Below are 72,089 nucleotides of genomic sequence, written 5' to 3' on the forward strand. Positions count from 1 at the left end.
GTCTAGGGAATACCACCGTACTGGGAAAATATCGACTTCGCGTTCGAATTGAAAGACATGAAAAATAACATTAAAACATATCTGAAGACTTCAAGTTATAACCCAAAAGAGCAAGTAGAGTACGGTCTACTTCATACTAGATCCGGCTCTGGATTTAGACAATTGGCGTTCTCAATCAACTAAACGCCTTTCTTGCATACTTTGACGATCTCGCAACTCTCTAACTTCGACTTGGGATGTCGCTAGTTCTCTCTAAAAGAAGTTAGTACGATCTGTTGTTGCATCATGATTGTCTTCCATGTTACGAAGACGTACGGTGTTGACTCCAGTGGCAGCATCAACCTGCATAACTCGGTCGATGGCCGCTCTTCCCTATTCACTGCTATGAGAAACACGACGAACCAGCACGGGAAGGGCTCTATCTTCCGAACCTCCAGCTTCAAGATTATAAAAGCTTCGGTCTCCATGGTAAAGGTGATTCCAACCTTGTTCTTCACTCCACCTGTCTAGGTTTATAGCCCACAGAGGAGTCGGGCCTTGAAAGTTCTGATGATGGTTAGGGTTTTGAGCAAGTGGTAGTGGGTTGTAGGCTACTGGCTCGGAATCGGTATCTTCAAGAAAGTCTTCGGCAAAATCATCGTCTAAGGGGATTACATGATTATCTTCTGGCTCTGCATCGATCCGTCCAACATTCCCTTGATTTGGAAAGTACGGATCTCCGGGAAGATGGAATCCAACCATTATTATCTAAGCGAGAAGTAAGGATATAAGAAATATCTAACAATTCAAAATAAAGCAATAAACAATTTCAAGTTTCTATAGGAGAAACTTTCAGATAACTAATAAAGTAATCTACCTAATATGACTTTTACTGGGTCCTTCTATGAGAACATAGTGTATACCAATTTTATACCACTTGGGTCGAATAGGCCTTCGAATAAATGATCCTATTCTAAATCCACATTCAAACAAGGAAAAGGAAATAAAGCCTAGACCACAGATTCTCAGTCTATGAAACCTAATTATATATAACCGTAATGCATGCACTTGGTACTCATAGAACTATCAGCAAAATTCTTTTGTTCCATGTAGTTTGTTCTTATTATGAATAGTGCCTAAAATACTCCTATAGTATTTTACTTTATGTTCTGTTCTAGCGTTCTTTTGTATATGTATAGTTTATGTATAGTTTGGTAAGTTTTAGACCTGTCGCCAGACTACCATCACTCCCAAACACATGTTTGTCGTATCTCAAATAAATATAGTTGATCAGGCTATATTGATCCCATATATGATTACATAACTGCTTAGGTTTGACTGTAATGTCCAACATCTAATTAATTTTGTTTTGTTCTAGTATGACTCTGTTATGTAGTATGTATGTAGGTATGTATACTTTAGTAAAATATCTTGTAATTTTAAAAGTATAACTCTTTGCCATAGTGTTTTAATCCCAAATGTATATATAGTTGTATATCTTTTATGGGTCGATATACTTAGTTCACTATAAATAATGCTCTGATACCAATTTGTCACACCCCAAAACCGGAACGGCGGAAACGTTATGGGGCGGAGGACGTCATGTACAGTATCATAACAATGCACAATAGTAAAAGAAGCAACAACATTCATTGCATTAATAGAATAGTTTTAATACAAGTGTGTTCTTTAACAGTAGTAAGACACCAAAAATGTGATATCAAAATAAAAGACGAGTCTTGAACATGCTCCATCTTCTCAAAACCGGGTGCAACGCACCTGTCTACTGGTTCCCTAAGAATACAAGTTATTTTGAAAACGTGGATCAGCATTTAAGCCGGTGAGTTCATAAGGATATAGTGTCAAATGGTTACATTAGTTTCTCGAAAATGTTTGTAAAGTCTTGTCAAAATGTTTGAACCCTTTCCAGAAAATCCTATATTTCTACTATAAATGAATTGTAGTATACTCTCCAAGACCAACCTGTTTGTGTGTTTTGTTCTCTCAAAGTGATGTAAAATGTATGTTTGTATTTGAAATAGTATAAAATATATGCTTTCCATATTAGTAATTATCTTTATTAGAAGAATAGTTCGCTTATCTCATGCGAGAAATTCACTGTATGAAAGTAATGGGAAATGAAGACTTATAGTAGTATTGTATAAATTATACTACCTATGCTTTAACTACCTTTAACACTGAACTAGTTAATTAAGGTAAAATGTGATGAGGTTGTAACCATATTTGATTGACTAGTGTAAAACACGACGTTCTTCTGGCGTAAAAAATGAAATGACATTTGTCACCCGTAGATCTGCAGGTCCCACTGTAGCTAGCAGCAACGTGTGGGATGGTCAATCCCATATAGATCTATACATAAACTCACACTCTCCCTCCAGGAGACTCTGGTTACAAAACATGACATAACAAGAAATTATTGCTATGACATGAAATAGTATCTCACATTTTGTTCTCTTGCACTTGTTATAGTGATAGTGTTCCTTTCTGTACTTGTTATAGTGATAGTGAATCTTACTGTACTTGTTATAGTGATAGTGTCTCTTACTGTACTTGTTATAGTGATATTGTCTCTCTAAACTATACCTATTATAGTTTACTAGTAAATTCTGTAGTTTAAATGAATGATCATGTATGTACACCTTTGGTACCCAAAGGTATTGAACTGATTGATAGTACTTTTATATCTACATACATATACATAATATATAACTAAGATTTAAACGACATTCGGACAAACAACCGATACCCTAAGTCCACATCTAAACAAGGAAAAAAAATAAAGTGAGTTATTAGTCCTAAGCCCTTTAAACCTTATTTATATAACTATATCTATATAGACACACTTTTGACAATATATAAGTTTATAAAGAGTTTTGTAAAACATTTAAAGAGTTTAACTATTTGAATAAATATTGATGACTTGATGTCAGTTTATAAAATGATTTGAAACAGTTTGTTTGATAACACAGTTTTGAAGTATATAAGAAATCCTTTGTTTGATAGTTATAAATCACATGCACTGTTGTAACAATCCCGACTAGGTTCCGATTAATCTCCGATTAATCCCTAGGCGCTACTCGACCGATTATAGGGCGCCTAACGATTAATCCATGCATACATAATGCTTGAAACATTATAATACAATTAAATTTTGACATTTTAAATAAGTTTTATTTCAATGGAAACTATTTGAGACATGAATAGTGTTGTATTAATCATATTAACCTATTTTGTTATCATATTAGTGGTATTCACGAACTTTGATAGGATATTAGTTATACTTAATTTTTTAAAATTCAAAAAATTAGCAATTAATGGTCCCCGATTAATCCCACGATAAATCTCTGCCTAGCCGATTAATCTCTTGACCCTTGTCAACCGACAAGCTAACGTCGAGCGCCTTTTACAACCTTGATCACATGTAATTGATTATACAACTATGATGTTTTCTAATTGTATTCCCCCCCCCCTCCATGAAAGCGTTTAAAACCATTAAAAGATAAGTTTAGGGGTATGAACTCACCTGCAGTGAGTGATTCGAATGAAATATCGATATAGGATGCTAAGTATGCCAAGTGAAATCCCGAGCACAAATGGATCCTATTAAGCATATAATAACATATATATGTATACAATTAGTGTATATAACACCTAACATGTGTTGGGAAACATCCTTAGGAACTAGGAATCACTCACAATGGAGTGTATGAATCACATAGGATTGATTTAAAGGAGCTCACGGCCACACAAAGTGTGTTTACAGCCATAGTAGATTTTACGGCCAAGAACACATGGTGTGTTCACGGGCCAAACCTGATTCTTTGAAGTGTTTGCGGTCCTATCTTGGGTTTAAGAAGGGTTTACGGCCATACCTAGAAACTTATGAAGGGTTCACGGCCAGATGAAGGGTTCACAGCCGTGAACTCTTGAAGATCATGCAAAATGTGCTTGATTCAAGGTTGGAAATCAAGTGATTCTATTGGATAACAAGATCATAGAAAAGATACTTATGTTTTGGAAGCCTTCTAGGGTGTTTACGGCCCTAAGAACAAGTGTGTGTTCTTGGTGAAAAGATGATGATTTGAAGATCTAAACCAAACGTGTTGAATTCATGGATGAAATCAAAGAGCTTCTCATGAATAATAAGGATATAAAGGAATAATGGAAGAAACACTTACAATTTTGAAGAGAAATGAGAGTGTTCTTGATGATACTTGAGAGAGTTTTGAGCGTTCTTGACTAGAAGATGTGAGAAATGAGGAAATAATGAAGGAAAACCATACATATGGAGAGGGGTTCATGGCCAACATGGGTTTACGGCCGTAAACCCTAGTTTGTGGTCGTGAACTCCTTTTGATGGAGTTTCCGGCTCGATTGCAACTCAATGAACTTAAGTTAACACATACTAACACACAATCCTTTAACGTAATAGGCTTAGAACACTCAAACAGACCCTTAACAATTCTAAAAGATAGCAGAAACGTGTCTGACTTTTGATTGAATTCATCGGCTTTACAAGATTGAAATTTCGGGATGTCACAAATACTGTGTGACGGGAGGGTCTTATTTGAGTTATTGACCGGAGGTTCTTATGTGTTTGTATTGAGTTACGTGATATTATGCATTTTGTCTTTGTGATTTATGCTATATATTATTTTGTGCCTTACTAAGTGAGGACCGGAGGGTCCACACCGAGTTGTGAGACCGAAGGGTCTTCACTGAGATACATGACTGGAGGGTCCAACCCGAGCTGTGAGACCAAAGGGTCTTCATTGAGACACATGACCAGAGGGTCCATACCGGGCCGTGAGACCAGAGGGTCCACACCAAGACGCATGACCGGAGGGTCCATGCCGAGCTATAGCCATGATACGCTTATTATTTTTGTATGTGGTATTTTGGGGACCTCACTAAGCTTCGTGTTTACAGTGTTGTATGAAATGTGTTTTAGGTACCTCTCAGTATCGCGGGAAGGCGCCGACTTGATTGTACACACTAGTTTGAGATTATGTTTTAACGATTCTGGGATGTTGTTAAACATTTTGTTGTCTTGTGTTTTGAACAATTTAAACATTTGGGTTTTCAGAATTTTGAGAATATGTTTTACGTGGTTTTCAAAATGAAAAAAAAAATTTCAAAAATTTAGAGTGTTACAGGTTAAGTAAGAACACTTAACCCTAATTGTTATTTCATGTAAGAACACTTAACACTAATTGGTTAGTGTAACATACCGAGTTCAGGGGTGCAAAGTTCAGGGTTCAAAGTGAAAATGTGAATCGTCAACTTGGCGAGTCCATGGGGAGACTCAGCGAGTAGGGTCGCGATTCTGGTCGCGTGTCTAGTGGCCAACTCGGAGAGTCGGTGGTTGGACTCGGCGAGTTGGTGTTGTGTGAAGAACACCCTAATCCCAAGGATTTGGCCCTATATAAAGAACATAATACCCTCTCCCCAGCCTCTTTGCTCTCCCTTGAAGTCCAAAAACCCTAATATTCGTTGTGAGAGAATTAGAGAACATTTGGATCTTGAAGGGGTGATTGTTGAAGAGATCTTTGAAGATTAAGAGGCTTGGAGCAAGGGGCTTTTCAAGGTTTTGAATTATTCTTCTATTAGAGCCTTCTTTTGAGGTAATGATTCGTTGCTTGAGCTGTTATCCATCTAGATCTATCATTTATGGGATTTTTGGGTGTATATCTAGTGCTATCTTGAGTTTGGAGGTTAGATCTGAGGTTGCTACCTCAGATCTAGAGTATTGATGATCCAAAAGAGCATAAAGTCCCTGTTCAAGAGCTGTTGATGAAGTCTTTTAGCCCCAAACCTTAGCCCAAGAGTGTATTATGCCTAGATCTCCTTGGATTCACATAAAGTTTGCCACTTTACGTGATGGATGACTTGTATAACAGTAGATCTATGGATTTGAGACCCTGCATGGCTTGGAAAGCCTCTGTATGGGTTACGAGCTAGTGGTACTCGGCGAGTCACATGGGTGCACTCGGCGAGTTGCATGAAGATAGGCAGAAACTCGGCGAGTTGGAAGAACAACTCGGCGAGTTGGTTAAAGATAGCCTTGGACTCGGCGAGTCTGTTCTTGGACTCTGCGAGTCTAGTCTTGAGGTCCTAACATTTTCTGATTAAACTGAGAATCGGTGAGTCAAGGGATGACTCAGTGAGTTAAGTACGGTTTGAATCAGAGTTGTGGAACTCGGCGAGTCTTGGGGCGACTCGGCGAGTTAAGTCGTGTTATGGGAGTTTCAGAGCATAGGGACTCGATGAGTAAGTGGGTTGACTCGGCGAGTAGAGTCAGTCAGGAGTGTTGGCTTTGACTGAGGACTTTGACTTTGACCAAGAGTTGACCAGTTGACTTCCAAGGGTATTTTGGTTGTTATTGGTATTTATTGGTTTCGGTGATTCAATGGTGGAGTTCGTGTTGGTGGTCGGAGCAGCGTGATCTTATTCTTCAGTCGGCGGTAGCAAGTGAGTCTTCTCACTATACTTTACCTTGAGTGGTAATTAGAGTTATGTGACAGAGTTATTGTATGCTATTTATGTGATGTGTGGCACTGCATTATTTCTATGTGATTTATGCTGTGTGTATATCAGAGTTAGGACCGGAAGGTCCACAAAGCTAGGACCAGAGGGTCCATAGAGTTAGGTTTAGAGTTATGTGCCAGTGTAATTGTATGCTATTTATTTTCTGAGATTTATTGTGATATGTGATATCCATGATTCTGAGTTATCAGAGTTAGGACCCTTAGGTCCATAGAGTTAGGACCAGAGGGTCCACAGAGAGTTGGGACTGGAGGGTCCCACTGAGACACACAGAGTTAGGGCCCAAGGGCCCGCAGATTTATAGCCTTAAGTGGCTAATATGTGTTAGAGTGGTATTTTGGGGAACTCACTAAGCTTCGTGCTTACAGTGTTTTGTGTTATGTATTTCAGGTTTCTCAGGTTCACGGGACGACACCGGCTCGATTGTACACACCAGGGGAAGCGTTTGTTTTGAAGATCTTGGTTTATTAATTGATTGAACAAAATATTTGTGTATTTCAACTTAAACAATTGGGATTTTTATGAAGTGTGTTAAAGAGATAAACTATTTTAATTTTCAAAAATTTGTTTGAAAAATTGCGGTGTTACAAGTTGGTATCAGAGCCTAGGTTTGAGGGATTCGGATGCACCTTCGGGTAAATCTGGACTCAAACTGAGGAAGTAAGAAAAGTTTTCAAGAAATGATTTTCTAAAAAGATGAATAAGAGTTCAAAGAGAAAGCGAGAAAGAGTAGTGTGTACAATCTGCCAGAGCCCGAACGGTGATTTCCCAAAATACCCTTACTTTTGTGTTATGAGATATTTATGATACATTTTATAAGATATTATGCATGCTAGAGACAGGCTAGGTATTTCATATCTTAGGAGTAGAGTGGCCTGATTTGTGATGCCTTAGCCTAGGAGTTGCTGTTATATGTGATGTGTTTTTGGGTATGAGTGAGAGTATTCAGTTGGAATCCTTTTACAAGATTTGAGTAGAGGAGTAATCTAGGAGAGACGCCTAGATGAGTATTGTGGTGTTTATCGAAGAATAGTTAGAACCCGCGAGGGGCAGAGTTGCAGAGTTCGGTGGTACCTTGAGAATGAGCAGAGCAAGCGGAGTTATCATCCAGAGTGAGCTCTATGTATTCTTCGATGCCCGAATGCTGCTTGCTTCGTGCTTTGTGGAACTCTCGATGATGGGAGTCAGCTACCAAGTGAATATGACGATATTCAGGAGGTAGATGACTGGCATCGTTAGGAGCTCTTCAGTAGCTGATGGCGGAGAAGTGGGGGTGACCTTAGCTAGCAGAGTAGAGCATTTCACTGAGGCGCGAGCATGCATGGTGGAATTAGTGAACGAGAAGGTTGAGCAGCTATTTAGGAGCTTTGGAATGGTCCATGTGGAAAGTATGGGTAGATATGGCAGGTAGTATGGGCCCGTACTACCGAAAGCAAAGGACCCATACTCGAAACAGGGAGTATTCTGAAGGTTCTAAGTAGCAGATTGAGGAGTGATGTCATGTTTCGAGTACCATACATCGTAGTAGATTGAGGAGTGATGTCATGGTTCGAGTACCATACATCGTAGCAGATTGAGGAGTGATGTCATGGTTCGAGTACCATACATTATAGCAGATTAAGAAGAGATGTCAGGGGCTGAGTACCATGGTTCTTAGCAGTTGATGCTTGTGATTCTCCGGTTGTCCGATCAGGATTGATTGGTGGAGTTTGGACGCAATGGGGTTTTAGGCCTAAGGGCCATGATTGAGTCCGTAGAGGCATCCCTTGAGAGGGAGGTCGGGAGCATTTCAGAGTATTATTGGTAAGATGTCAGATGTAGTCGCAAGACTCAGGGATTTGTAGAGAAGGCATTTGTGGGGGATTGCGGCCTGAGTGAGTGATCAGTCAATGGAGGAGATGTCACCTTCTGTGACCTGATGGGTGCTATTTATGTTTCTGTGAGAAACAGGAGAAACGTGAGATTTCGGTTTTGGGGTTTAGGAGTAAAACCCTGCGGATTGGCATTTATGACGATTTTCCACCAGAGTATCAGGCAGCATGTCTGCCGCAAGGTAAAGATATATCATGAGCAGGTAGTCGGGTTTGACTGAGGTGGTCAAGGACCATGTTGCACCCTATTTGAGTATATTAGGGCGTGTGGTAGCGGTATCAGTGGGCAATCCAGACGAGTATATCAGGGCGGCGGCTCTTCTGCCTATGATGGATATTGAGTATGGGAGTGGAGTCCCTGTTCTTGTGATGATTCAGGTGTTGGAACTTGGGTTGAGAAGTCGAGGTTGAGAAGTCGAGGTGATATTACTGGACAGTTGAGATGTTCGGTATTGGGATGGTATGAGACTTTGAACAACTAGAGTCAGTCATGATGAGAAGTTCCAAAGGAGATTATCGGGCGTTGCATAGCACCTTCCAAGGGCAAGTGCGATATTGCTAGTGAAAGCTGTCTGTGGGATGGTGTGTGTCAATTGGTGATGGTTCGAACCCTAAGTGGGGGAGAACTGGGTATGTTATTGAGGGAACCAGATATTTGTGCAAGAGAGTTTAAGGTTTGGATACAGAAATCTGCAGCTCGAATTCATGAGGGCAGGGTCATTGATGATCAAGGAAAGGAGCAGAGCGAGATAATGCATGTGGTATGTGTCTGAGAAAGGATGAGTGTCTCCTCGGCAGTTGGCAAACGGTCAGGAATCTGGTGGTGGCCAGGGCCGTTTCAAAGGGAAGACTCGTAATGATGGTATAGACGATTGAGAACTTCTAGATAGAAGATTATCGAGCAGTTAATCCCCGGACCGGAATGTGTATTCTTGCTTGGATTGAGCAGTAGGGGAAAAGGGTTTCGGAGGATCACCAGCGTGTTCTAAAGCGTTAGCGCTTTCTTTGTATTCCAATTGAGTGTTTGGACACACTGAATTTGCGCATTGGGTAAAAAGGAGAATTATTTATGGAGATCATAGGGAACGAATTGTTGTGTCTGTATGGTGCTGGGAGTAGGAGATCAGTGGTTGAGGCAGGACACCGTGATGTCCTGTAATGGTGTTTAGTGGTGACCGGGAATAATGTCCCGATATCGGAGTTATTTAGAATCTTAAGTTTGAGACGACCAGTGGTGAATTATGTATTTTCGGTTCCAGAGGGAGCCCATCAGGTATTAACATCAAGAGGGATTATTTAAGAAAGGGGACCTCCGCAGAGGTAAGTGTTTTTGTTATAATGGTTGCCACCCGAGTCTATGATGCATATGTGGGATAAGTGTGTGTAGCTATCTATGATAGTCTACGGAGCATGAGTTAGTGGACGTAGTGTGTCGTTGGGATGAGAATGAGAGTATAGGGTGAAGCTATGGGGAGCCATAGTATTCACTAGTCAGAGGGTGTTGTGATGCTACGGGGAGCCGTAGTACTCAGAAGTTAGAGAGAGGGAGTCGTGGTACTATGGGGAGCCGTAGTACTCACTAGTCAGTTGGTGTTGTGGTGCTACGGGGAGCTATAGTACTCACTAGTCAGAGGCTGTCGTGTTATTGCGGGGAGCCGTAATACTCACTAGACGGCAAGAGAGTGTGAGGTTGGAGTGTTCCCCGATCAGGGTATGATGCATAAGAGTTTTAGGCTTGAGCATCCTTAGTATAGAGTTTTTGGAGCCTAGTGGTTGAACCAAGGGCGGAACTGGAGGTCAAAGTTGAGACAATCCTCGGTTGGATTGTATTTTTCGTATGAGGAAAAGAGAATTTCGTGACTTGTGAGTCACTAGGCCGGGATAGTGGTCACAGGGAGGAAGCTAGTGAGATATTTTGGATCATGTTATAGGTTATCTTTGGAGGTTCAGATGTGGAGTCAGAAGCTGACCTGGTGGTCAGTGTCGAAGTGGGATATGAGAAATGAGCTGGAGTGTATCATGGTGATGTCTGAGGACACTTCGGAGCGAGTAGATGATTCAGACACTCGAAGACATGCTTCGGGCATGTGTATTAGATTTCGGAGGGAGTTGGGACACATATATACTCTTGGCTGAGTTTCCCTATACAACAACCATCATTCGAGCATTGGTATGCCACCCTTTGAGCTGTTGTATAGGAGGAGGTGTCGGACCCCCATTTGCTGGGAAGAGGTGGTGCATGGACCCGAGAGTCCTTGCGAGCAGATTCAGAGCATATGCGATACATGGAGTAACGGGTATTCTACTAGGGATAGTGTAGAGTGGGGTGTGAGCACCGTGACACTTGTCTGAAGTGGCAAGGTTGACAAGTAGATTTCCTTGGGTAAGGAAAGAGAAAGGTATGTAAATTCGGGAGGAGTGTTGGTTCATGGAAGTGAAAGTCGTAGAGAGAATGGATGATTAAGAGTATGGTGGTTGAACACTGTGTCTATGCCAGTGGTATGGAAGCGCATCCGGGTTGAGTGTCTGTTAAGGTTGCAGAAGAATCTCCGGTGGTTTAGGACCAGAGGAGTTCGGAAGAAATGCAAGAATAGAGCCTTGGATTTAAGTATGTTTGTGATTAGGAGGTTATGTATATAGTGGTAATTCATCCTGGGGATGTCGGATGGTATCGTCAGTATGTCAGGTTTTTCCAACCCGAGGATGTAGAGCAGGCTCAGCATGTGTATACGATTGAAAAGGAGAGCTCAGGAGAGTTGTTCAGGATCTGTAGGATGGGTCATCCTGTCAGCACAGAAAGAAAAGAGTTGGATTCGGATTGAAAGTGGGATGAGTCCCATAAGTGAATTCGATAAAGGTTATGCTAATCAAGGGAATGGATAGCAGTTTGGTATCGGGTTAGAACCCAGTGGTCCAGGGTGATGTCTAGTTGTGTAAGGGTCAAGCGATCGTTGTGATTTAGAGCGAGTGAAGTATCATGGAGTGATACTCAGTTGATAAGTGTGGGTATCAGAGGACGAGGCGGTGGTTTGGGCACCGCAGGGGAAGAGTTAGGTTTTGAGTTTTGGTGGTAGTGTTTTAAGGAACCTGGTTTGGTCAATGACAGGTGGTGCATTGCGAGTGTAGTTTCTGGAGTTGTGTTGCCGCAGGCTTCGAGGACAAAGCCTAATTTAAGTGGGGGAGAATTGTAACGTCCCGAGTTCAGGGGTGCAATGTTTAGGGTTCAAAGTGAAAATGTGAATGGTTAACTCGGCGAGTCCATGGGGAGACTCGACGAGTATGGTCGCGCTTCTGGTCACGTATCTAGTGGCCAACTCAGCGAGTCGGTGGCTGGACTCGACGAGTTGGTGTTGTGTGAAGAAAACCCTAATCCCAGGGATTTGGTCCTATATAAAGAACATAATACCCTCTCCCCAGCCTCTTTGCTCTCCCTTGAAGTCCAGAAACCCTAATATTCGTTGTGAGAGAATTAGAGAACATTTGGATCTTGAAGGGGTGCTTGTTGAAGAGCTCTTTGAAGATTAAGAGGCTTGGAGCAAGGGGATTTTCAAGGTTTTGACTTATTCTTCTGTTAGAGCCTTCTTTTGAGGTAATGATTCATTGCTTGAGCTATTATCCATCTAGATCTATCATTTGTGGGATTTTTGGGTGTATATCTAGTGCTATCTTGAGTTTGGAGGTTAGATATGAGGTTGCTACCTTAGATCTAGAGTATTGATGATCCAAAAGAGCATAAAGTCCCTGTTCAAGAGCTGATGATGAAGTCTTTTAGCCCCAAACCTTAGCCCAAGAGTGTATTATGCCTAGATCTCCTTGGATTCACGTAAAGTTTGCCACTTTACGTGATGGATGACTTGTATAATAGTAGATCTATGCATTTGAGACCCTGCATGGCTTGGAAAGCCTCTGTATGGGTTACGAGCTAGTGGTACTCGGCGAGTCACATGGGTGCACTCGGCGAGTTGCATGAAGATAGGCAGAAACTCGGCGAGTTGGAAGAACAACTCGGCGAGTTGGTTAAAGATAGCCTTGGACTCGGCGAGTCTGTTCTTGGACTCTGCGAGTCTAGTCTTGAGGTCCTAACATTTTCTGATTAAACTGAGAATCGGTGAGTCAAGGGATGACTCAGTGAATTAAGTACGGTTTGACTCAGAGTTGTGGGACTCGGCGAGTCTTGGAGCGACTCAGCGAGTTGAGTCGTGTTATGGGAGTTTCAGAGCATGGAGACTCGACGAGTCAGTGGGTTGACCCGGCGAGTAGAGTCAGTCAGGAGGGTTGGCTCTGACTGAGGACTTTGACTTTGACCAAGAGTTGACCAGTTGACTTCCAGGGGTATTTTGGTTGTTATTGGTATTTATTGGTTTCGGTGATTCAGTGGTGGAGTTCGTGTCGGTGGTCGGAGCAGCGTGATCTTGTTCTTCAGTTGGCGGTACCAGGTGAGTCTTCTCACTATACTTTACCTTGAGTGGTAATTAGAGTTATGTAACAGAGTTATTGTATGCTATTTATGTGATGTGTGGCACTGCATTATTTCTATGTGATTTATGCTGTGTGTATATCAGAGTTAGGACCGGAAGGTCCACAGAGCTAGGACCAGAGGGTCCACAGAGTTAGGTTTAGAGTTGTGTGCCAGTGTAATTATATGCTACTTATTTTCTGAGATTTATTGTGATATGTGATATACATGAATCTGAGTTATCTGAGTTAGGACCCTTCGGTCCATAGAGTTAGGACCAGAGGGTCCACAGAGAGTTGGGACTGGAGGGTCCCATTGAGACACACAGATTTAGGGCCCAAGGGCCCGCAGAGTTATAGCCTTAAGTGGCTAATATGTGTTAGAGTGGTATTTTGGGGAACTCACTAAGCTTCGTGCTTACAGTGTTTTCTGTTATGTATTTCAGGTTTCTCAGGTTCATAGGACGACACCCACTCAATTGTACTCACCAGGGGAAGCGTTTGTTTTGAAGATCCTGGTTTATTAATTGATTGAACAAAAGATTTATGTATTTCAACTTAAACAAATGGGATTTTTATGAAAAGTGTTAAAGAGATAAACTATTTTAATTTTCTAAAATTTGTTTGAAAAATTGCGGTGTTACAGTTAGGCCTTGATTTGGGCCTTTCTGTTGGGCTTTGGTGATTGGGCTATTGATGGGCCATCGAAGAACAAGTATATGAACTATAATATTTGGATTGGGCTTTAGGATAAGGCACAATGGAAAGGATTGGGCCCAATTTGGAAAATTGGGCCATAGATGGGCCATAATTGGGCCTCGATGATTATGAGATATTGGACCATCAGAATGCCAAGTGTTTGGACTAAATAAATGGTTGGGCCTTAAGGTAAGACCATGTAGAGGTTTGGTCCTAATTTGGAAAATTGGGTCATATGTTGGGCCTTGGTTGATTATTTGACTTTTGGGCCTTCGGAGTATGAGTTGGGCCTTGGTTTTGGACCAAAGTATGTTAGGGGTAAATGGCCCTTTTACCCCAAGTGTGTATTTATGGTTATGCATTGAAACCCAAATGGTTAATTGGATTTGTTTTAACAATTGACAGTTCGGGGATCTGTCAGCCAGCAGCCAAAGAATTATCCACAAGACTTCAGCAGTGCAAGGTGAGTTTCCTCCTGGTTTGAACATGTCTAAGGCACAAAGGCTGGCTCGTATATGTTATGTGTATTGATTAGTAGCTAAGTGTGGGTAGGACCCGTATCTTAGCAATATGTAAGTATAGATATGGATTGATACATTTGATTATACTTGTTGATTGTGTGATACTTGTATGTGTGTTCTAGATAGCTGAGTGTGGGCGAGGCCTGTACCTCATAGTTAGATGAGTGTGGGTGAGGCCCGTATGTCATAGCTGGCTGAGTGTGGGCGAGGCCCAAATCTCACAGCGGAGTGTGGGCGAGTCTCGTACCTCCGAGTTAGCCGAGTGTGGGCGTGGGCCCGTATCTCTTGAGTGTTGGCGGGGGCCCGTATCTCCTACTTTCATTCATTTGTTATAATAAGATAAAGTATCAAAAGTATAATGCCATAATTGTGTGGATTTGTTTGTTTGTGCTTTGTACAGCTTATGGTGAAATACATGCGGTGAGTATGAGAGAAATGATATTTGTAATTATTTATGTGTCATTTGATATGGTTTTGGGGGCATATTTGATTGGTAATATGACAACTTTAATAGTGAAAGGATCAAAGACAAAAGATATAGAGATAGAATGACAGATCTTCTTAAATACATGAATAGAAATAGATTTGGGAGAGCAACTACACTGATCTGTTCTTCGCGATCTTCCAATTTCCATTCGTGCAAAGATAGAATTACATCTTTCTACTTTCAATCTTTTTCTTATTTAGGCAAATTGTACTTTGAAATGATGTTGTGAATGTCATTTTTGTAGATATCTCAAACACTATACAAGTCATACATTGAAAAAGTTTCACTTTTCAAAGGATGCTCTTTAGAATTCATAAATCAAGTTGTAACAAAAGTGCATGAAGAGTTTTTTCTCCCAGGGGAAGTGATTATGGAACAAAGCAATGCGGTTGAGCAACTTTATTTCATCTGTCATGGTGAACTGGTATAACTTCCTTCTCTTTTTTTAATTAAAATAAGTAAACCTTTTGGGTTTTTAATTAAGATTGATGAAACGAAATGAAGTTATGTACGTACAGGAGGAAATTGGTATATGTGAAGATGGATCTGAAGAGACTGTATCAAATCTAAAACTTCATAGTTCATTTGGAGAGGTTTCTATTCTTTGTAACATTCCTCAGCCTAACACAGTTCGAGTTTGTGAGCTTTGTAGACTTCTTCGCCTTGAAAAATAATCTTTCTCTAACATCCTTGAGATTTATTTTCATGATGGACGAAAAATTCTCAACAATCTTGTAGAGGTAATTCATTCATTTCCCACAAATAACTTCATTTAAGTTTATATATATGAATTTAATTTGGCTTTTCTAAATTAATATATGATATAATGCAGTTTAACTCATCAGATGCACACATGAAGCAATTGGAGACAGATATCATTTTACACATTGGAAAACATGAAGCTGAGCTTGCACTCAGGGTCAACAGTTCAGCTTTTTATGGTGATTTGTATCAGCTTAAAAGCTTGATTCGAGCTGGAGCTGATCTAAATAAGAAAGATTATGATGGAAGGACATCATTGGTAATTAAACTACTTTTAACAAATAATAATAAATCCTAAATTTATAGTTTGCACTATAACAAATTCTTGAAATGAACAAACAGCATCTTGCTGCATCAAAAGGATATGAAGATATCACTCTTTTTCTTATTCAAGACAAGGTAGAAGTTAAATGTTTTAGGTAATTAAACTTCCTTCCATCTTTAATATCATATATTTTCACTTTTATGCATCAGTTTTACTCGTGTTAATGGTTTAATTAATCTTGGTGATATATAGATAATTTTGGGAACACGCCTTTATTAGAAGCAACTAAGAATGGACATGATAAAGTGGCTTCCATATTAGTAAAAGAAGGAGGCTCATTGAAGATAGATGATGCTGGTTGGTTTTTGTGTACAAGTGTAGCAAGAGGAGATATTGATTACATAAGAAGGATTTTGTCAAATGGGGTTGACCCAAATTCAAAAGATTATGACTTTAGAACTCCACTTCATGTGGCTGCATCACAAGGATCTTATATAATTGTCAAGTTGTTGGTGGAAGCTGGAGCTAGTGTTCTATCAAAGGACAGGTATAGTATATACACCATTATTAATTAATTAATTCATCAAATATTTAACTAATTAAATTGGTTATATATTTGTTAGTATTAGTTTTGTTAATTTGAATGTACATGTGTAGATGGGGTAATACTCCACTTGATGAAGGGAGAATGTCTGGAAACGAGATGTTGATCAAATTACTTGAAGAAGCAAAAGATGCTCAGTTGTCAGAACTTCCAGAAGGTTCTCAAGAAATAAGAGGTATTTTTCAAACTTTTTAACTTAATATTTTTCTTATTAAGGCCATGTTTGTGAGACTAACATGACAAGTGACAAAATATATATGTATTTGATGACAGATAAAATGCATCCTAGGAAATGTACAGTATACGCATTTCACCCATGGGAAGAGAAGGACAAAAGCACGTGTGGAGTGGTTTTATGGATTCCACGAACAACAGAGCAACTTATAAGAACAGCAGCCGAACAATTGAAGTTGGAAAGTTATGACACTTGTTGTATAGTAACAGAAGATGCAGAGAAAATTCTTGATGTTGATATGATTTTAGATGGACAAAAGTTGTATTTGATTAGTGAAGAATGAGTGGTTTATGTATCATTGTGATAACGTAACACGAACATTATCGTCTTCATTGCAATATAAAAAATTCATCTTAAGTTTCAACCTTTAAATACCCAAGATTTCTTTTAAATAAATAATTTTCTGCATATTAGCAATTTACCTACAAAGCTAACGTGATAATTTTCTGCATTTATTATAAGTCCCACTAGTTGTAGAATACAGATGTTGTCATATTAGTGGCTAAACATGTAGTAACTTTTAATACAATGTACGTATTTCAAAAACTTCAGGAAAAGTGAAACAATCAAATCTAAGTGGGCCTTAGCCTATCTACGTGTAGTGATAACTTTGTTTATTTGTTATTATTTTGGGCTTCGGCCCACATTTTGGCAATATTCGATTAGCTAATGGAAAGGTGTGGGTCCATTCAAAATTCAAGTTACCAATTTCAAAAAATTACCATATATTATCAATTTATGATACCAAAAACTAATATTTACACATTTTTAAGCTAGCAGATCATGGTATTATTCGCTAAAAAATGATGTCCGAAAAATATAAACTTGGCCTTACATTGAACCCAGCTGAGTGACGAACTTCTACCAGCTCCAGACCAATTTCACACACTAAAATATGAGAAAACTCATTAAAAATAATACCTACTCTTACTTTCCAATAGATTCTTTCTTCACATATATTAAAAAAAAAACTCTACACACATTTGATTAACTTGATAGTTAGTACGAAATAACAATTCTTTATTTGTTTTTCCTTTTATAAGAACATTAAAAAGACTCCATCTAATTTCAAGTCAGCCATGGACATATTCCATCTTTTCATCCTTTTGTCATCAAATCTCTTAACCTTATTCATCTTCCCAACTTTCTACTCCCCTAATTGTTCCCTAATCCCACCACCGGTGATCAATCCTTCCACCATTCAACCGCCGTCCGACCACCACCTCCCGCCAGAATTCCTTGCCTTCACCTCACCAAAACACCTCCCATTTGGAATGAACTCAAATTTCGATTCAGACAAACTATACCCTCCGGTGGGCAGCCCGTGTACCCTTTTTCAAGAACTTAAAAACTACATGAGCTACCCGGTCAACGGGTCCTGCCCAGATGATGAACTTTTAGCACAAAAGCTTCTCCTCAAAGGCTGCGAGCCGCTCCCCCGCCGCCGCTGTCGCCCACCATCACTGCCAGACTACACCGAACCCTACCCACTTCCCAAAAGCTTCTGGTCAACACCACCTGATTCATCAGTCATTTGGACAGCATACACATGCAAGAACTACTCATGCCTTATAAACCGGTCCCACAACCAAAAACATTTTGATGACTGTAAAGACTGTTTTGACCTTGAGGGTAGAGAGAAAACACGGTGGGTGATCAAGGGTAAAACGGGAACAGATTTCTCGATTGATGAAGCGTTAGCAATGAAGAAACACGGAACGATTCGAATCGGGCTTGATATCGGAGGTGGTGTGGGGACGTTTGCAGTTAGAATGATGGAAAGGAATATAACGATAGTAACAACTTCAATGAATTTAAATGGTCCTTTTAATAGTTTTATAGCATCAAGAGGTGTTGTGCCTATGTATATAAGTGTTTCACAGAGGCTTCCGTTTTTTGATAACACCTTGGATATAGTTCACTCGATGCATGTATTGAGTAATTGGATTCCGACTACTTTGTTACATTTTTTGATTTTTGATATTTATAGGGTTTTAAGGCCTGGTGGGTTGTTTTGGCTTGATCATTTCTTTTGTGTAGGGGAGGAACTTGAAGGGGTTTATGTGCCACTTTTGGAAAGTGTAGGGTTTAATAAAGTGAAGTGGGTGGTTGGGAAGAAGTTGGATCGAGGACCTGAGTTAAACGAGATGTATCTTTCGGCTTTGCTAGAAAAGCCATTATTTTAACTCTTGGTATTTTTTTTTTTTTTTTTTTTTTTTTTTTTTAATTTGAGATGTGAAATATAAGGGTTGATTGTTGTACGTGGAAGTACATGGGATGGGATATAACGTTTTTCTGGAAAGTGTAAGGAGAATATCATTGTTTTCTTTTAAACTACAAGGGTCGTATTAGACTTGATAGAAGGTATTTTGTGAGAATAATATTCTTGAACCCTTAGAGCCAAAGAGGATTTCTTAAAGTTGAAAATGTAAAAATAAAGGCTATTTCCAGAATTTTAGATATATAAACCTCCGACCCATGGGCCAAAAATGGGTCCAAATGTTAGCCCAACAAGGCCAAATCGCAGCTGGAGAATCTCAAATTTCAGGTGAGCGTAATGGCCTTTTGGAAAAACACTATTTTTTGCCAAGTCATTAAGGAATTTAGCTATATTTTTAATTTTCTCTTTATAATGGGGACATTACTGATTAATTCCAAATTTATTTGAATAGATGAGTGATTTAAGTTCTGGAACTATAAAGAGGGTTCTAAAATATTAGTAGGTTATTTTTTATTCCGATTCAAAGTTGTATTTCATACAAAAATTGAGGTAATATCGATAATTGACGATGTTTGGTGAAACTGTATAGAAAAAATGAAGTGATATTACAACATAAATATCAAGTGTTGCTTTGACAGTGTAATATGAGCTAAGTTCATGTACATAATAGATTTATGATAGCAGTAGCAGTAGGAGCAACTCCTTTGTGATTTGGAAATCAAGAAATAAGCAGGATCTTAAGAGTTGATATTTAAATTGAAAAGGGAGCACATGTACTAGAGTAATTAAGGGAGGCTGTGGTATTGTACAAGTGAGACTAATGCCCTAGGATGGGGTCACATTTTACCTTTCACCTTCTTTCAGATTCACTTCATTTTCCCCTCACTCTTCAAAACCTAGGAAATGGTCACACTTCACTTTCTGTTCATTTTTTATACAACGTGCAATGTGGATTTGTACTAGATGCATCATAAGTGTTGTACATCTTTGTGGTTGGGTTTAACCCACTGAAAATTCGTAATTAGTTACACTTATTAATTTATCATTATTATTTGAATTGTACATGGTGATTTACGAGATCGGGGATTGGTGTTGAATGCTCAATTGACATGAGGTGAGTTGAAATGAGATAAAATGATCTTAAGAGAGCAGATGTCATTAAAAGTTGTTTATGTTTCTCTTTGTAGAAGCTTTGTCGTTAAAAAAATTGCAATTTTTTAGAACTGACCATCATTTTCACAAAATATTCACTGAAAAACCCATTTTCTGAAATGGGTGATTCATGATTTTTTTTTATTGGTGAGATACATGGTCTTTTGTAACTAAAAAAATTAAAATATGATAGCTTGGTGTTATTCAAAAAAAATAACACTTTCTAAATCATTGCTTTTCCCTTGTTTAATGAAAGGTTCATTCATTTATTTTAGATTCTTTTGAAAGACCATAGGAAGTCCTCTCCATTGACCCATTAACGTAGAGAGGACCCAAGAACATTAGTGGATGACTGGATGTCACTAATATGTGAGGATAAGGACCCTAAGAGAGAGAATTGATTCAAGAAATACTATGTGCAGATTAATTCTAATGATTTGTGTAAACTAATTAATCAGTTGTGGAAATATGAGAAACAAACAATAATACAGTTGTATTTCACTTTTTATTTAACTATCTTCATTTTTAAGTCTATGCAAGTATGAGACGTCTTAGACACTTCAGGAGATAAAAGGAATTAACAGATGAAATAGATACAGGGAACAATAATAACCATTCAATTTTATTTAATTATCTTCATATTTATATTCTTTCCCTCATTCACACGTTCAAGGAACAAACCATGTCCATTTGTTTTTTAGATTCTTTTAAAGGACCCATATATCCATATCTCCATTGACCAATGCAAACAATTTGGACGTGGATCATCTCTATAATAGTCATCAGTTACAGAATTGATTACCAAGTAAAACACAGTTTGAGAGAAACTTCTATTAGCAATTTAGCATTTATCAGAAAAAAAATGTCTAAATAATCAAGTTAAGTTATAGTATTACATTGTTAAATCCAACAATAACATCTAATACTGTTGTCTTTTTGTAGTCCTAGTGTCTTGCTAAATTTCGGGTTACAAGAACTTTTATTTTTCTAAGAAAAAAGGATCAATGTCATGACAGATATATACAATTCAAAGTGTAATACACTCCTTTGTGGAAATATATGACATCGACTTCTAACGTAAAAGACATTCCTTGTGAAAAATATGACATTGCTCAAATTTCCTTTTCAAGTACATGAAAAAAGAAAACAAGAGAAAAAGGTAGCTCAAATATAAATTAGGACATGCAAATCATTCCTTTTTTTTTTTATTAAAAGTAACATGGCAAAGCAAATAATGTCAAACTTGTTATTTTTCTCTCTGGCTTTACTAAACATCACACTCTCCCCCATACCAAATTTCGCTTCTGCTTCTTTGGAGGAAGCCAATGCTCTTCTTAAATGGAAAGCAAGCCTTGAAATCCCAAAAAACTCCTTGCTCTCTTCATGGATTCCCCTCCCTTTGAATTCCAGTGCATCGGTTCCATGCACTTCTTGGTTTGGAGTAGTTTGTAATGCTGATGGGAGCATTCAGAAGTTGAACCTCACATCATCTGGATTAAAGGGTACACTTCATCAATTTTCATTCTCTTTACTACACAATCTTACACATTTTGATCTCAGTCTAAACAACTTCTTTGGCCCCATCCCACCAGCAATAAGACACTTGTCCAAACTTATCCATCTTGATTTTTCAAAGAATAAGTTTTCTGGAGTAATCCCACCTGAAACAGGAAACATGCACCATCTAACCATCTTGTACCTATATTCAAACAATATATCTAGCTCAATTTCTTCTTCATTCGGTAATTTGACATCTTTGAATGTCCTTTATTTGTACCAAAATCAACTCTTTGGTCTCATTCCTGTTGAACTTGGGAATTTGATGTCTCTTACTGATCTTTGGGTGAACACCAATCAGCTTAGTGGTTCTATTCCTACATCATTGGGTAATTTGACATCTTTGAATGTCCTTTATTTGTACCAAAATCAACTCTTTGGTCTCATTCCTGTTGAACTTGGGAATTTGAAGTATCTCACCGGTCTTTATTTGAGTAAGAATCAACTTAATGGCTCTATTCCTTCGTCATTGGGTAATTTAACATCTTTAAATCGCCTTTATTTGGACAAAAATCAACTCTCTGGTCCCATTCCTACTAAACTTGGCAATTTGAAGTCCCTGAATCAGCCTGATGTGAGCGACAATCAACTTAGTGGTTTATTCCTTCATCATTGGGTAATTTGACATCTTTGAATATCCTTTCTTTGTGGAAAAATCAACTCTTTGGTCTCATTCCTATTGAACTTGGGAATTTGATGTCTCTTACTGATCTTTGGGTGAACACCAATCAGCTTAGTGGTTCTATTCCTACATCATTGGGTAATTTGACATCTTTGAATGTCCTTTATTTGTACCAAAATCAACTCTTTGGTCTCATTCCTGTTGAACTTGGGAATTTGAAGTATCTCACCGGTCTTTATTTGAGTAAGAATCAACTTAATGGCTCTATTCCTTCGTCATTGGGTAATTTAACATCTTTAAATCGCCTTTATTTGGACAAAAATCAACTCTCTGGTCCCATTCCTACTAAACTTGGCAATTTGAAGTCCCTGAATCAGCCTGATGTGAGCGACAATCAACTTAGTGGTTTATTCCTTCATCATTGGGTAATTTGACATCTTTGAATATCCTTTCTTTGTGGAAAAATCAACTCTTTGGTCTCATTCCTATTGAACTTGGGAATTTGATGTCTCTTACTGATCTTTGGGTGAACACCAATCAGCTTAGTGGTTCTATTCCTACATCATTGGGTAATTTGACATCTTTGAATGTCCTTTATTTGTACCAAAATCAACTCTTTGGTCTCATTCCTGTTGAACTTGGGAATTTGAAGTCTCTCACCAGTCTTTATTTGAGTAAGAATCAACTTAATGGCTCTATTCCTTCGTCATTAGGTAATTTAACATCTTTAAATAGCCTTTATTTGGAGAAAAATCAACTCTCTGGTCCCATTCCTACTGAACTTGGCAATTTGAAGTCTCTCACTAATCTTCAGGTGGCTGAGAATCAACTTAATGGCTCTATTCCTTCATCATTGGGTAATTTGATATCTCTGAAGGTCCTTTATTTGTACAACAATCAACTCTCTGGTCCCATTCCTATTGAACTTGGGAATTTGAAGTCTCTCACTGGTCTTTCTGTGAGCGAGAATCAACTTAATGACTCTATTCCTTCGTTATTGGGTAATTTGATATCTCTGAAAGTCCTTTATTTGTACAACAATCAAATTTCTGGTCCCATTCCTACTGAACTTGGCAATTTGAAGTCTCTCACTGATCTTGAGGTGGGTAGGAATCAACTTAATGGCTCTATTCCTTCATCATTGGGTAATTTGATATCTCTGAAGGTCCTTTATTTGTACGACAATCAACTCTCTGGTCCCATTCCTATTGAACTTGGGAATTTGAAGTCTCTCACTGGTCTTTCTGTGAGCAAGAATCAACTTAATGGCTCTATTCCTTCGTTATTGGGTAATTTGACATCTTTAAATCGCCTTTATTTGGAGAAAAATCAACTCTCTGGTCCCATTCCTACTGAACTTGGGAATTTGAAGTCTCTCACACATCTTGTGGTGTACAACAATCAACTTAGTGGTTCTATTCCTTCATCATTTGGTGATTTGGAATGTTTAAATCTCCTTTATATGTATGATAATGAGCTTGCAGGTCCCATTCCGATTGAACTTGGGAAGTTGAAGTCTCTCGATGATTTTAAGATGAACAACAATCAAATTAGTGGTTCTCTTCCACCAGAGTTCGGAAATTTAACTCAACTACAAAGACTTAATATGTCTTCGAATCATTTGGTTGGTGAGATCCCAAAGGAGTTTGGGAAGATGAAAAGAATGTTGTATTTGTCCTTGGCTAGCAACCAACTTTCAGGTGTTATACCTGTAGATCTTGGATTTTGTAGTGTTCTTGAAGTACTCGATCTATCCAAAAATAGATTGAATGGTTCGATTCCAAGAAGTATTGATCAATGGGCACATATCCACTATTTGAATCTTAGTACTAACAAGCTCAGTGAGAAAATTCCATCCCAGATTGGTAAATTAGTTCAGCTTACAGAACTTGATTTATCTCGTAATTTCGTCACGGAAAAGATACCATCTGAAGTTCAAAGTTTGCAAAGTTTGCAAAAATTGGATCTTTCTCACAATAGACTATCTGGTTCAATTCCTGATGCATTTACAAGTTTGCCAAACGGGATTGAGATCAACCTTTCTTACAATGAGCTCTCAGGTCCAATACCCTATTGCTCTAACTTTTTGAATGCGTCCATAGAAAGCAATCCAGATTTGTGTGGGAATGTTACGGGAGTGAAACTTTGTCCTAGTCGGATTATGAAGAAGAAAAATGATCCCTTTCATCATAAGCTTATCTTTGTAATTATGCTCCCTCTTATCGGGGCTGTTTTACTTGGTGCATTAACATATGGCCTCACTGCTTATCAACAACAAAAGAAAAAGTCTCCCCAAAAACCATCGGACGAAGAAAGTGGTGACTATTTTTCTATTACCAGTTTTGATGGAAAAGTAGTGTATGTTGATATCTTGAAGGCAACGAATGATTTCGATGAAGCATACTGCATTGGGACCGGAGGATATGGGACTGTGTACAAAGCCGAGCTACAAACTAACAATGTGGTAGCTGTCAAGAAACTCCATCCATCATCATCTGAGAATTTTGATCATAATGGATTTCTTAATGAGGTACGAGCGTTAACAAACATAAGGCATCGAAACATAGTGAAACTCTATGGATATTGCTCCCATGTTCGCCACTCATTTTTGATTTATGAGTACCTTGAAAATGGAAGTCTTGGATCAATCTTAAGAAGGGATGTCTTAGCAAAAGAATTGGATTGGTTGAAAAGGGTAAATATTGTAAAGGGTGTAGCTAATGGTTTGGCTTATATGCATCACGACTGCTCACCTCCTATAATTCATAGAGACATATCCATAGCCAACATCCTTCTTGATTCTGATTATGAGGCGCACATTTCTGATTTTGGCACATCCAAGCTTTTAAAGCTCGATTCATCTAACTGGACCGTAATTGCAGGGACCTTTGGTTATATCGCGCCAGGTAACACAATCTTGTGATTGTAGTTCTACATCTGCTTAAGTTTCATAATATATACAAATATGTATATGTACATATTAGAATCTTGTGGGGTTGATATAGCTTTTTTTTTATCTTATGTTTCTTTGGATGTAGAGCTTGCTTATACAATGGTGGCAAATGAGAAATGCGATGTGTAGTTTTGGAGTTGTTGCGGTAGAAGTGATAATGGGAAAGCATCCAGGAGATCTCCTAACATCTTTATCAACATTGTCTGCTGCTGATTATCTGGTGCCAGCTACCGTGGGAGATAGTCGGATACCTCCCCCCTCATCACAAGTAGAGAAACAAGTTAAGTTGATTTTGGGTCTCTCAAGGGCATGTTTGAACTCCAATCCACATGAAAGACCAACAATGCAACAAGTTTCAAATCTTTTAATGAAGGATCGGCTATGAATTAACATCTCTGGGCTTATTGATATAGTGTACTTTCAGTGTTCTTATCTTTCCATAAGTTTCTATATGCATTGTGTCAATATGAATTCATTTGAAAGGCTTTTTGTTAAGAAACGTCACATATATATGTTTGTAGTAGTATACAAATAAGTCAACGAAGATTGCAATTTCTTTCTGGTTTATGTCTTATCTCCCTTTCATTTCATTTCAACATGATATGGCATGACATGGATGTAATGTTAAATGATATTATGTATCACAAACAAAGTCAATCTTTGACCACCTAAGCACCTCAAAAATGTGACATCCATCTTCTATAGAAGATATAATGTCACAACCCACTATGATACAGAATAGGAAGGGAATAAAAAGTTGAGTGTAAATCTTATCAACTGGAAACACACATATAAATGCAATCTGTTTGCATTATATTGTTTCTCAGTCCACAAGTATGGATTATGCATTAAAAGAGGTTTCAGGATCTGCAGATGGTAGTTACATTTTTTAAGGAAATAATGAAGGCTCTGCTTACTCCCATGTTGAAATGAAGTTAACTTATTCAATTTATATAATTATATGAGACTGTTGTAGAGATAAAGGTTAAGATACTGATCGTGAGATGTAGAGTTCAAAGTACAGAAGAATCGCCATTAATTCACTGAGCAAGGTTTAGATTCATCCCTTGACATATATTTATGGATAATACAGTATACTTCCTGCCAATACACAACTACCAATATTTGTATGCAGGTCTCAATGTCTATTTCTTATGTTACATTCAATATCGCCATCCAAAATCTAAGTACACATAAAGAACTGAAAATAGTCAAATATAGCATCATACTTTATTTCTAATTTTTATTTTTATTTTTAAAAAATAATCTTTTTTTCTTATTAAACCATTCTACTGTCCAAGTACAATGCTTAAATAAGTGAGGCACAGAAGGATAAAACAGAAAAAAAAAGTTAAGAATTAGAAATGAAAGTTAGATGTTAAAATCAGAGAAAAGGGTTAATGTCACTGTTGGGTAACAAAGTTTTTCAAATTGGTTTAAAAGATCACTGAAGTTATTTTCTAGGCTTTCTAGTCTTGAAAAGAAGAAAAGAAAACTATAAACTTTGATGTCTCGGCATCATGATAAGAAAGAACTGTGCACATGAAGCTTTGAGATGAAAACAAGGGCAGCACAAAAAGAAGGGCGTTGAATTTCACCAAAGAACACCAGGGGCAAAATGGTCAAAAGTTGAATTGAAAAGGAGAAAGCCATCTCACAGCATGTAAGTAGCAGCACCATAAATGTTGAATTTCACCGAAGGAACACCAGGGGCAAAGTAGTCAAAAGTTGAATAGAAAGGGAGGAAGCCATCTCACAGCATGTATGTACAAACACTATAAAGCAGCAACTACACAAGTCTAGAAGGGAAGGGAAGGCAACAGATTTTTATCAGAACCAAGAATTAATCTAACAAGATCAAGAAACTATTTACACATATCTTTAGAATTAATCCGCACATCATATTTCTTAGGGTCCTTATCCTCACATACTAATGTTCTTGGGTCCTCTCTATGTTAATGGGTCAATAGAGAGGACCTCCTATTGTCATTCAAAAAAAATCTAAAATAAATGAATCAACCTTTCATTAAACGAGGGAAAAGCAATGATTTAGAAAGTGTTATTTTTTGACATAAACAAAAAATAGGCAAGTAAATAACACAAAGCTATCATATTTTAATTTTTTTTAAAGACTATGTATTTCATGAATAAAAAAAAAAAGAATAATCAAATCACCCCTTGAACAAAATGGGGTTTTCAGTGAATATTTTGTGAAAATTATGTCACTTCTAAAAAATTGCAAATTTGTTTAAAGACAAAGCTTCTGCAAAGAAAAACATAAACGACTTGGCTCACATTACCCTGTCAAAGCAACACTCAAAAATTATGTTCTAATAACACTCCATTTTTTATCCAATTTCACCAGACATGGTCAATTATCGATAATTACTCAATTTTTGTATGAAATACAACTTTGGATAGGAATTAAGAATAACCTATCAATATTTTAGAATCCTCTATATATAATTCCAAAACATAAATCACTCATTTATTCACATAAATTTGGAATTAATCAACAATGTCCCCATTATAAAGAGAAAATTATAAATATAACTAAATTTAGCCAAAAATAGCGTTTTTCCGAAAATAGCAATCCAAATTGCAGTCCATTAGCCTCACCTGCAATTTCGGCCTCTCCAGCTTCGATTTGACTTTGTTGGGCTGAGATTTGGGGTCATTTGTGGCTCATGGGCCGGTGGTGTATATATATATATATATATATATATATATATATATATATATATATATATATATATATATATATATATATATATATATATATATATATATATAAGGAAAAGTTCAATAGAGAACCATAATTACAGGTTCTTCAAGTAACCAAATCTTTTTTTCAATTTCTAGAACTTATTCTTTATAATATATAAAGAATAAATTTCTAAAAATATATAAATTCATATATTAACATTGTGAATGTGAAAAATATTTTTCGACTTCACCGTGTGAATCCGGATTCACGTTGTAAATTTTCGAAGATTCACATTTTGTGTGTATATATATATATATATATATATATATATATATATATATATATATATATATATATATATATATATATATATATATATCTTTACTATCTTATAAAACAAATCCCACTATTTCTAAAAATACATTGAATAAAATAATAATATTTTTTTAAGACATCCAAATCATTAAGCTAATTGTACAACTAATCACTAATAAAATAATATTAAAATTTAAACAAACTCCTATAAATCCTCTCTTCCAAGGTTTTGACCAAATGTTTTTTCATCCAAATAAATACTCAACACCCTATAATTTGATCATTTCATGAATTTTCTTTATTTTTAATATGACATGTTTCCTAAAACAAACTAATGATTGAACTGAAAATAATCATTCTCCATCGAAAATAAATTAATTGTCGAAACAAACTATTTGTCGTCCGCCGCTTTGCGCGGGTAAACGGCTAGTATATATATATATATATATATATATATATATATATATATATATATATATATATATATATATATATATATATATATATATATATATATACACACACACACACAGAGTTAGGTTCATGTGAGACGGCCTAATTTTGTGACACCTTGAGACGAATTTTTTTATTTATTTTTATTTATTTTATTTATTTTTTATTTTTTTTAGTTAATTCAAGTTCCGAAAATAATATTTAAAAAAAGAATTTTTTATTTTTCCATTTATTTTGCATTTTAAAATTATTTTTAGAATATGTACAGTGTAATATTCTATTTAGAATATTTCATGTATTTTTCAAAAAAAATGAGATTTTTTTTTAATTTATTTTTTCATTTTTTTAGTTAATTGAAGTTCTGAAAATAATATTTAAAAAAAGAATTTTTAGATTTTTCCATTTATTTTGCATTTTAAAATTATTTTTTAGAATATGTCAGTGTAATATTCTATTTAGAATATTTCATGTATTTTTAAAAAAAGAACGGGATTTTTATTTTATTTTATTTTATTTTATTTTATTTTTTTTGGTTCATTCAAGTTCCGAAAAATAATATTTAAAAAAGAGTTTTTGGATTTTTCCATTTATTTTGCATTTTGAAATTATTTTATAGAATATGTACAGTGTAATATTCTATTAGAATATTTCACGTATTTTTTTTTTAAAAAAAGGGATTTTTTTATTTTTTTTATGTTTTTTTTAGTTAATTCAAGTTCCGAAAATAATATTTAAAAAAAGAATTTTTAGATTTTTCCATTTATTGTGCATTTTAAAATTATTTTTTAGATTATTTACAGTGTAATATTCTATTAGAATATGTCATTTATTTTTCAAAAAAAAAAAAACAGGATTTTTATTTTTTTATTTTTTTAGTTAATTCAAGTTCCGAAAATAATATTTAAAAAAAGAATTTTTGGATTTTTCCATTTATTTTGCATTTTAAAATTATTTTTAGATTTGGTCTCACGGTCTCAGAAAATTAGAATGGTCTCAAATGAACCTGAACCTATATATATATATATATATATATATATATATATATATATATATATATATATATATATATATATATATATATATATATATATATATATATATATAAATCTTAAATTTTGGAAATGACCTTTATTTTTATATTTTTAACTTTAAGAAATCCTCTTTGGCTCTCTCTAACGGGTCAAGAACATTATTCTCACAAGCCTCCTAGTTTCTATCAAGTCTAGTACAACCCTTGTGGTTTACTAGAAAACAATGATCTTCTCCTTACACTTTCCAAAATAAAAGAAAACGATTATATTCCATATACTTCCACATAACAACAATTAACCCTTATATTTCACAACACAAATTATAAAACAAAAAAGCAACTACAAGAGTTAAAATAATGACTTTTCTAGCAAAGCCGAAAGATACCTCTGACTTAACTCAAGCCCTCTATCCATCTTCTTCCCAACCACCCACTTCACTTTATTAAACCCTACACTTTCCAAAAGTGGCACATAAGCCCCTTCAAGTTCCTCCCCTACACAAAAGAAATGATCAAGCCAAAACACCCCACCAGGCCTTAAAACCCAATAAATATCAAAAAACAAAAAATGTAGCTAAGTAGTTGGAATCAAATTACTCAATACATGCATCGAGTGAACTATATCCAAGGTGTTATCAAAAAACGGAAGCCTCTCTGAAACACTTATATACATAGGCACAACACCTCTTGATGCTATAAAACTATTAAAAGGACCATTTAAATTCATTGAAGTTGTTATTATCGTTATATTCCTTTCCATTATTCTAACTGCAAAGGTCCCCACACCACCTCCGATATCAAGCCCGATTTGAATCATTCCGTGTCTCTTCATCACTAACACTCCTTCTATCGCAAAATCGGTTATGGTTTTACCCTTAATCACCCACCTTGTTTTCTCTCTACCCTCAAGGTCAAAACAATCTTTGCAGTCTTCGAAATGTTTTTGGTTGTGCGACCGATTTATAAGGCATGAGTAGTTCTTGCATGTGTATGCTGTCCAAATGACTGATGAATTGGGTGGTGTTGACCAGAAGCTTTTGGGAATTGGGTAGGGTTCGGTGTAGTTTGGCGGTGATGGTGGGCGGCAGCAGCGGCGGGGGAGCGACTCGCAGCCTTTGAGGAGGAGCTTTTGTGCTAAAAGTTCATCATCCGGGCAGGATGCTTTGACCGGGTAGGTCATGTAGTTTTTAAGTTCATGAAAAAGGGTACACGGGCTGCCCACCGGAGGGTATAGTTTGTCTAAATCAAAATTTGAGTTAATTCTGTTAGTCTATATTTTATTAGCCCGCTTGTTTATGGGCCCTTTAGTTTTTTTTCCCATTAGGGTTACTGTCTAGCTAGTATTTGTATCTTCTTTATTCATTGTATTCTTTATGCTTAGCTTTGAGAACTCTTGTAATATCTTTTTATTATAATCATATGACAATGTTATCATGGTATCATAGCGGAGGTTCGATACGTTGTTAGAAGTCTTTGTAATAGTCATCAGTGGCACAGATCAAACTCCGCGGTGAGTTCGCTTGGGGGTTACGGTACGTTGTTAGAAGTCTAGGGTTACTATAGCTTGTTGTACTCGTTTTCTGCCACTGGTATTCGTTGTTGCTTTTGATTCGTTGCTACTGTTGATTCGTTGCTGCTGCTGATGCATTATCCGATTGATTGCTTCTGTTGGTTTGTTACTCCTTTCATTCTCATATTCTTATACTGTCATTGTGGTTATTTATTCATTGTCAACATGGCTGGAAAGGATGATTCCCTTCAGTCAATCAATACTCGTTTGGATGGAAAGAATTATATGTATTGGAGTTACGTTATGAAGAACTTCCTTCGTGGGAAGAATATGTGGGGCTGTGTCACTGGGACAAAAGCAAAACCATCAGTGCCTCAAAATGAGAATTATGATTTGTTGTTTGATGCTTTGGAGACTGATAACTCCAAGGTCATTACTTGGATCAATAAGTTTGTTACTCAGTCTATTGGTATGCAGTTGGCTAAATATCACACAACAAAAGAAGTTTGGAATCACTTGGAGAGACTGTATACTCAGTCCAACTTTGCTAAACAATATCAGTTAGAATATGATATTCATGCCCTTCAATAGAATGACCAGAGTATTCAAGATTTCTATGCTGCCATGTCTGATATGTGGGATCAATTGGCTCTTATTGAATCTAAAAAGTTAAAAGATTTTGAGCCTTACATTGCTAGGAGGGAAGAACAATGCTTGGTCTAGTTCTTGATGGCCTTGCGTTCTGATTTTGAAGGCCTACCTGGAACCATTCTTCATCGTTCTCCTCTTCCCTCAGTGGATTCTGTTGTCCATGAGTTAATTGCAGAAGAGACTCGTATCAAGTCTCATGCGGATAAAGGTTTTAAAGCAACCTCTATTCCTACTCCCGCTCCTGCTGTGCTTACTGTTTCCTCCAACCAGTCTTGGCAAACTTCAAGGGTTACCCATGATGAGTGTGAATTTTGCAAACAAAAAATCATTGGAAAGCTCAGTGTCCATTATTAGTCAACAATGGTAAATCTGGTCAACCTCAGTCAGGGAAACAAAATAGGTTTGGTCAACAGAAGTTTCAGCCGCGTTCCTCTGGTACTCCTCCATAGACCTCTCTTCCTCCACAGTTTGCTGTTGTTGCTATACCACCAGTTGACACAGAATTTGTTGGAAACATGCCACCATCTGTATTGGATCCCAAGGTGTTTGAGAGTTTCAGATAGTATTTGGCCTCTAATCCCACTGCCATGTCTGCATCTATGGCTCATTTTGGCTCTTCTTCATCTGGTACATCAGGTATTTCCTCATCTTTGTGGATTTTAGATTCTGGTGCAACTCATCTTATGACTCCTCATCTGTGATCATTTACATCTTTGTCGCAAGTATCATCTATTTTTGTTAAGCCTGCTAGTGATACATCTATGCTAGTTGAGGGTGTTGGGTCTATCTCTGTTTCTCATATCATTCTTCCTAATGTTTATTACATTCCCAAACTTACTTTGAATCTTGCCTCAGTCAGTCAGTTATGTATGTTTGGTAATTGGGTGTTCTTTTCTGATTTTGTCTGTGTTATACAGGATCAACACACTCAGAAGGTGATTGGCATCGGCGTAGGGTGGGGGAACTATATATCTTGGAGGTCCTCAAAGTATCTGTTGTTGCTTCTTCCAACATTGATTTATCTTCTTTTCGTTTGAGTCCTTTGTCGTCTGAGTTTTTTCTTTGGCATTCTCGTTTGAGACATGTCTGTATCACGTTTGAATTTTTTAGCATCTAGTGGTGTTTTGGGTCATTTAAACTCTTGTGATATTTCTAATTGTAGTTGTTGTAAACTAGAAAAATTCTATGTTTTACCCTTCAATAAAAGTATGTCTTGTTCTACTGCTCCTTTTGACATTATTTCAGTTTGATGTGTGGGGTCCTGCACCAGTAACCACAAAGGTTGGGTTAACCTATTATGTATCTTTTAAAGATGATTATACTCGATATACATGGGTTTATCTTATGAAACTTAGATAAGATTTCTTTGATATTTACAAAAATTTTAGAGCTCTTATTAAAACTCAACATTCGGTTGTGATTAAGTGCTTCAGGTGTGACTTAGGGGGTGAATATACCTCTAATGATTTCACTCAGTTGATTGCTTCAGATGGCACCATACACCAGTCTTCATGTACTGACACACCTCAAAAAATGGTGTGGCAGAACGAAAACACCATCATATTGTTAAGACTTCCCGCTCATTGCTCCTGTCTGCATAGGTCCCTAGTGTCTTTTGGGGAGAAGTAGTTCTAACTGCTATGTATGTGATTAATCATATCCCTACTTCATTGAACTCAACAATGTCTCCTTTTGAGAAGTTGTATGGTCATCTACCAGACTACTCTTCCTTACGAGTTTTTGGATGTACTTGTTTTGTTCTTCGTCCTCATGTTGAAAGAAACAAGTTGGGGCCGAAATCTGCTATTTGTGTATTTTTGGGGTATGGTATTGGGCAAAAGGGATATCGTTGCTATGATCCTATGAGTCAAAAGTTATATGTTTCCTGACATGTTACTTTTCTGGAACATTTTCTTTTCTACTCAATTCCTGCTACAGCCCATAATGTAATAAAGTCCAATCTTTTGCATATTGATCCTTTTAATGAAGATATAGAGAATCGAGATTCATCTATGCCACATGATCCCTCAGCTCATGACACACCCACTTCTTCAGAGGGTGCCTCGTCTCCACCTATTTCTGAGCCTAATCCTCCAATTATTGAAATTGAGGATCTACCTGCACCACCACCCCTCAGGATATCTTCTCGTCCTGTCAAATCCACCAAGCTACCAGATTTTTCTTACTCTACATATTCAGGACCATTTGCTTCATTTATAGCAAGCATCCATTGTCTGTCTGAACCTAAATCATATAGAGAAGTTGTTTTAGATCCTCTTTGGTAGAATGCTATAACTGAAGAACTCATTGCTCTTCATCAGACTCATACATGGGATTTGGTTTCTCTTCCTCCTGGGAAACATACGATAGGTTGTCGTTGGGTGTACAAGATAAAAACAAAAGTTGATGGTTCTGTTGAGCGGTACAAGGCTAGACTTGTAGCAAAAGTGTATTCCCAACAGTATGGTTTTGACTACGAGAAGAAATTTGCCCCAGTTGCAAAGATGTCGACAGTTCGTACTATGATTGTAGTTGCATTCGTCCGACAAAGGAAGATCTTTCAAATGGATGTCAAGAATGCCTTTTTGAATGGTGACCTCCATGTAGAGGTTTATATGACTCCCCCCCCCCAGGAATTCAGCACCGGCCGGGTGAGGTTTGTCGGCTTCGCAAAGCTTTGTATGGGCTCAAGCAAGCCCCTCGTGCTTGGTTTGAGAAATTCTCCACTGTGATTACCTTTCTTGGATTTGTCCTACGTAATCACGATTCTGATCTGTTTGTTAGATGCTCGAGTGCAGGACGAATTCTTCTGTCCTTATATGTGTATGATATGATTATTACAGGTAATGACCATGGTGGTATTGAGTCTTTGAATCATGATCTCGCTCATCGATTTGCTATGAAGGTTTTGGGCTTGCTGCATTATTTCTTGGGTATTGAGGTTGCTCAGTCTAAGAAAGGGTACCTTCTTTCTCAGACTAAATATATATCTGACTTGTTTACACAGGCGAACCTCTCTGACAATCAGACTGTTGATACTCCTCTTGAAACCAACGCACGATATTCTCTTACTGATGGTGCTTCTTTGTCCGATCCGAATCTTTATTGCACTATTGTGGGAAGTTTAGTTATCTCACAGTTACTCGTCCAAATATTGCTCATGCTATTCATGTTGTCAGTCAGTTTGTTACTGCTCCTACCTCTGTTCATTGGGGAGCTGTTCTTTGTATTCCGAGATATCTTCGTGACACTCTGTTTCAGACTCTCTTGTTTCCCTCGACGTATTCTCTTTAGTTACGTGCCTATAGTGATGCTGATTGGGATGATGATCGTCATGATCGTAAGTTTACCACTGGATTTTGTGTATTTCTTGAAGAGTCTCTCATTTCATGGAAGAGCAAGAAACAGGGCGTTGTCTTCAGATCTTCCATGGAGGCTGAATATCGTGCTATGGCTGTAACTACATGTGAGATTATCTGGTTACGATAACTGCTTGTGGATATGAGAGTTTACATTTATTCATCTACTCCCTTGCACTGTGAGAACAAAAGTGCGATACAAATTGAAAAGAATTCTGTTTTTCATGAGCGCACGAAGCACATTGAGATTGATTGTCATTTTACCTGTGATCACCTGCAACTCGGGACGATTTCGCTTCCATTTGTTTCATCAACCTTGCAGCTTGCGGATATTTTTATGAAGGCTTTATCGGATTCTCGATTTCGGTTTCTTATGTGACAAACTCTGAATGCTAATTGTTGCGGCATTGTGAGTTTGAGGGAGATGTTAGTCTATATTTTATTAGCCCGCTTGTTTATGGGCCATTTAGTTTTTAGCCCATTAGGGTTTCTATCTAGCTAGTATTTATATCCGCTTTATTCTTTGTAGTCTTTATGCTTAGCTTTGGGAACTCTTGTAATATCTTTTTATTATAATCATATGATAATGTTATCACATTCCAAATGCGAGGTGTTTTGGTGAGGTGAAGGAGAGGAATTACGGTGGGAGTTGGTGGTCGGACGACGGTTGACTGGCGGAAGGGTTGATCTCCGGTAGTGGGGTTAAGGAACATTTAGAGGAGTAGAAAGTGTGGGAGATGAATAAGGTTGAGAGATTTGATGAAAAAAGGATGAAAAGATAGAACATTTCCATAGGTGACTTAAATCAGATCGTGTCATTTCAGTGTTCTTATAAAACGATAAACAAATAAAGAATTGGTATTTCATACTAACTATTAAGTTATTCAAATGTGTGGTGGACCCTTTTTTTATTTGTGAAAAAAGAAACTATTGAGAAAGTAAGAGTAGGTATTATTTTTTAATGATTTTCTCATATTCAAGTGTATGAAAAAGGTATGGAGCTAGTGAAGGTCGTCACTCAGGTGGGTCCAATGTATAAAGGCCAAGTTTACGTTTTTCAGACATCATTTTTAGTGAATAATATCGTGATCTGTTAGCTTAATTTTGTTTTAATATTTGTTTTTGGTAACATAAATTGATATATGTAAATTTTTTAAAATTGGTAACTTGAATTTTGAAGTGACCCACACCTTCCATTAATTAGTCGGATATTGCCAAAATTTGTGCCCAAGTCCAAAGTAATAGCAAATAAACAAATTTCATGAGATTTTTGTTTTTGATCTCGAATCAGGTAGCAAATAAGGTTTAATTCATACTGGTTTTATTGAGTTGTATTTGTTTTTGTGATTTGAATCGAAAATGGGGTCCCTCAACAAAGAAACTGTGCGTTGAGGTGGAGTTTGCAAGATTGCCTGCAAAGTGTTTGATAAAAGTTCTCAAAGAGGTCGAGTGGTGTTCTCAGGGTTCAAGAACAGGGGATTGACTACTAACGAATACCACAGGTAGTAAAACAAGTAAAGAACTCCAATAACTATTAGCATCAATGAAAAAGTGATGATTACGAGGAAGATAGAGGTGGCTCTGTGTTTTGTGGGAAAAAAGAAAGTTGTGTTTCTTGATCTCCTAAATTACCCACAGTTATGGATTTCATTAAAGTCAAGGGGTAACTGGTTTACTCTTTTAAAAACTTCAAAGTGACCTTTAAACCCGATAAACTCCACACTTCTGGACATAAAAGGAAATACCAGATGAAATAGATGCAGGGAACAATAATAAATCCCAACTCTCAGATCACTTGCCAAAGACTCCACCACCTATTTCCATAGTACGAATATAATCATAAGTCCTCAACCTCACAAGGTACTTTATAAACCAACTAGTCAACCCCTGGTCAAAGTCAAAGTCCTCAGTCAAGGTCAACAGTCCATGTTGACCCTAACTCGCCGAGTACCCTCGACTACTCGCCGAGTTCCTTGAAGTTATTTCCCGCTCGCCGAGTCACCAGGGTGACTCGTCGAGTTCTTACGATTTTCGATCGAAACCCTAAGGCCAACCGTCGAGTTCCCTTCTTGTAACACGACGGATACACACGCATTCATAACTTAGGGAAAACTCATCCGGCTCGTTGAGTTGTTCACACAACTTGTCGAGCCTATGGCAATCTTCATTGGACTCGCCGAGTTGTTCATCCAACTCGTCGAGTTCATGGCCATCTTCATATGACTCGCCGATTCAACCTTGAGACTCACCGAGTTACTTCAGTCCTTAAGCCATACAGACTCATATAAGCCATGCAATGGCTCAAAATTACAGATCCAAGCTTCTAGGGCATGATTTTCACGTAAAGTTGCAAACTTTACGTGCATGCATGACTAAAAAGGCTCGTAATGCCAAATCTAAGCTCTTAATGGGGTTTCATGTACAAGGAGGGCCTCATCCACAACCAAAATAGAAACTTTATGATTCTAGAACTTGAGAAGGGTCCAGATCTGAAACTACAACTTCAGATCTAGTCCATAGCCCACCTTATCAACTCAAGATCTAAAAGTGAAAGAAGTAGAGGAGGCGATTTGATACCTTAAGAAGATGCTAACTGAGGTATGACTTAAAATCAATACATGAGAATCGGGGAACCAATTGATCGAGTAGGGGAACCAATTGATCGAGTAGGACTTAAAATCAAAGAAACTTCTATTTAAATCAATACCTGAGAATCGGGGCATTACAGTTCTCCCCCACCTTAACTAGACTTCAAGGACGAAGTCCTCAGGAATAAACAATGTCGGGTAGTGCTCACGCATCTCTGCCTCTGGCTCCCAAATCTACTCGGATCCCTTCTGATGTTCCCACTGCACGTTTACCAAAGGTATTTCTTTGTTTCGCAAAATCTTCTTCTTCTTCTTCAAAATGGCCACAGGCCTCTCCACATAATTCAGGCGCTCATCGACCTGAATATCATCCAACGATACTACTGCCTCCTGTTCTATGATACACTTCCGCAATTGCGAAACATGGAACGTGCTATGAATACGGATAAGCTCCTCCGGGAGCTCCAGCCTATAAGCCACCTTGCCAACCCTGGCAATGACCCTGAACGACCCAATAAAATGGTGACCCAATTTTCCCCTCTTCCTGAAACGGATTACACACTTCCAGGGTGAGACTTTCAGAAGTACCATGTCTCCCACCTGAAACTCCAACTCAGATCGGCGTCGGTCGGCATAACTTTTCTGCGGACTCTAAGCGGTCTGTAATCACTGTCTAATATGCTGTATCTTTTCGGTAATTTGCAGAATTACCTCTTTCCGTCCCATCACCCTGTGCTCAATCTCACCCTAGCAGACTGGGGTTCTACACCTCTGACCATACAACAGCTCAAAAGGTGGGACGCCAATACTGGAATGATAGCTGTTGTTGTAGGCGAACTCTACAAGTGGTAGGTGGGAATCCCAACTCCCACCAAAGTCAATGACGCACGCCCTCAACATATCCTCGAGGGCCTGAATGGTCTGCTCGCTTAATCCATCGGTCTGCGGATGGAATGTTGTACTAAAATGCAATCGCGTACCCAGTTCCTCATGGAACTTCTACCAAAAACAGGAAGTAAACCTGACATCCCGATCGGAAACGATGGAAACTGGAACCCCATGGTGAGAGACAATCTCGCTGACATACAGGTCGGCCAATTTCTCAGCCGACGAACTCTCCTTAATGGCCAAGAAATGGGCACTCTTGGTCAACTGATCCATGATGACCCATATAGCATCAAACCCCTTCTCCGTCCTCGGCAACTTCATAATGAAATCCATCGTGATCTACTCCCATTTCCATATGGGAATCTGCAGAGGCTGCAGCTTACCATGCGACCTTTGATGCTCGGCCTTGACCATCCTACAGGTCAATCACCTCTCAACATACCCATCGATTTCTCGCTTCATTCTGGGCCACCACTAACTCAAACTCAAATCACGATACATCTTGGTGGCCCCCGGGTGAATAGAAAAATGAGACTTATGAGCCTCTTCCATCACTGTCTACCGAACCCCTCCGGACATCGAAACCCAAACTCGACCGTATCAGGTCAATAACCCTCGGCTATCCTGGACAAACCGGGCGCTCTCGCCCTAAATTCTCTCCAACTTCTAGTTCTCCGATCTCATACCCTCAACCTGAGCATCCCTAATCAAGCTCACAAGAGGGGAATCCACCGCTATCCTCATACACCTTGTTGGGGTAGAAGACCCAGTTGAAATGCGGCTCAAAGCATCCGCAACCACATTCGCTTTAGCAGGATGGTAAAGGATCTCACAATCATAGTCCTTGACCACATCCAGCCACCTGTGCTGCCTCATATTTAGATTCGGCTGATCCATGATATGTCTCAAACTCTTGTGATCTGTGTATATAGTGCAATGGACCCCATACAGATAGTGCCTCCAAATTTTGAGAGTGAAAACCACCGCTCCCAACTCAAGATCGTGCGTAGGGTATCTCGTCTCATGCGGCTTCAGCTGTTGCGATGCATAGGATACCACCCGTCCCCTCTGCATGAGGACTGCCCCCATGCTCGTGATGGACGCATCACAAAACACAACAAAGTCCTCAACTCCTTTGGGGAGTGTTAACACTGGCGCCTCACATAAACACTGCCGGAGGGTCTTAAACGCCCTCCGTTGCTCAGGGCCCCACCATAAATCCACCCCCTTCGTCGTAAGATAAGTGAGGGGTACTGGAATCTTGGAGAAATCTCGAATAAATTTTCGGTAGTACCCTGCTAAACCCAAGAAACTCCTGATGTCTGATGGATATTTCGGAGTCTCCCACTGCATAACCGCCTCCACCTTGGCCGGGTCGACCAAAATCCCCTCCTGGTTAATGAGATGTCCGAGGAACTGGACCTCTCGTAACCAAAACTCACACTCCGAGAACTTGGCATACAGCCGTTCTCACCGCAGAACCTCCAACAGCTCCCTGAGATGCTCCTCATGCTGTTCTCGGGTCTTGGAATACACCAGTATATCGTCTATGAACACGATGACCGAGCGATCGAGCATCGGTCTGCAGACTCGGTTCATCAAATTCATGAACACTGCCAGCACGTTGGTGAGACCAAACGGCATCACCATGAACTCGTAATGACCATAACGAGTTCGAAATGCGGTCTTCTCCACGTCTTCCTATCTCACCCTGACCTGGTGATATCCGAACCTCAAATCGATCTTGGAAAACCAAGATGCACCCTACGGTTGATCGAAAAGATCATCAATCCTCGGGAGTGGATAACGGTTCTTCACCGTTAACTTATTCAACTCCCTATAGTCAATGCACATCCTATGCGAACCGTCCTTCTTCCGGATGAAAAGGATCGGTGCTCCCAAGGGCGAACTACTCGGACGAATAAACTGCTTACCCAGCAGGTCCTGCAACTGAGATGATAGCTCCTACATCTCAGGTGGTGCTAGACGGTATGAAGCCTTAGTGATAGGGGCCGCACCCGACACTAGATCAATCCTGAACTCAACCTGCCTCTCCGGAGGCACTCCAGGTAACTCCTCCGGAAACACGTCAACAAAATCTCTAACTACTGGGACCTCCGAAACTGAGGGCTACTCCCTTACCCACGTATCTACCACATATGCTAAATAACTGGCACACCCGTGTTGAATACACTGCCGAGCCTTGGCTACCGAACAAAACCTTGATCCTATCCTGGTGCCCTCGCCGTATACCACCAGTTCTCCCCCACTTGGGGTTCTAACCACCACTCACTGTCCCTCACAGCCGATCATGCACCAAATTGACTGAGGCAATCCATTCCTACGATCACGCACACTTCACCCATGGGGATAGGAATCAAATATATCGGGAAGGACACCCTGAAAATCTCCAACTCGCACCCCCGGTAAACCGAAGAAGCAGAAACCCCATGCTCGTTGGCGATCGAAACTCGCAACGGATACTCAAGCTTATCTACCGACACGCTAAACCCTCTACTGATAGTATGAGATACGAACGACCGACTCGCCCCCGAGTCAAATAAAACCAAAGCAGGCAAAGAATTCACTAAAAATGTACCTAAACACAGGTACAACCAATAAGCATAACGAAAATATAATAACTGAGACAAAGAATAAAACATACCAGCAACCACATATGGTGCTGCCTTGGCCTCCTTGGCCGTGAGCTGGAAGGCGCGACCTTGAGCCTTCGGAGGCTCCACCTTGACTGGCCTCCCATCCCCAATCCTAATAGTAGCTGGTGCGGAACCCTGCGCCGACTTGGCGGCAAGCTGCGAACAGTTGGTCTTCACATGACCAACCTGATGACAATGGTAACAAATCCTCATATCTGCTGGAGGGGCGGACTGACGGCAGTCCCTGGCATAGTGCCCCTCCTTGCCACATTTGTGTGACCCACCTCCTGCTCGACAAACCCTAGAATGACCCCTGCCACACTTTCCACAAGTGCGGCTCTACTGACCCCCAGTCCGAGTATCAACGGTCTTAGACCGCTTGGGCGCCGGCTGAGACTGTGCCGGTGCCCGACGCTGCTCCTTCAACTGCAACTCTATCTCCAACTCACGCCACCTCACGACTTCCTGAAGATCCAGAAGGGTATCACAACGCTGTGTAGACACAAACTGTCAAATATCAGTCTTGAGCATACTCATATAACGAGTCATCTGAGACTGCTCTGAAGCAAACTCAGAGCAAAACACAGCTCTCTCCGTGAACATACGGGTAATCTCCATCACAGACTCCCCATCCTGTCTCAATGTCAAAAACTCCTGAGCAAGCCGCTCCCGCTCAACGCGCGGAACATAGCGGGCACGAAACATATCCCTGAACTGCTCCCAAGTAACAGCAGCCCGCTGATCATCAGTGTACGACCCAGTCGTCAATCTCCACCAGTCCTTTGCCCCAAGCCTCAGCAGGTTCAGGGCACACCTGACCTTCTGGTCAGCAGGACATGAGCACGTGAAGAAACAACCCTCCATGTCAGACAACCACCTCATAGCCCTAATCGCATCCTGTGTACCATCAAACATTGGGGGCTTCGTGTTATCGAAGTCCCGGTACTGGAAAGCCCTGCCGGCTCCTCCTCCAACCCCTGTCGTAGTTATAGCCGATGCGGCTGCAGCGGCCGTCGTCTCTGCCAGTGCTGCGTATCACTCATCAAAGTACTCCACCATTGCGGTCTTAATCGACCCAAACATCTCTGGTAGTTGCGCTCGGAACGCCGCAACAATCTCGTCCTGAAGGATCTCTCGGATCCTGGCATCCAACTCCTCTGTTCCAATCTGAACCACGGGCTCAGGTGCTACCGGCACCTCCGACCTTCCGTCTCCCGACCCCGATCCTGACCCAGATCCCGATCCAGATCCAACAGCAAAATGTCACGTCACCACCATACTGAAAATATACCCAAGACGTCAGATAAACAATCATAATATCGAGAGACCAATTTCCACAAACCCTAGGGGTTGTGACTTCCTTGCTATGCGTATAGGTCCTGTGGTTTCAGCAGTACAGGCCCATACTACCTTCCACACCTACCCATATTTGTCTGAAGTATCATCACAACGCCCTAACACTACTACCAATATAATATGTGCTCAACCCTCGCTCCAAGAGGGATACCGACTATCTCGCGACTAGCTTCATAACTTCTCACAACCCACTCATCCATGAAACTTTCATCAGCCCCTGCAGCGCTAGTGTATGCTAGCCGCACATAATGCTGGACCCAATAGACTTTCGAATATCCAATCCAACCCGAATGTCGAATCAACATTCTCATGCTATAAGGTCTTAATTATGTACAGCCATGATGCATACAATAAACATATATAGTCATGATGTCAATTCCATATACAAGAAACCCTAGGCTAATGGGCATCCTATCATCAGGCAAGTCTATCATGCGATTCCTGAAGATCCCTAGCCTAGCACTAGCATGATGTTTTAACATATCAGAAAATCAAATAACTGTATGGCATTTTGGGGTTTACTTACAGGCTCCGGCTGATCGTACCCTCTGCATCCTCCATCCTTTATTTTGAAAACCATTTTAAAATTTTACTTTCCGAAAATCTCCTTGATTTGAGAATGGATTCACACGAGTGTTCCTCCAATTCACTCAAACCAAGGCTCTGATACCAACTTGTAACATCCATAAATTTTATGCCAAATTTAAACCTTTTCAATCATAATTAAAACCTGAATAGTGTTTGATTACAAATTGTTTTCAAATCATTGTTCATCAGAGTGTCCCAAAAACAGATCATACGGACGAGGAGCGATACGGTCACGCCTTCGCCTTGCCATGATCTTCGGAAGTACCTGAAACGATAACTGAAAGCTGTAAGCCCAAGGGCTTAGTGAGCTACCCCAAAATACCAATACCACATAGAAATACCGAAACTGTAACAGTCAATCAACAACATGCATACTGGGCCATCGACCGGACTGGACCGCCCTGCAGGGCCTATAGTCTAACTGAATCTATACCAAGCCTTCGGCATGACTGGGCTGCCTCGTGGCCTATAGTCTCTCCGGACCGCTCATAGGGTATATTGGCCTTCAACACAAAGTAGGACCGCCTCCACCCAATCAACGAGCAAACAATCATGTGCACATAACTAACATACTCTGACATACGTAAACATGAAACATATCGATCTTACTGATCATCAATCATAGCAAAATCTCATAACAGAGTACCGACCTAGCAGGCCACTAACATACCGATCTCTAAGGATCATAGAAGCACAAAATACTGTCTGTCCTGATTCCGATCTATCATATCATACCCATATATATATATATATATATATATATATATATATATATATATATCATAACAATAACAACTAAAGGGTCGGCCTAGGTGCCTTAGACCCTTTTGATATAGTGAGGATAACTCACCTCACAAATGTCGAATCAGTAGATAAATCCCAACTCTCGGATAATTTGCCAAAGACTCCACCACCTATTTCCATAGTACAAATATAATCATAAGTCTTCAACCTCACAAGGTACTTTATAAACCAACTAGTCAACCCCTGGTCTAAGAAAAAGTCCTCAGTCAAGGTCAATAGTCCTTGTTGACCTTAACTCGCCGAGTACCCTCGGCTACTCGCCGAGTTCCTTGAAGTTCTTTCCCACTCTCCGAGTCACCGAGATGACTCGCCGAGTTCCTACGATTTTTGATCGAAACCCTAAGGCCACTCGTCGAGTTCCCTTCTTGCAACACGACGGATACACACACATTCATAACTTAGGGAAAACTTATCCGACTCACCGAGTTGTTCATACAACTCGTCGAGCCTATGGAAATCTTCATCGGACTTGCCGAGTTGTTCATCCAACTCGTCGAGGTCATGGCCATCTTCATATGACTTGCCGAGTCAACCTTGCGACTCGCCGAGTTACTTCAGTCCTTAAGCGATACAGACTCATATAAGCCATGCAATGGCTCCAAATTACAGATCCAAGCTTCTAGGGCATGCTTTTCACGTAAAGTTGCAAAATTTACGTGCATGCACGACTAAAAAGGCTCTTAATGCCAAATCTAAGCTCTTAATGGGGTTTCATGCACAAGGAGGGCCTCATCCACGACCAAAACAGAAACTTTATGATTCTAGAACTTGAGAAGGGTCCAGATCTGAAGTTACAACTTCAGATCTAGTCCATAGCCCACCTTATCAACTCAAGATCCATAGAAGCCCCAAAACTCAACCATAAAAGAGATCTAAAAAGGAAAGAAGTAGAGGAGGTGATTTGATACCTCAAGAAGATGCTAACTGGAGTATGATATGGTTCCCACACTTCCTTGCTCCGATTTCCTTGCCTTCCATGCCTTTCTTCTTCCAAGAATCTTCTCTCCAAGCTTAACACACACTCAATAAAGCAACACACGAATTAGGGTTTCTTAGGAACTCTCCAGAACTGCAAAGAGACCAATGGAGGTTGAGGCTCCTTTAAATAGGGTGCACAACCCCGGGATTTAGGGTTTCATCTGCCAGCTCCTACTCGTCGAGCCCCTTAAATGGACTCGGCGAGTAGATTACTAAACACGCGATCCCATCCCGCTGCTACTCGACGAGTAGGGGAACCAACTCGTCGAGTAGGAATTAAAATCAAAGAAACTTCTATTTAAATCAATACCTGAGAATCGGGGTGTTACACCACAAGTATAAAAGGATCCCTTATATTCCAAGAGAGGGGATCGACACTCTAAACCTTGATTAGTTATCTAATAATTTCCCATCCTTTTTCCAAAAACTAACTTGATCGTCGGAGCTTCGTTCAGATACGACCTCCCGGGTGATAGCTGACGGTCTTTTTTTTTTTTTTTTTTTTTTTTTTTTTTTTGTGTTGTGATACTCAGGCCCCTCATTTCCACCCCTCAAAGAGAAGAAGTTAAGCCGAAGACATATCACAAAAGTTGGCGCCATCTGGAAGAACACACAATACGGAAAACCCGATAATCGACAATACGCGTCTATAATGGTAAACACAAGACTCACCTCGTCACACAATGACAACACCGGCCCCGTTAGAGGAATGCTATCAGTTGGCAGACATGGCCTTCTGGCGTCAAGCAGTAGGCCGGTCAGCATTGCCACGTAGTTGGCGGCGAGTGTAGGGTGCCCGTCGCTTACCATTCTAACAAAAAAAGACGCCATCATAAAAACAAAAATGACGGTACAGAGTGCTTATGATCAACAGACCATACAGGAAACGTGAATGACACCACACAAACCACGATGTCAAAGCGCCGACCCGACAAATCAACAACATCAACTTTTCTCCAGAAGACCCGAGACCGCAAGATTGGAATCCTAGAGACTTGTTCCTTATAACCGCGTGCATACGACACAAACAAATCCATCGGGTATACAAAGATAATGGAAGTAGCATGGATATCATGTACAAACATTGCTTCCAGCAACTACCAGAATCTTGGAAGGAAGAATTGAAACCCCTAACCGATGTACCTTTTTGTCGGTTTCATAGGACATAGCTTATGACCTCTCGAAACAATACACCTCCCACTAACATTAGTCAGCCACGACAGTAGAGAGAGCAGGACGCAAACAATTGAATTCTTTGTGATACGAAACCGAGCAGAGAAAAACATATTTTCAGGGCATCCGACATTCTTCGAGACGAAATCCATGCCATAAACAATACACGACACAGTCCAATTCGGTACACTATTTGGGTCGAAAACCATCTTCGCTGACAGCCCGCATAGGCGGACATGTCACCAAATCATGGCGGCATCAGACCTGGTCAGCGCCCCCAAAAAAACATGTAATACACGGTGGACACCCCAAACAAACAATCAAGATCGGAGCTGACCTATTGGCGGAAACAAAACTTTAACTAGTTGCACTACTAACGCGGTTCGTCGGGGTGTTCGCGTGGTAGCCCATAAACTTGACGGGAGTGGACCGAAAGATCATTGAACACAGTTTAAACATCCTACCACGCAATGCTCCGATAAAGAAAAAAAATAGGGGGCAGGCAAGCGATAGAAACAAGGCAAGGAATGATGAAGTCTCGAAACTTTTGGAAGTAGGCGCCCTTCGGGAAGAAATGTTACATACATATTTTGAAAATCTGGTAATGGTAAAGAAACACGATGGATCGTGGCGGATGTGCATCGACTATTCCGACCTAAATAATGCATGCCCAAAAGATGTAACAACCCGGAATTTCAGGTATTGTTATATTTATGATTTTGGGTGTTTTAAGAGAGGACTCGGCGAGTTGGAGCCTAGACTCGCCGAGTAGGATCGCGGAATTGGTCGCGGGTTCGCGACTGGACTCGACGAGTCCGGATATGGACTCGGTGAGTCTGCGCTGTTTAGCGAAAACCCTAACCGTTCAGGTTTGGGACATATATAAGGGACCTTATGGCCGTCATTGTTCACCCTAGTCCTCTGAGAGAAACCCTAATTTGATTGTGAGCACCTAGAGCAAAATAGAAGACCATTATTGATCTTGGAAGTGTTATTGTGCAAAAAGGAGGAGGCTTGGTTAAGGGAACAACAAGAGAAGCCACGTTCTGAGGATTGGGGACACAGAGAGCACGTTATTCAGGTAATATTTCGAGTTGCATCCTTCTATGTTGATGTATATACGGATTTAGGTTTTATTGAACCCTTTTGTGGCTAGATTGAGTGTTACCTTAGTCCCCCAAACGATTGGAACCCTGTATTGGGATCTTTAGAAGTCCAGAATGTCCCATGCCTGAGAATTTCGGGAATCAATGGAGGTTTTGGATTGGAATCCTTATGCCTTAGGTCAAAATGTAAATTATGAGTCATGGGGTGTATTATGAGCACCGAAATGAGGACCTTACGTGATGAATCAGTCTAGGAAGGCCAGACCTATGAATGGTCGGAGCAGTTCTGACCTTAGAAAGCAGTTTGAGCGGTTGCACGGCATGGACTCGCCGAGTCCGATGAACAGACTCGACGAGTAGCTTGAAGATTAACTGGGACTCGTCGAGTTGTTCTTCAGACTCGGCGAGTTGAGTCGGGGTGGCCCCGCGATTCTTCCAGGAGAAACTCGTCGAGTCAAGGAGGATACTCGACGAGTAGAAAGGGGATCTTAGAGAATTGGTGAGGACGTCTAGACTCGCCGAGTCGCCCTAGCACTCGCCGAGTCAGGTCAAGTTGACCGTTGACCGTTGACCAGAGTTGACCTATGTTTGACCTCTTAGGGATAGTCAAACTTAGAAGATAAAAGTGTTAATAAGAGATGTATGATGTTATAGGGAGATTGTAGCTCGGCGGATCGAGTACGAGTGACTTCGGGATTTGTTAGCTTTCGACATTCACGAGGTGAGTCTTCTCACTATACTGTACCCGGAAGGGTTTGACTGTGTGACCGGAAGGTCGGATATGATATGTGATATACGTGCTATATGTGATAAGTTAATTGTTATGCGTGCTATGTATGTTTATGTGGGCCGGAAGGCAATATGTTATGGGCCGGAAGGAGATTATGTTATGGGCCGGAAGGCGTTGTGTTGTGGACCGGAAGGTCGGCGTGGGTAGGACCAGAAGGTTTACCCAGCAGGGACGGAAGTCCCCTGAGACACATGGACCGGAAGGTCAGGGCCTGGAAAGGCGTATGTGCGTAAGTTGTATATTGGGGAACTCACTAAGCATTTATGCTTACAGTTGTTATGTATGTGTTTCAGGTATTAGCAAGGACCGTGGGAAGGCGCCGGCGTGATCTGTACACACTGAAAGATGTTTTGTGATATTGGGATTTAGATGACTTGTATTTTGATATGACACTTGAAATGTTTATGCCTTGTTTGAATGAAAATAACTTATTTTGAAATGAAAAATTTGTTTGAAAATTTACGGTGTTACAAATTGGTATCAGAGCCTTGGTTTGAGGGATTTGGGTGCACCTTCGGGCGTAACTGAACTCAAACCGAGGATTTGAGGAAAACTTTTAAAAATAAAGGCATAAACTTTTATAAATGATTTTGTGGTAAACAAGAAAGAAGCAGTGTGTACGATCAGTCAGCGCCCGAACGGTAAAAACCCCCAAAATACCTTACAATGTTATGTTATGAGATAAGTTATGATATGAACTGTTATGCATGCTAGAAGACTAGGTATTCATGATAGGACTAGAGTGGCCTGATTTGTGATGCCTTAGTCTAGGGAAGTTTGCCGATACGAGATGCTTGATAGCGTGCAGGTAGATAGTGCATATCAAAAGTAGAGTACTCACTATCCGGGGTTTGGGGAGGAAGATTTGGGATGAATGCTGATTCGGTGTGGTCGGTAGTATTGGGCCCGTACTACCGAAGACACCGGGTCAATGGGAGACCCAAGTAAGAATCCCTGGATATCAGAGACTGAGTAGGGTTGCGTTATCGAGTGTGATTATACTCGATGTAGTCTCTGATAGTTTTATATTGTATTTCAGAGACATCATGGTTAGACCACGCCACGGAGCGAGTTCGAGCGGTATGAGTGACTAGGAGATTCGTCAGATGATTCATGAGGAGGTGGCTGCAGCGATCCGGGCTGAGATTCCGGAGATGTTTGGGTCTATTAAGACCACCTTGATGGAGACTTTTGAGGAGCGGTACGCCGCATTGACTGAGGCTACAGCCGCTGCAGCTACCGCATCTGTGGCCGCTGCCAGGCCACAAGGGGGTGACTCGTTGCTGTTTCGGGAGTTCAGCAACATGAAGCCACCTGAGTTTGATGGGACGCAGGATCCGATTGCTGCGATGAGGTGGATCACTGATATTGAGGGGTGCTTCTACACTTGTTCATGTCCGGAGCATCTGAGGGTACGGTTCGCTTTGAACCAGCTCCGTCTGGGAGCAAAGGATTGGTGGAAGTTCGTGACGGCGAACTTCACTTTGGCAGAGATTTCGGCAGTGACATGGGAGGGGTTTACCTCTATGTTCAGAGACGAGTACGCTCCCCCGGTGGAGAAGGAACAACTGGTTCAGGAGTTCTTGACCCTCAAGCAGGGTACTGATTCGGTTGCGGTGATCACGCGGAAGTTTCATGAGAGGGCGATGTTCTGCCCCGAGCTGGTGTCCACAGAGCAGGATCGGATGAGCCGGTACTTGGGTGTTTTGAGGAGGGATATTCGGGAGTTTGTGTCAAACTCCACTTATCATACCTTTGCTGAGCTTCAGGCGAATGCCACGAAGCGCGAGATTGAGTTGGAGACCCAGGCCAGGGAGGAGGCCGAGTCTCAGCAGGTGGACCGGCGGCCGGCTTAGTCTCAGCCGGCAGCCAAGCGGACTAAGTCTGCCGATTCGAGGACGGGAGGTCCGAAGGGCCGTACTTGCGGAAAGTGCGGCAAGGGTCATGATGGGGCATGTCGATCTGGTGCTTGCTACAAGTGTGGCAAGGAGGGGCACATTGCTAGGGAATGCCCCAAGGGGTTTACGGTTTGCTTTCATTGCAACCAGACAGGCCATCGGAAGGCCGAGTGCCCCCAGCTTCTTCAGGGATCTGCACCTACTACCAGGGCTACTGAGACTCGACCGGTGAAGGCCGAGGCCCCGAGGGCTCGTAGGAGAGCCTTTCAGCTGACTGCGGAGGAGGTCCGCGCTGCGCCCGATGTTGTGACAGGTATGCTTTATTTCATGTATTTATTTTGATGTCGAGATGTTATGCTTATGTTAGGATATGCGTAGGTACTTTCCTTGTGAACTCTGTGCCTGCTCTAGTATTATTTGACTCGGGTGCGAGTCGGTCCTTTGTATCTTTGGCTTTTAGTCAGCATATCAGCGTTAGTCGTGAGTCGTTGAGTCGGCCTCTGAGAGTTTCTATAGCTGACGAGAGAGTGATTTGTGCCACGGAGGTTCTCCGGGGATGTGTGTTAGAGATTTTTGGGGTCTAGTTTCCGATTGATCTGATTCCTATTGCGATGGGTGATGTCTGTGTCATTGTGGGCATGGACTGGTTGAGCCGATTCGGCGCCGTCATCGACTGTGAGCGTCAGCTGGTGACTATACGAGACCCTAGTGGGGGAGTTCTTTCGGTGTACGGCGAGGGTACCCGTTCGAGATCAGCTTTTTGTTCGGCCGCTAGGGCAAGGCAGTGTCTACAGCAGGGCTGTAAGGGTTTTGTGGCGTATGTGATGGATACGCGGGAGGTTTCCGAGAGACCAAGATCAGTTGAGGAGGTCCCAGTGGTGCGTGAGTTTCCAGATGTTTTCCCCGAGGAGCTGCCGGGAGTACCTCCTGTGAGGCAAGTAGAGTTCGGTATCGATCTGGTTCCGGGGGCCGCGCCTATCGCTAAGGTGCCTTATCGTCTTGCACCTCCAGAGATGCAAGAGTTTTCCTCGCAGCTTCAGGAGTTGCTGGGGAAGGGATTCATTCGGCCGAGCAGCTCGCCGTGGGGAGCACCTATTCTGTTCGTCAAGAAGAAGGATGGTTCACACCGGATGTGCATTGATTACCGGGAGTTGAACAAGTTGACGGTCAAGAACCGTTACCCATTACCGAGGATCGATGATTTATTCGGTCAGTTACAGGGAGCATCTTGGTTTTCCAAGATCGATCTGAGGTCGGGGTACCATCAGGTGAGAGTGCGGATGAGGACGTCCAGAAGACAGCGTTTAGGACGCGATATGGGCATTATGAGTTTGTGGTGATGCCTTTCGGGCTCACCAACGCCCCGGCTGTGTTCATGGATCTTATGAACAGGGTATGCAGGCCGATGTTGGATCGGTCAGTGATTGTATTTATCGATGATATTCTAGTGTATTCGAGATCTAGAGAGCAGCATGAAGAACATTTGAGGGAGGTCCTTGGGGTTTTGAGATCGGAGAAGCTTTATGAAAAGTTCTCCAAGTGTGACTTCTGGTTGCGGGAGGTCCAATTCCTAGGACATGTTGTTAATCAGGAAGGGATATTGGTCGATCCGGCCAAGGTTGAGGCGGTGATGAGTTGGGAGGTGCCGAAGTCACCTTCTGAGATCAGGAGTTTCCTTGGATTAGCAGGGTATTATCGGAGATTCATTAAGGATTTCTCCAAGATCGCAGTGCCGCTCACCAGATTGACCCGGAAGGGTGTTGCATTCTCATGGGGTCCCGAGCAGCAGACCTCCTTTGAAACACTTCGCCAAAGGTTGTGCGAAGCCCCGGTATTAGCTCTCCCGGAAGGGATGGAGGATTTTGTAGTATATTGCGATGCATCGATCTCGGGGCTGGGTGCAGTGTTGATGCAGAGGGGTCATGTAATAGCATATGCATCGAGGCAGCTGAAGCCTCACGAGTCGAGATACCCCACACACGATTTAGAGTTGGGGGCAGTAGTGTTCGCTCTCAAGATTTGGCGTCACTACTTGTATGGGGTTCGATGTACGATATACACGGACCATAAGAGCTTGAAGTATTTGATGGATCAGCCCAACCTAAATATGCGTCAGAGGAGGTGGTTGGATGTGGTCAAGGATTATGATTGTGAGATCCTGTACCACCCAGGCAAGGCTAATGTGGTAGCCGATGCATTGAGCCGCAGGGCGGAGAGCACTCCACTGCGAGATGTATGTTTGAGATTGACTGTGATAGCTCCAGTATTGGATGCTATTCGTGGGGCACAGGCCGAGGCTGTGCGACCAGAGATGCAGAAGAGAGAGCGGGTCGTTGGGTTGGTTTCAGAGTTCGTTCGGGATGGACGAGGGCTTATGACGTTTCAGGGTCGGATTTGGGTACCGTTCGTGGGCGGTACGCGTAATACTTTGATGGAAGAGGCTCATCGGTCGAAGTTTTCAATCCATCCGGGGGCTACGAAGATGTATTTGGATTTGAGGAAAGAGTATTGGTGGCCCTGTATGAAGAGGGACGTCGCATGGTTCGTGGAGAGGTGCTTGACCTGCCGTAGGGTTAAGGCCGAGCACCAGAGACCGCATGGCAAGTTGCAGCCATTGGATGTTCCCGAATGGAAGTGGGAACAGATCACTATGGATTTCATCACCAAATTGCCGAGAACTGTCAGAGGAGTCGATGCAATTTGGGTGATTGTGGATAGGTTGACGAAGAGCGCTCACTTCCTTGCCATCAGTGAGAGTTCTTCAGCGGAGAAGTTGGCGGAGATATATGTGAGAGAAGTGGTATCTCGGCATGGGGTGCCGATCTCGATTGTTTCAGACCGTGATGTGCGCTTCACTTCCAGATTCTGGAAGAAATTCCATGAGGAGCTGGGTACTAAATTGCATTTTAGTACTGCATACCATCCCCAGACAGACGGTCAGAGCGAGCGAACGATTCAGACGCTGGAGGACATGCTTCGAGCGTGTGTGTTAGATTTTGGGGGTAGCTGGGATGCGTATTTACCCTTGGCGGAGTTTTCCTACAACAACAGCCATCATTCGAGCATTGGTATGCCACCCTTTGAGCTGTTGTATGGTAGGAGGTGTCGGACCCCCATTTGCTGGGGAGAGGTGGGTCAGAGAGTGATGGGCAGTACAGAGATCGTGCTTCAGACGACAGAGCAGATTCAGCAGGTTAGACAGAGGTTATTGACCGCCCAGAGCCGACAGAAGAGTTATGCAGACAGACGCCGATCCGAGCTTGAGTTTCAAGTCGGTGACTTCGTTCTCCTAAAGGTCTCTCATTTGAAAGGAGTGATTCAATTTAGGAAGAGGGGCAAGTTGGGACCCCGATATATTGGGCCATTTCGTGTGATTGCAAGGATAGGCCGGGTAGCCTATCGTTTGGAGTTGCCAGCAGAGTTGGGGCAGATCCACGACACTTTTCATGTGTCGCAATTGAGAAAGTGTATAGCCGATGAGTCGGCAGTAGTTCCATTAGAGGACATTCAGGTGGATGCAAGCCTGAATTATGCCGAGAGACCAGTGGCCATCAGAGATCGGAAGATCAAGATTCTGAGGAATAAGGAGATACCTCTAGTGTTAGTGCAGTGGCAGCACCGGAAGGGATCGGAAATGACTTGGGAGCTGGAGCGTGAGATGCGGGAGCAACATCCGGAGCTATTTTCAGAGTGAGACTTCGAGGGCGAAGTCTAGTCCTAGTGGGGGAGAATTGTAACAGCCCGGAATTTCAGGTATTGTTATATTTATGATTTTGGGTGTTTTAAGAGAGGACTCGGCGAGTTGGAGCCTAGACTCGCCGAGTAGGATCGCAGAACTGGTCGCGGGTTCGCGACTGGACTCGACGAGTCCGGATATGGACTCGGCGAGTCTGCGCTGTTTAGCGAAAACCCTAACCGTTCAGGTTTGGGACGTATATAAGGGACCTTATGGCCGTCATTTTTCACCCTAGTCCTCTGAGAGAAACCCTAATTCGATTGTGAGCACCTAGAGCAAAATAGAAGACCATTATTGATCTTGGAAGTGTTATTATGCAAAAAGGAGGAGGCTTGGTTAAGGGAACAACAAGAGAAGCCACGTTCTGAGGATTGGGGACACAGAGAGCACGTTATTCAGGTAATATTTCGAGTTGCATCCTTCTATGTTGATGTATATATGGATTTAGGGTTTATTGAACCCTTTTGTGGCTAGATTGAGTGTTACCTTAGTCCCCCAAACGATTGAAACCCTGTATTGGGATCTTTAGAAGTCCAGAATGTCCCATGCCTGAGCATTTCGGGAATCAATGGAGGTTTTGGATTGGAATCCTTATGCCTTAGGTCAAAATGTAAATTATGAGTCATGGGGTGTATTATGAGCACCGAAATGAGGACCTTACGTGATGAATCAGTCTAGGAAGGCCAGACCTATGAATGGTCGGAGTAGTTCTGACCTTAGAAAGCAGTTTGAGCGGTTGCATGGCATGGACTCGCCGAGTCCGATGAACAGACTCGACGAGTAGCTTGAAGATTAACTGGGACTCGTCGAGTTGTTCTTCAGACTCGGCGAGTTGAGTCGGGGTGGCCCCGCGATTCTTCCAGGAGAAACTCGTCGAGTCAAGGAGGATACTCGACGAGTAGAAAGGGGATCTTAGAGAATTGGTGAGGACGTCTAGACTCGCCGAGTCGCCCTAGCACTCGCCGAGTCAGGTCAAGTTGACCGTTGACCGTTGACCAGAGTTGACCTATGTTTGACCTCTTAGGGATAGTCAAACTTAGAAGATAAAAGTATACTGTACTCGGAAGGGTTTGACTGTGTGACTGGAAGGTCGGATATGATATGTGATATACATGCTATATGTGATAAGTTAATTGTTATGCGTGCTATGTATGTTTATGTGGGCCGGAAGACAATATGTTATGGGCCGGAAGGCGATTATGTTATGGGCCGGAAGGCGTTGTGTTGTGGACCGGAAGGTCGGCGTGGGTAGGACCGGAAGGTTTACCCAGCAGGGACGGAAGTCCCCTGAGACACATGGACCGGAAGGTCAGGGCCTGGGAAGGCGTATGTGCGTAAGTTGTATATTGGGGAACTCACTAAGCATTTATGCTTACAGTTGTTATGTATGTGTTTCAGGTATTAGCGAGGACCGTAGGAAGGCGCCGGCGTGATCTGTACACACTGAAAGATGTTTTGTGATCTTGGGATTTAGATGACTTGTATTTTGATATGACACTTGAAATGTTTATGCCTTGTTTGAATGAAAATAACTTATTTTGAAATGAAAATTTTGTTTGAAAATTTACGGTGTTACAAAAGACCATTACCCCCTCCCATAAATAGACCAGAAGGTCGAATCCCTTGAAGGCTTCCAACTTAAATGTTTTCTTGGCGCCTACAAAGGCTATCACCAAGTCCAAATATGACGGGAGTACAAGGAAAAGAAAACTTTCCACACCGATCTAGGCACGTTCTGCAACCAGAAAATGCCATTCGACCTTAGGAACGTTGGTGCGACATACCACCGCTTGATGGATAAAGTTTTTGTAGAGAAGATCAGAAAGAATGTGGAAGCCTATGTCGACGACATGGTCATTAAAAGTGGCAGTGAAAAAATGTTGCTCTAAGATATCGAGGAGACCTTCCAGACCCTGGCACAAGCACAGATGAAACTCAACCTCGGAAAATGCACTTTCGGAGTAGAAGAGGGCCAGTTCCTGGGATACCAAATAACAAAAGAGGGAATCAAACCAAACAAAGGCAAGGTTCAGGAATTCCTAGATTCCAAGACCCCACACATCCTAAAAGGGGTCTAGGAAATCAACGGAAGGTTGAATGTGCTAGGCAGGTTCATAGGCAAATCGGCCGAAAAAGCCCAGCCACTCTTCCATACTCTGAAAGGGTGTGTCGACAAGAATCACTTCAAATGGAAGGAAGAAGCCAACGCAACCCTCCAATGTTTAAAGGAGGCTCTTTTTCAGCTACCAACGATGGCGAGCCCCCGCCCAGGCAAAACCTTACAGGTATATCTCGTAGTGGCGATGAAGCCATCTCATCGGTACAGACGGTGGAGAGAAACAAGAAGCAGTCACCAATACATTTTGTAAGCAGGGAATTACAAGGCCATGAAGTCAACTACCCAATCTTGGAAAAATTGATGCTAATTTACACGGCCAGACGCCAGAGGTGCTATTCTAAAGCATAAAAAAGTGAATTGCTGACCAGCTACCAAATAAAATAAGTCATACTTAGACTTGAAAAGTCAGGACAATTAGCGAAAAAGCAAATAGAACTGGGGGAGCACGGCATAAACTACCGCCCGAGGACCAGTATCAAGGCCCATGCCTTAACAAACTTCTTAGTAGAGATACCATACACACTTAGAGGAATACCAAAGGTTGTGCCGGCAGACCCGCTAGAGCCCGATGCAAGCAAAGACATATGGGAACGACACACCGACGACGACGCAAGTAAGGAGGGCTCAGGTGCAGGCATGATCCTCAAAAACCACTGGAGAGATGAAATAACATATGCCCTAAGATTTGACTTTTAGGTTTCAGACAACGAGGCCAAGTATGATGCACTCCTCGCATGCCTCCGATTGGCACAAGAAGTCAGAGCGAAACACCTCCGGGCTTTCTGTGATTCACTATAGATAACCAACCAGATCAATTGCACTTACAAAGCCAAAGATCGAAGGATACAAATATACATGGAAAAGACATGTCATTTGGCGCACTCGTTCAATAGCTTTGAAGTCAAACAAATACTGAGGGGGGAAAATACAAGAGTCGACGCTCTTAGCAAGTTGTCCTCGACATCCTTTAACCACATAACTGATGGGTTTTGAGCATTCTAACACTCCTATGGTGTACATGAAACCCTAGAAACCTTGGATCTATGTTTTACTTTGATACATGCAAATTTGATCTTTCCATGGTTATTAACCTAACTAGCATGGCATGGGGAACATGAAATGTAAAAGCTAGTAAAAAGCATACCTTTCTTGTTGCTTGAATTCCTTAAGACCTTTGTGAGCCTAGCACCCCAAATGTGATGCCTCAAATGTTTCACACAACACCACAACTCTTGGAATAACTTTGAGAGAAGAACACACTTGCTCAAAATCGGCTAGCCCTTTTACTCTTATCTTAGTGGCCGATTTTGCTTGACAATGGAGTCCTTATATAGTGTGTCACGTGTAGGGTTACACCATGTAAACCCTAATTGACATGGCTTTTCATCTCCTCCATGATCCATGGGTTATAACCTCCATGGAGCACCTTATGAGTTTTAGCCAATCCAATGAACCATGGATTGTAAGCCCACTATTTAAGAATTGATGATTTACATAATTAACCCCATATATTTAATTAGTCTCTTTTTGATCGATCACAGAAGTAATTCCAAATTAATTCTTGAACAATACTATTTAAATAATATGATTTCATATTAATATAATATATTATAATATATTAACAAATCATAGGCGTCCTTTTTCTCATTTTGTCTATCCAATTATCATGATGTCATCCAACCCAAATAGACCATGCCAAACCGGGTCAAGTACATACCAGATATTGTAATAGACTTAGACACCTTATCCAACAGTCTCCCACTTGGATAAGTCTAATAACTATAACTGCAAGTATGACTTTAGGAACCGATTAGCAATCATAGCTCTTTCAAAGTCTCATGGAACTAAGATGACATGCCATTTAAGATAAGTGATCATATAGTCCTCTGCTCTTAAGATATCAACTGGACAAATACATGTAACAATGTCGTACTTATTGTCCAATAGTTTGTTTCCCGATTTCCTATTTGTTTGACATATAACTTAATCGAACACATCAATTTAGTTCTGATTGGGTCCGGTACATAGGTCAAAACCAAAATCATTGAGGGGCCTAGATATCGCTTTTAATACTCCAAGGACTAAAAGGAATAGATAAACTTCGACTCGTATGCTTGTTCTACTACTTGTTGAATCACACACAAAGGCATGTGTTATAATATCGAGTTACCAATGCGTTTTTGTGCAATCAATGTATAACCAACTCATTCTCAAGAAGTCATATCTCTAGGTTTGAATACTTATATGATATTGCCGTCTCACGATCACTCGAGATAAATTCCATGAAGTGATAAAAGTGAGCGTGGGTTGAATCCAATACTCGAATCCCTATTCCAGGAGTACTCATGAACACTGTAGTCCCTTTGTCCCAGACAAACTACAAACCCTTCATTACAGTCTTGCCTCATTACCTACTTCCAAAGTATGATTGACAGTGTATGGTTTGAATAATGTGATATATCATAACACTATAATTCTGGAAGTCAAAACATGCAAAAAATTGAAACGATAGTCAACGATTGACAGAAGATAGTAACACTTTACTTATAATTAAATAACTACTTTAATTTAATCATCCAATGTCAATTACACTTTACAAATTTCAAACGCTATCTAATTTCTAAAACTAATATCATCCTTCAGCCCAATGCGCCTCCCATGCTATAAATGGTTAACCCTACTCAGTCCCTTCGTGAGGGGATCTGATGGGTTCCCATATGATGATACCCTCTTTTCCAAGGGGAGTCCTTCTTCTATTCGATGTCTAATGAAATGGTATTTTCTGTCGATGTGTCTGGATCTATCGTGATCCCTTGGTTCCTTGGCTAAGGCAACAACACTTTCACTATCACAGAAAATCTCCATAGGCTCCTTTATAGCTGGTACAACTCCAAGGTCTCCAATGAAGTTATTTATCCATATCGCCTCCTTCGCTGCCTTGCTTGCTGCTATGTACCCTGATTCACAAGTTGTATAAGCCATTGTCTCCTGCTTGGAACTTTTCAAAGTAATTGCTCATCCATTTAGGGTAAAGACCTAGCCTCACTAATAGGGGAAATTATTCCTATCAGTCTAAAAGCTAGAATCACTATACCCCACTACTCTCAAGTCATCACTCCCACCGAGGGTAAGGATCCAGTCCTTAGTCCTCTGCAGGTACTTAAGAATGTTCTTTACCGCTGTCCAGTGAGCCTTGCCAGGGTTCCCATGATATCTGCTGACCATGCTTAAAGAAAAAGCCACATCAGGATGAGTAAAATTCATAGCATACATGATCGAACCTACAGCGGAAGCATACTGTACTCGACTCATCTCAGCTATCTCAGCCTCCGTACTCAAGCTCTGAGTCTTACTCAGTCTGGCGTTACTCTGGATAGGTAACTCCCCTTTCTTGGAATCATGCATGTTGAACATATTCAACACCTTATCCAATTAGGTACTTTGACTAAGTCCAATTAGTCTCTTATTCATGTCTCTCAAAATCCTTATCCCTAGGATATAGACAGCTTCTCCAAGGTCCTTCATAGCGAAACACTTCCCAAGCCAGGACTTCACCTCCTACAGAGTTGGAATGTCATTTCCTATGAGTAGTATGTCATCCACATACAATACCAAAAAACTGACTATACTCCCACTAGCCTTGACATAAACACAAAACTCATCTTCGCTCCTCGAAAAACCAAACTCTTTGACTTTCTCATCGAAACAAAGATTCCATCTGCGAGGTGCTTGTTTCAATGCATATATGAATTTCTCAAGCTTACACACTCTATTAGGGTACTCTGTACTGACAAAACCCTTTGGATGACTCATGTAAACATCTTCAACCAACTTTCCATTACGGAAAGTGGTTTTGACATCCATTTGCCATATTTCATAACATGAAATGCAGCAATGGCTAACAAAACCCTAATAGACTTAATCTTCGCTAATGGTGAAAAGGTCTCATCATAGTCAACTCCCGGAGTTTGCGAAAAAACCATTTGCAACAAGTCGCGCTTTATAAGTGTGTACATTCCCATCCATGTCGGTCTTCTTCTTGAAGATCCATTTGCACCCAACTGTCTTACGAACTGGTACATTGTCAACCAAGTTCCAAAGTTGATTGTCATACATGGACTGTATCTCGCTGTCCATATAGCCTCTTTCCATTTAGTAGACTCAAGGCCTGCCATGGCTTCCGTGTAGCTGTTAGGTTCATCCAAACTTACCAGTGTACTATCACTGATAAGCGTCTCACCTTCCGCAGTAATATGGAAACCATAGTAATGCTTAGGTGCATTCCTAACTCTAGTGGAACGCCTTAGAGGTACAGACTCGTCAGTTGGAACAACAGGAGTTTCCTCCTCAGGTTGATTGCTAGGGTTTGAGGTTCCTTCACCACTTGACTCTTAAATTTCTTCAAGGTCAATTTGCCTCCAATTTTTTCCCTGGCTTATGAAATCTCTCTCTCGAAAGACTCCTCTTCTTGCCACAATGACCATATTCTCACTGGGTCTGTAGAAGAGGTAACCAAAGGATTTTTGTGGGTAGCCGACGAAAATACATTGCTCACTTCAAGGTTCGAGCTTATCGTGAGTCTCATGCCTCACGAAAGCCTCGCAACCCCAAATCTTGATGTGGTGTAAATTGGGAACTTTTCCAATCCACATTAATAGGTTTTGAGCATTCTAACACTCCTATGGTGTACATGCAATCCTAAATACCTTCGATCTATGTTTTCTCTATTATACATGCAAGTATGAAGTTTCCAAGGTATTACCCTAACTAGCATACAATCTTTGATACTTGGGTAATATAAACAAGTAGATAGAATACATACCTTTTTGATGTAGCTTGATTCCATGGAGCTCAAGAGCCTAGTGCCCCAAATGTGACACCTCAAATGGTTCACACAACATCAAAACAACTTGGAATAACCATAAGAAGAAGATATGAGTCCATAGAAATCGGCTTGGCCTCTTGTGTATTCACTAGTGCCAACTTCACCAACCAATGGGGTCTTTATATAGTGTGGCTATTAGGGTTACACCATGTAACTCATGACTTTCCCCATTCCTTATGCTCCATGGGTTTTAATCTCCATGGAGCATCCATGGATCACTCCATGGGTTTAGCCCAACATAAGGAACCATGGATCATAAGTCCACATATATAAGAATCAATGATTTACATAATCAATCCCCATACATTTAATTAGTTTCTTTTGATCACTAAATTAATTCCAAATTAATTCTTGATCAATACTAATTAAATAATATGATTTCATATTAATATATTAGAACTTATAATATATTAATATGTCACAAATATGTTGTTCTCACAAAAGGTCTATCTAAATTGTTCCGATGCCATGTGTGACACCCGGAATTTCTATCTTGTACAACCATTCAATTCAATCAAAGTCAGACTTGTTTCTGCTATCATTTAGCACTGTTTAGGGTCTGTTTGAGTGTTCTAAGCATAGTACATTCAAGGATTGGGTGTTAGGAAGTATCTGCTTGAGTCCATTGTGCACTAATCAAACTTTAAACCCCCATCATGTGGAGTTTACGGCCACACCACCATGAGTTTAGGCCGTAAACTCATGTTGGCCGTAAACTCATGCTATATACATGAGTTTCCATCACTTTTCCTCATTTCACTTCCATTTCAAGTCTAGAAACCTAATTTCTCTCTCAAGTATCATAGGATCTTCATCTCGATCTTCCAAAAATGTAAGAATTCTTTCCATTTGTTTAGTTGATACAATGCTTTATCTAGTACAACCCTTGGATTTCATCCATGAAATCATCTATTTTGGTTAGATCTTCAAGAAACACCAAGAACACCAAGATCACACACTAGTGATTTTGGACCTTAAACACCCTTTCAAGCTTCTATATCGTAAGTACTCTCTCCTTATCTTGATATATGCATGAAACACTTGATCTACACCTTGAAAACAACAAGAATACAAGAACAAAAGGTGTTTACGGCCAAGAGCATCTCCCTTGGCCGTAAACCCTAATTAAATGTGCCCTTGTGCCACAAATCCTTCCTAAGGCTTGGACTTGAGTCTAGAACACTAGCTTGTGGTTTGTAGGACTTTAAAACACCATTTGGCACAAATCACCATGAGTTTACGGTCGTAAACTCATAGGGCCGTAAACCCTTAGGCCGTAAACTCATGTGTAACTTACCTTTGGCTGTAAACACCAATGTGTGGCCTTACATCCCTTATATACAACGCTATGTGGTTTAACACTTCATTCCAAGTGTTTCCTAGTTCCTAAGGTTATTCCATTACATGATTAGTTGTATAAACACTAATTATATTCATATATGTGTCATTATATGCTAAATAGGATCAGTGTGTGGTCAAGCCTTCACTTGACACTTAGCATCATTTATCGATCTTACATTCAAGTTACTCACTACAGGTGAGTTCATACCCCTTAAATTATCTTTTAAATGATTATAAATGCTTTTATAGGGGGGGGGGGTGGGGAATACAAGTAGAAAACTTATTAGTTATATAATCAATCACATGTGATTTATAACTGTGTTTCAAACAAAGGATTTCATATACTTCAAAATGTGTTTCAAAAAAAGGAATTCATATACTTTAAACTGTGTTTCAAACAAAGGATTTCATATACTTCGAAATGTTACTTCAAACTGTGTTTCAAACAAAGGATTTCTTATACTTCAAACTGTGTTTCAAACAAAGGATTTCTTATACTTTAAACTGTGTTTCAAACAAAGGATTTCTTATACTTTAAACTGTGTTATAAAAAAAAACTGCTTTTAAATCGTTTTATAAACTGACATCAATTCATTAGTATTTATTGTTAAACTCTTCAAATGTATTACAAAACTTATTTTAAACTTATATATTTTCAAAAGCATGTGTATATATGTATAGTTATACAAGTAATTTTTAAAGGACTTAGGACTGATAACTCGCTTTATTTCCTTTTCTTTGTTTGGATGTGGGCTTAGGGTATCGGTTATTTGTCCGAAGGTCATCTAAATATTAGTTATATATTATGTATATATATATATATATATATATATATATAGATATAAAAGTACTATCAATCAGTTTAGTACCTTTAGGTAGCATAGGTATACATTCATTCATTCAAACTATAGAAATTACTAGTAAACTATAATAGGTATAGTTTAGGAGAATACTATCACTATACAAATACTATAAAAAAGAATACTAGACAGAGAATACTATAATAGAGAATAGTAGGCAAAGAATACTATAACGAGAATACTATACAAAGAATTCTATACATAGAATACTATTACTATAACAAGGTTCAAGATAACTTAATGTGAGATGCTACTTCATGACACATCAACCATTTTGTTGTGTCACGTTCTGTAACCAGAATCTCCTAGAGGGAGAGTGTGAGTTTGCTTATTGATCTATACTGAATTGACTATCATACACCTTGTTGTTCGCTACATTGGGACTTGCAATTCTACGGGTGCCAAATGTCATTTCTTCCGACGTCTTTCAGCGTCGTGTTTTAGTCGGTTTAGTATGGTAACAACCTTATCACATTTTACCTTAAATAAACCATTGGTTTTAAGGTAGTTATTACTACAGTAGTTACAACATATAATACCGCAGTACACATACATTTTCCCATTATATTCAAACTGTGATCTTCTCACATAAATGGTAATATAAAACTATATTTTGGTAATGATAGTCATACTTGGGAAAAACTTCACATTTACAGAGAAACAAACATACAAAACATTCGGGTCTTGGTAGAAGACTACTTTTTATAATAGTAGAAAATATAGGATTTTCTAGGATTTTTCAAACATATACAAACATTTACAACAAATATTTAGAAACACTTTTAGCAAACATATACAAACTTTGACACTAAATACTTATGAACTCACCAACTTAAATGCTGATCTATGCTTTCAAAATAACTTGTATTCTCAGGTCATCAGTAGACAGGTACAGTCGACCAGGTTTTGAGAAGACGGATCATGTTCAAGACTCGTCTTTTATATTGATTCATTTTGGTGTCTTATTACTATTAAAGAACACACTTGTATTAAATTATACTATTAATGCAATGGATGATGTGGTTGCTTGTTTAATACTTTGCATTGTTATGATATTGTACATGACGTCCTCCACCCCCGAGCGTTTCCGTCGTTCCGGTTTTGGGGTGTGACACCATGCAACCCAAATGGACCATGCCAGGTCAGGTCAAGTATATACCAATTATAGTTATGGACTTAGACACTAATATAACAGTCTCCCACTTGGATAAGTCTAATAACTATTATTGCAAGTATGACTTCACAACCCCACTAGCAATCGTAACTCTTAAAAGCTGCTGCCGAACTCTGAACAAATCACTGACGCGTCCATTAGATAAGTGATCATACATTCCTCCATTCTGGATATTATATGGAATGAGACATGGATTATAATCATTCTCTCTGTCGATTTGTTGTTTCCCGATATCTGATTTATGACGTTCGACTAATTGAACAAATCATATCAGTCCAGGCTTGGCCAAGCACTTCGGGGTGTCATCACTAAATCATCGAGGGGCGCACATATATCGCTTTTATCCGTTCAAGGGTAAAAGGAATGAATAAACTTCGACTCATATGCTTGTTGTACTACTTGTTGAATCATACACAAAGGCACGTTTTATAACATCGAGTTACCAATGTGTTTTCGTACAATCAATGTTTAACCAACTCATAGGAAACAACTCATATCTCTAGGTTTGAAGAATATATGATATTATAGTCTCATGATCATTCATGATAAAATCCATGAAGTGATTCAAATGAGCGTGGGTTGATTCCAATACTTAGAACTTATGAGCACTCATGTATGTTATAGCAACTCTTGCTATGTTCCATACCTTGGACATCTACAAACCAACATCATAACAGTCTTGATTGATATCTATTTCCAACATATGACTAACTGTGGATGGTTTGAATAACTTAGTCATTCGGGAAGAATGACGTAGTTATTCTGGAAGTCAAAACATGCAAAGTGAAACACATGAATAATACTAATCTTATATGGCCTCAGCACTTTGAGTGTAAATAAAACACCTTTAGAGAGTGTAAATAAAACACCTTTTATCTAAGCACCATATTGATTACTCATTGTTCATGTTTCGATTAATCAACTTTATACTTGAATCAAAACACTAGTCATGTCATGCTCCAAGCATGCACACTATGTTTTGTCCAAACAATAGTTATGCCATACACCAAGTATACACACTATGTTTGTCTATGATCTTTACTTTGTGAATTAGATGAATTGAACATAATTCCAATGATTCTCATTTCACAATCCAAAAACCTTATCGTAAATGTAAGAATTCCAAATTCCTACCATTTACTAAAATCTGTTAGATTCTAAACTTAAATACAATTATCCTCTTGTAAAGACTATGCACAAAAGTTGCAAAGACTCGACAACAGACATTACAAAGTATTCCACTGGAGAGAAATTCCATGGATATTAAATCTCAAATTCAAAGTACATTGCTTTGAACATCCTTCTTGCATTAAGTTTTCTAATCTTACACAGATTTAAAGAATAACTTCCACCTATGGAAACATTTCCATATTCCCATATTGACTATAACTTCTGAACAAGAGTTGCCTCTTTTCAGAACATGTCAATATGGAACTTTTCAAAAATTTACACCATACTTCCAACTGTCCATGAGCTACTAATCTTTGGTAAACCTTAGATTTTCCTCAAGAACTAGTTAATCATTTTAGTCATATCCAATTCTAGACTTTTCGCTTCTTAATGCCCTAAGCATTTGGAAAATTTAGAAAGGATGAATATTATAGCACACGCAATCGATCCTATATCCGAAGCATATGGGATTCGATTCATGCTATAAAAAAAATTTATTTGCCATCTTCTCACAATTCGAACTATGAAGAGGGATGCCGTAATCATAAACGAATTTTGAGAACGCAATATATATAGAATTTCCTTCTGTTGAACCATTCCAACATAACATTCATATATATTCTTGACAAAAGTTGATTAAAATCTCAATCTAAGCTTGTAGAATTGGAATTAAGTATAAAATCCTCTCCCTTAATAGCAAAACAATTTTTCAAAGCGAATTGAAACCTTTGCTTTCTATAATTAACAATGCTAACTTGCAACATAATCATCATGCTCCCACTAGCATAATGATTATTATCTTACTAGCATAACACTTATGCTCCCACTAGCTTTGACATGTATCCAGAAATCAACTGGACTTCTAGAAATCAATACTTCATTGACTTTCTTACCAAAGTTCAGATTTTTGATACGAGATTGCTTTGATAAGACATTATCAAAATCATACAGCTTTCCTTAGATAGCTCACATGTTTGTCTAGACCTTTTTCCATTCTCACTAGTTAGTGTGCCGGTTAGCCACACACGCTCCACTAACGACATGAGAATGTAAATATCACAATGACTATCTACTTAAAATCTATTTAGTGAAAGCGTTTCCTCACCATCATTTTCTTGAATCGAAGAGAAACCTTATGACACTTGGATTTTTATGGTGTATTTGTTCCTATCCATGTGAATTTGTTATAACCATAATCACAAGACATGGTTAGTGACAATCCAAACTCATATGGACTAAACTTGTTCAATCTTAATTTCTTGCCACCCGGTAGCACAAGGGCCTACCATTTCTTCCAGGTTGTTTATGCAGACTAATTGAGAACTCTCACAACTCATATGCAAAGCCAACCTTAACTGGAATGGGCACCGAAATGTTAACATGATAGATTACAAACCTCAAGTCGTGGGCTAGTGATTAGCAATAATCTTGATTAGTTCTTGAAACTATCTCAAGATCTTTTAAGATTCCCACTGACCTCTTGACATATAAGATTCTATTTGTCAAGAACCAATCCTTGACAAAACAAATATTCAAGAGTTAGTGTGGATTCTTCTCAAGGAAAAACACTTCACACAATTGGTCTTGGTTGGTCTTTGTTTTATCCGAAACACCACAACTTACCAATCTCAAATGTACAAGAATAGGAAACATCTTACTCTGCATTTGACAAGTGTTTAAAAATTTCTAAAGATCATGTCACCTAAGTTACAATCTTGGAGTATGACTCTAAAATTTTATTTTCGGACGAAGTATGATTTATCTTTTGATTTAACCATTTCCACAATTCACGATTCCTCTCCTTAGCCAACAAATGCACTAAGGTGTCCTTAGAGGATCAATTGTGATATGGTTTTATAATCACTAGGATAATCATAAAAAAAGATACTCAAGTACTCTCCCATCTCTTTGGATTGGAGAAACTTTTATCTTCCTGCCTTATTTGATTCTTCTCATCCGTTCTGCCATACATTGAAACTTTATTAAATCATAACGAATAATCTTATCAACCTTTGTGGTGGACCTGACCAGCACACAACCTAATGTACTCGATCCTTTAGTCCTTCACTTGACTCACATGTACATGTGAACAAGGAATTAGTCTTAATTTCCCAAAGATGAAAATTCTCATTCATCATACAATACAAGTTGCATGATTCCAAGTTTCTATCCAACTGAAACTTGGGTGATGAGAATATTTCCTTGTTTGGTAAATTATGACACTACCACAAATGAAAGAATCAAATCCATTTTCCAATATTGCTATCAATGAAAACATATAAACAACAATTTTTTCCACAAATGCCTTTGTAAGGATACTTAAAATAAATAAAATTAAAACTTTTCTTTTATTTTAAAACTTGCGGAAAAAACTTATCCTTACAATGCAAATACATATGAGAGTTTTTTTGTTGTCTATTCCTAAGCAATATATCATAACTCTTTAGCAGCAGCTCAAAATTCTAATCATCAGACCATGCGATCGAAATCCATTTCTTTACAATCAGAATCAACATACTCTTCTTTTAAGCTTCCTTTGATTCTCCAAAACATCAAAATGCAATTACATTACATCATGTATTAGGAATCTCCAAATAGGAACTTAAGAGAGTTAGATAATGGACTTTACCTGAAGCAAAGTCAAACTTTTTGACTTTTACCATCCTTATAAACTTTCAGGTATATTTGGCAGCTTCACAATCAATGCCCCTTCTTTTGGAAAAAGAAACATATGGACTTTTTGGAAATGGTACACGAGACTATCACAGACATAGCCTTTCTCTTTACCATTGGGTCAAATGACTTGACCATGGCCGATCCCTTTCCATTAGGAAGATAAAGCTTTTTTGGACTTCCAATGTCACCATTGTCAATGTCCAAATAGGTATAGCAAGTATATCTTTCAATCTAATTTGCTTTAACAATGCTCCAAATCATTGCTGATTTAGCAGCATCAAGCAAATAGGTAAGATCACTAAAGGGTCATGTTGTGATCTGTCATCCGGGAGTGAGTGACTTAGAACTTTTCAAGTCTTGAAACTTGTAGGATAGGGAGAACTATTGGAGGTGGTGGAGGAAGTGAAGTATGATTTCCAGTCCCATCAATGCACAACAAAGGGATTAATCTTTCACCTTGATTGCCATTTGGGATATCATCTTCATTGGGAAGCTTGTTCCTAAAGATTTGGGAAGACCATAATTGTCTAAGCTAGACATCTATAATGGGAGAAATTCAAGTTAGTTAATTTAAAGTCCTCAATATAACACCCAATATGAGATATTAAGGCTAGGACCCAACAACCTATTTATAACTCGAAGAGGGATGTCGTAATTCAAACTATAAAATATTTGAAGGTAGGTAAATGACGAGTTACCAATTTCCACCATGAAAAACGAAAGATAATTAAGTTTTAATTGGATTTGAAACTCCTAGATCTTTTGAGATACATTGAACTTTCAATGACATGTTTGAATCTCAATTGTGCCTTCTCAAGTTTGTGACTGGGATGTCGAGGATCAAAAACAAGGTGTGAATAACCATGCAAATATACTTGGCACCCTTAATATTTATCACCTAATTGATGTGCCGGTAACCCACACACGCTCCACCGATCTATGATAAACTTAAGTTACCCTTTGCCACACTTGGTTAGTCCCAGGTTAGTGTGCCGGTTACCCACACACGCTCCACTAACGAATTAACAAGGGCGCAAAGTGCAATTTCATGGGTTAGCACCATTTCACATTTTCCTAAGTAACTAAGATTGGGAATTTATAAGTGTTTAGTTACTTAGTATTTATCATTATACTTTTAATGAAGGGAGAGTTGTAGTCCTTATCCTACCCGTTCGGCTAACGACCCTCCACCAGTCAAGGAAGCGATGGGTGAGAATGGACACCTATTAAACTGCCATTTTATAGGTGTGACATCCCCATAATCATGGCCAGAAAAGACCGGTTTAATTTATGCTTTTAAAATAATCTCATTGTAATCCTTTGATTAAAAGAGTTGCGGAATTTGTTCCCAAAACAGAATATGATAAAATAAAATTTTACCAAAGAATTTCTTAAAGAAATGTATTTTCATTATATAACAAAAACTCGGGATGTCATGTTCCGATAAACAGACCAAAAGCATTAAGGTTTCAATACATACCTTACAACAGTTATTTACAACAACAGCTCTATAATCTCAAAATAAAATATCCTGACAAATCATCCAACTTATGCTCTGGCGCCACTACCTGTAATACAAAGAAAACTGAGTGGGTCAGGCTTGGGAGCCTGGTGAGCATATAGGGTTTTCAACCCACAATAAATAATTATTTTAATTTCATCAACCAACAATAACCTAATTACCCATTCCCGTTATTCTCACTTTTCGTCCCTAAACACCTTTCGCAAGGGACCTAGTCTAAGAATATTTTATCAGGGTGATAACACATGCTTCGGGGGTTTCCCAACAATATATGTCAAATAAGGCAACCATGAAGGGAATGGAGTATACAATTGAACACTAAATTCACAAACACCTATAGGTGGCGAGCCTGCTAGCGTTCCACATGACTGTCTAGAAAAGTCTGTGGTCATCATCTAAACTCCACTAGATGACTAAATCAGAAACGACGAGATCTCTCATCATTTTTATCATACAACAACTTAATTCATCTATCCATGTTATACCCAACATATTTGTAGATAATATATATATATATATATATATATATATACATTTTAAATCATTATAAATATGTATAAAACATTCATTCAACATCATCTCAGTTAAATAAACAACACAACTACACATAACACGTATTTTTATAAAGAATAGTCGTAATTATGTGATAGATGAAAGGAACATATACTCACTTCATATAAACAACATTATATAAACACATATCATGTATTTCATAGTAAATACTTCGTATTTATGTATTAGAAGAAAGTAACTACACATGCACTTGTTTAGATGATGATCGGACAACGCCTTGTCTCTTAAAATAATCTTTTGCGATGAAATCGGGATGTTTTCTCCAAAACCGGCCTTCACGCGGGCAGAGCTTCAGCTCGGGAATTTTACTTCTCGGGATCTTCGGGGCTTCGGGACTCCCTTCGGGGATCGATATTAATATCGGGGCTTCGGGATATTTCTTGCACAAAAGTCGAGGCAAAACCAGAGAGAGAGGAGAAAATGAGCAAAAAGGTCGGCTGCCCTCGCATCCTATTTATAGAGGCTGAGCCTCACACGTATGCTGGGCGTACTAAGGCAGTATGCGGGGCGTACTCCGGAAATCGTCACAACTTACGTATTCGGAGCACTCGAGTCCGAGGCGGTTCATGCACCGGGGTACGCTGGGCTTACTCAACTACGCTGGGCGTAGTTCGGATCAAATCAATGACTCCTTTGGATATCTTATCTGAAAAAAAGTTAAATAAATAAATTTTAATTATTTAAAAACTTCATAAATTCATATCTTCCTCATATGAACTCCGTTTTTGATGTTCTTTATATCCACGAGTAGGTGAGACTATGCTTTAAAACTTTCATTTAGACTCGGTTGGCTGATTTTGAATTTATTTTTATTATTTATTTTTAGTAGGTCGGGACAGGAAAACTCCGTTATAAATTCATAACTTCTTCATCCGACGTCCGTTTTCGTCTGTCTTTTCACCGTTGGACTACTATCGACGAGATCTTCGATTCTCGTTTATATTGTTTCGGCTAGAAATCACTCGATCTCAAAATCAAACTTCGGGCTGCATACTGCTAAGCTGAAACTTAGTAAAATCATAACTTCCTCCTATGAAGTCAGATGTAGCCGTTCTTTTTATGCATGCTCTCGGTTTAACGAAATCTACAACATTCATTTAGATTATTAAGGCTAAATATCGATCCATCTTAAATTCACATTTTACGTCATTTAGCGTCGTGCCGGTTCTGTTGCGAAACTTCGACAGATGATAACTTTTTCGTTATAACTCGGATTTCGGCATTCTTTATATCTCTGGAATCCGTGTTTCGACCACTACAACTTTATGTAAAGATATAGGGTTTATGTCACACTTTAATTTTGACGCTTATTTTATCCTTTATTTAATTATATCTCTATAAACAATTAAATAAGCACATAATTCACATAATACTCAAATAATTCATCTTTATTACTTCAAAAAGAGTTACAAAGGTTAACCTAGATTATTACATCAACATTAATGTCTAGCCTGGAAACGCGGGCATTACAATTCTCTCCCCCTTAGGATGATTTCGTCCCTAGAATCACACATCAACAAACAAATGTGGATAGCGACTCAACATGTCACTCTCCGTTTCCCAGGTGATATTTGGCCCATTCATATGTTTCCAACGGACAAAAACCAATTCAACCATCTTGTGTCGTAACTTCTTAGTCTTTCGGTCAACGATTGCCTTTGGTTCTTCAATTAACCTCTTGTTTTCAACCAAAATTAATTCAGAAATCAGAATTATGTCGGGAACTTCTCCCGTGAATTTCCTCAGATAACACACATGGAAAGTATTATGAATACCATTCAGTTCTTCTGGTAATTCTAGCTTGTAAGCTTGGTTCCCAATTCTCTGAAGAACTTTAAACGGTCCAATAAACCCTGGACTCAACTTTCCCCTTTTACCAAATCTTATAAGTCCCTTCCATGGCGAGACTTTAAGTAAAACCGAATCCCCAACTTCAAAAGTCATCGGTCTTCGCTTCTTGTCAACATAGCTCTTTTGACGATCCTGAGCGGCTAACATTCTTTCCCTGAATTTTTTCAGCTTTTCAACGGTTTGATGGACCATCTATGGTCCCATAAACTACTTTTCCCCAGCCTCAAGCCAACAAGATGGTGTACGACACTTCTGTTCGTACAAAGCTTGATAAGGTGCCATCTTTATTCTCGAGTGGAAACTATTGTTGTAGGAAAATTCTACCAAATGTAAATGTCCATCCCAGTTTCCTAGGAGTTCCAGGGTACATGCTCTCAGCAT

The 72,089-nt window shown here is 39.8% G+C and overlaps 1 protein-coding gene and 3 pseudogenes across 3 annotated transcripts; 3 read left to right on the forward strand and 1 right to left on the reverse strand.

The window, feature by feature from the left end:
- The first annotated feature begins 14,827 nt into the window (after positions 1-14,827).
- Positions 14,828-16,728, forward strand: LOC145092860 (potassium channel SKOR-like; annotated as a pseudogene). The gene is made up of 7 exons (XR_013702665.1): positions 14,828-15,003; positions 15,098-15,319; positions 15,412-15,600; positions 15,684-15,753; positions 15,859-16,153; positions 16,264-16,385; positions 16,484-16,728. The product of XR_013702665.1 is annotated as a potassium channel SKOR-like (transcript).
- Positions 16,729-17,481: 753 nt separating this feature from the next.
- On the forward strand, positions 17,482-18,879 carry LOC145092861 (putative methyltransferase At1g29790). Its single transcript, XM_079030849.1, has one exon. It carries the CDS (start codon positions 17,525-17,527, stop codon positions 18,629-18,631), a length of 1,107 nt encoding a protein of 368 aa, XP_078886975.1. The 5' UTR covers positions 17,482-17,524; the 3' UTR covers positions 18,632-18,879.
- Positions 18,880-21,037: 2,158 nt separating this feature from the next.
- On the forward strand, positions 21,038-25,510 carry LOC145095522 (uncharacterized; annotated as a pseudogene). Its single transcript, XR_013703708.1, has 2 exons — positions 21,038-24,903; positions 25,036-25,510. The product of XR_013703708.1 is annotated as an uncharacterized LOC145095522 (transcript).
- A 4,294-nt stretch (positions 25,511-29,804) lies between these two features.
- On the reverse strand, positions 29,805-35,768 carry LOC145095523 (putative methyltransferase At1g29790; annotated as a pseudogene).
- Between the last annotated feature and the right edge of the window lie 36,321 nt (positions 35,769-72,089).

This window comes from Lactuca serriola, chromosome 3 (assembly GCF_051521515.1).
Source record: "Lactuca serriola cultivar US96UC23 chromosome 3, Lser_US96UC23_V15, whole genome shotgun sequence".
Taxonomy (NCBI): Eukaryota; Viridiplantae; Streptophyta; class Magnoliopsida; order Asterales; family Asteraceae; genus Lactuca; species Lactuca serriola.

Bases quoted from the DNA above. Each gene is read 5' to 3' on its own strand.
- LOC145092861 (XM_079030849.1), top strand. From the start codon at position 17,525: ATGGACATATTCCATCTTTTCATCCTTTTGTCATCAAATCTCTTAACC.